The following is a 72,089-nucleotide window of genomic DNA, read 5'->3' on the forward strand; positions in this document are numbered from 1 at the left end:
ACCCCCCAGCACTGTGGGGCACCTGCCAGCAGGCCCCCACTCATGTCCAACTCATGTTCCCCTGCACCCCCGCCGCCCATCACTGTGGGGCACCTGCCAGCAGGCCCCCACTCATGTCCAACTCATGTTCCCCAGCCAACATGTCATCACAATCTAGATCCCCGGTCCCTATGGTCAGCCTCCAAATGCAAAACACCCACCCGAGTATTACATCCACCCACTCAGAAATGGCAGTAACATGATAGAACTGCAATTGCAAGTTTGGAAACGAACACATGTCCCTCACATACACCCAATGGGTGTCAGTGAATCTCAAAACCCATATCATGATATGCATGAAACCAATGGGATGATACTACAAATTGAAGTTTGATCAAAAAATATGTATTAAAGAAAACATGAATTGAATCAAAAATAAACTAACAGAAATGGGAATGTAAAAAAAGTAAAAAGAAGCATGTCCATGAAAAAATGCAAAACCAAAAATCAGAATCCAAAGGAATGGTGTCCAAAGTCACAGTCCAGAAAAGAAAATCCAATGGGAAATTATAATTGAAAGCCATTGCTCCATGGGTAAATTGTAAAAAGAAAAGAAAATCCAACAGTGAACTATGTACAGGTGAACAAGCCAGGGTTCATGATCCCAACAAAAGAAATGAAACCTATCTAACAACACTACCTAATAAAAAATAACTATATACAAAAATGTGGCCCATTGTCCAAAAGGTCCAAAGAAAATGCAAAAACAAAGGAAACCTAACACTAACTACATAACTATTTACATGGGCAGCGGGCTAGTCCAACGGCTCACTGGATGTTGTCATGGGCCAGGGCATCATCGAACTCCTGTTCAATGGCTTGGAGGCGGGCATGTTCCCTGGCCCCGAGGTCTCGCAGGGATAAAGCAGTGTCCAGCTCCAACTCCCTGTGAAGACCCTCGAGGCACTCAGCCAGCCTCAGCGCCCTCCGCATGGAGTTCTCCGCCCTGACCATTGTGAGCCGTTCCTCCTCTGCCCGCTGCCGCTCTGCACCTATCTGCTGGCCCAACCGCTCCCACATGGAAGCCACTCCCATTCCAGGGTTCTCCTGCCCTCCGGCCGATGCCTGCACCCCTGATGTTGATGGCCCCGAGGCATGATGCCTCCCAAGTCGAGCCTGCCGCTGCCTCCGACGCAAGTGCCTGTGCCAGCACGACGGCATCCAGGCTGATGGTATCCACTGACGCCGTCGTGCACGTGCCCTGCCCGATGATGCTGTCACATCCTCCATCTGCTGGGGTCCAGTTGCTGGTGTGTCCACCCCTGCTGGACCTCCGACTCCCGACTGTGGCAGGGATGGGATCCCCACCGAGCCGGCTGCATTGGTCAGGGCAGGTCCACAGGGGGCCCTGGTGGCATCTGGGCCGGAAGACGGCATGGAGAACGACTGGTGCATAGTCTCCACAGAGGAGGAGAGGGTCGCCAGATTGGCCGACACATGTAGGAAACCCCCGACCATGGCCGTTCCCAACTGGGCCACGTCGGCACGGTGCTCTCCGTGATGACGTGCATGCTCCTCCCGGGAAGCACGCACCTCATCACGAATTGCACCTGTGCGCAACGCGACACCAATCAGGACCTTCTCCATATGGCCAGGGATCCCCTCGTACGCAGGTGGAGGGGATGACATGGACATCCCCCCTACCTGCGGACGGGCCTGGGATGGGGCATCCCTGCTGGTGCATGGTGGTGCAGTCACAGTGTCAGGGCCAGTGACATGCACAGGCCCCTCCACGGCGACCTGTGCTGCCTCCTGCCCCTGCCCCTGGACTGCAACACTTGCACCAGCAGGGATGCCCCCACCAGGCCCCATGTGCGCCTCAGTAGCGGCCTCCTCCTCTTCTGTGGAAACCACCAACCTGGATGGCTCCACCCCGTCTTCCGCCGTTGCAAGCCCCTGTGGGGGCTCACCCACCCCTTCCGCTGCAGCCGTGGGGGCATCCCCGCCGCTTTGCTCCACAGAGCCGTCTCCGCCCTCTTCTTTACGTGGCGCTGTGTAGAGGGAGACATAGAACACAAGCATCAGGGTACTGTACAATGGTCCCCTAGACAGGAAGCAATAGCAGATGAGTGGCACTGTCAAAGATCACTTCCATCATGTCCCTCCACAACACATGGCTCAGTGCAGGTAAAACACATGCGGTAACAGGCATGGCACATGCTATGGACATTAGCATACATGTCCAAGTGATTCTTGAAACATACACTGTTGTTTTGGAACTCACATGCATCATGTGCCATGCCTATCACATGCACACACTTCACCCTAGTTACATCCATCTGGCCTCGTACACCACAGACACAGTGGATACAAGGATGACTAGGCTGCATCAGTGAACCTGAACATTGCGACAGACATGTGTCATGCATCCCTGGCATTCACAAGTCACAGACACGCAGGTCAGACACACAGACATGGACAGCATACATGTACATGGCATCAGCACCCATCCCTCACCCATGTCCAGGAACAGAGACTGGCATGCTTTCATGTGGCCATTCCGCATATGGCAACCCATGTTGCATTAGAACACATGCACCAACCGTGTGGTTCACACATTATTGGTCTCACATGCATGACGTCCCTGCACAAACACATGCATACATGGCCTATGTCACACATACAGGCAAGTATCAGACAACCACCACACTGCAACATGCCCTGTCTCACACAGCAATGCTTGGCCACTTACCGCTCAACTCCAGACGGGTCTGCCTCTCAAGGATCAGGGCGTGGAGCGCTGGGCCTACGCGTTCCAGGACCCTCATCTGGATGGTACTCATGCGGCCCCGGCCCCCCTCCACGAGGCGCCGGGCCTTCAAGAGGGTACTGGACCTGAAGTCATCCTAGCGCTTCTTGACATGTTGGTAGTCGCGGACTGCCACCCCCTCCGCGTTGATGGCAGTCACGATGTCCGTCCAGATCCGAGACCGCCCTTCCTTGTTGGCGCGCTTACTTCCGAAGAGGGCATCATACTGCCCCAAGACTTGCTCCACCAGGACACCAACTTTGGTGGCAGTGAAGCTGGTGCCCCTCTGCCTCTCTGGCCGGGGGTTGCCAGTGGTGTCAGATGTTGCAGTGCCCGACATGGCAACCCCAGAGGCAGGAGTGGGTAGGCAACTGAGTCCTGGGGCTGGGCTGTGGAGCGATGGTATCCCAGTCGGGAGCCTTCTGTTCCAGCAGGGGTGGACACAGCAAATGGACCCCTGCAGATGGCTGATGTGCAGGCACCAAATGGCAGGGCACAGTGGCAGCAGGCAGGCAGGCAGGCAGGTAGGCAGCAGCAGATGGCTCGTGGGAGGCTGCTCAGGGCTCTGGGGGGGCAGTAATTCGGCCTTTTGGGCAGGAGCGTGGTCTTCCGTGTGCTTACGCGTGGCCAGCTTGATACGGAGTGATTTGGCACGTGAAAATCCTGCACGTCTGCGTGTAAATCGAGGAAAGGCCCTTAGCGCGTATGCACGTCAGCACGCATATGCGATTTCATTGGACCAATGCCCTTAGCGCAAGAGCGCGTCTGTGACGTGAGGCGCGCGGGTGTTTCCCTCATTACACGTGATGACAGAGCACACGTGGATTTCCACCAATCGCGTGTGGAACTTCCTGCGCACCCCAGAAATACACGTACCCAGGCCAATCGCGTGTACGCTCACTGCCCTCCGATTACACGCGATGATACTCGGACGTGCAGTTTTACCACGTGTGCTCGCATATGCGATTTCATTGGCCCAAAGGCCACCATGCGCAGCTGTGACGTCACGCGCATGGCCGTAGAGAATGGCGGGTGTAAAAATGAAGAGATACACGTCTGAGTGTCAAAGCGCGTAATTGGTGGAAATGGCCTCATTGCGTATGCGCGTCTGTGACGTGTGTATAAAAGGTACGTGTAGAACACCATTTCCTTGTACGTGCTTTTCGTGGAGGGCGAGTGGGTGAAATCTATACTTCTTGTCGGTTCACACGCGATTTACTTCACAGCGTTTCCAGTTCGTACTCCATGTTACCTCTGACAGCTTTTTCTCTTTTCCTCTTTTTCCTGGGCCTGTTTCCTCAAACAGCGTTCCCTACTACTGTTGTCCTGTCTCCTCAGACAGCGTACAATTCTTCTTTTGGCGGGGGTGTTGCCAACGCGCACAAGCGCATATTTTTCACGCTTTTGTTCCTGGCGGACGGTGAGTCGCGCACGTATTTAACATCTGTGCTTGCCCCGTGTGTCGCGTACCCCTTCAGAGGTCATTCTAGGCTGGGTGTGACACGCATACGTTCATTCTTGTTTTCCTGGGTGCCACAGCGTAGTGCAGGTTTATTTTCCACGCACGTGGTCTAGGAGGGGTTGCGTGCACCTTACTTCGCCTTTTTGGGGTGCCTGTGCGTTGCATGACCCGTCATCTTTCCCCAGGAGTGACATACAGCCTTGCTAGAGCACTAGGGTACGATTACCATCTGGTACCCAACCCCTTTGACCCCCAATTGCCCAGGACAAAAGTTCACATCGACTCCCATACGCACAATAACATCAGTGCCATGGCTGGGAGGCGAACAAGCCGTAAGGGTGGCAAAGGTGGCCGAGCCCCAAGTGGTGGCAGTGGTAGATCCGGTAGGGGACGTGGCCGTGACTTGCAGGGTGCCCCTAGCCCCCCATGTGTGGAGGAGCAGTCAGGGACACCCATGCCCCCCCCCCTGGTTGAGGTTACCGTGGCTGACACCATCCATGCTAAGCCCTTGTTGGACCAGCCCACTGTGGAACCAGACCTGGCACAGGGTGACTCCATGGCTGACTTCCAGGTCAGCAGGTCTAGGCCACGTTCGCCGGTGAACGTTGGTGTCATCAGGCCACGTGGATCAGGGGCAGCTAGGTCATCTGCTGCCCCGCGTAGGCAGGCTGGGGAGGCCGCAGGGGCAGCTCCGGCTCCATCCACCCCACCTCTCACACACCCATCCAGGACAGTGTCGGTCCAAGTCCATCATGCTGACATTCCCCCTGACACCATCACACTTGAGATAATGCCTGCACCAACTCCCATGCTCTGTGTGCGATCCCACGCTCCTGCCCCTAGTGTCCAGAGCGGCGCAGGACACTCCGGATCCCCACCACCTTCCAAGCGGAAGAGGAAGAGTGCTCGGCCAGTAGAGGCTGATGCCCCAGACACGGCTACACAGTCCGGCCTGTCAAGGAAGCCCAGCTTCAATGAGGCCGAATTGAATGCACTTGTAGAGTATGTGTCCGCACATGACTGCGAAATGGTGATTGTTGCAGGATCCAAGACCACACCTGCACAAGGTCAAGCACACTGGCAGACCATTGCGGACATCATAAGTGCCCTTGGAATCATGAGGCGCACAGCTAATGAATGCTACAAGCGCTGGAATGACCTGAAGCGCAGGGCAAAGAATAAGCTGGCCTCAAGTCATGCCGCAACTCTAGTGACTGGAGGTGGGTCTCCAGCAGACGACATAGAACTCACTCCACATGAGCAGGTTGCTGGGACCTATGTCACGGAGGAACAGATCCAAGGCGTGGGAGAAGGGGCAGATTACGAGGCATTGTCCGGTGAGTGCACATGCATGTGTGTGTCATCCATGTGCATGGTGTGTGTGGGAGGGCTTCTGTTTGGGTGCCAGGGAAGGGTGTGTGTGCCTGAGTGGTTCGGCTCACCCATGTGCCTCTTCCTATACATTCTTGACAACAGCATTTGGGTATAGCAGCATCCCTCCGGCCAACATTAGACATCCATCCCAACACCACGCCAGTTGCCCTTGGAGTGTCATCTTGCCACAACACTGTTGCTTATTTACCTCTGTTTATTCAGGCAGATTGTTTGCATACCACCACTTTTACTCGGGATTTCTCAGTCCTATTGTCACATGTCTGACATGGCTATGGTACAGTGGACTGGCTCAGTTTCGTGGACATGATTAGTTTGGACATGTCCCTGTGCTAAAGGACCATTTTTGACTGGCAGCTGCAGGTTAAACATTTGAACCATTACAATGAAAATAATCAATTATATGAACAAACTGTACTGAATGAACAATTGGTGACCTCCTCTCCCTCTTCACTTCATGGCTAGGGTACATGCCATCTGTGTGATGGCATGTGTATTTGACCTGCCAATCACTGGCCAATGTGTGATGCCACTGCTAGGCAGCATGCAGCAAATGTGTTCATCTTCCATCTTGGTGTCATCAATGTGTGCCATCTGCCTCCCCATCACACGCAGTGACGGTGCATGCATGGGAGTGTTTTAGTCATGTGGGACATGTGTCAATCAAGTACTGTTTCTGTAGCCTCTCAGCCCTAATTGTGTGCCATAGTGCTAATGCCTGTTTCCATTTGTTTTCTTTCATGTCTTTGCAGGGGAAGACACACTTGATACTGCTGGGGTTGTGGAGATGATCCAGACCCAGGAGGGGTCTGAGGGCCGACCGACCACCAGTGAGGGACGTGGTGTGGTGGTGGGTGAGAACCCACAACTGCTGCAGGTCGTGCTCTCAAGGGGTGTCTCTGGCTGCACCTCCCCCGAGCTGTACTCAGGTGTTGATTCGGATGATGAGACCTACGTGCCGTCGCAGGTGAGTGTTCCTGGGAGGGATTCTGTTCTGTCCGACCCACCTGCACCAGGGTTAGAACCCTCAATGGGAATGTCAGTGTTGGCAGGTACGCCTTTGGTGGTTACGGATGCAGGGTCACACTCTGCGACATCTGATCCTGTTCCTGGGCCAGCAGATCAGAGGGGGAATGCAGTGCTGCAGCCTCAGGCAGTGCCGGCACAGCAAGGCGCAGTTCGCCTTGCCCCAGACAGGTGTGGTGCCCGCCGACGTGGTGGCCGTCAGCCACCTGGCAATACCGCATGGGAGCAATCCATTTACGGTATGGCAACCCAACAGGCAGCATCATCAGAGATGATGGCTCAGGCCATGGATAGGGTGGCCACTTCCATTGTCCCCCCGAAAGGCTGATGGAGCGACTACAGCAGGCAACCGACTCCATCTGCCAGTCACACAGGGAGGACATGTTGGCGTCCGACAGGGACAGGCGGGCGACACTGGCGACTCTGCAGGAAGCATTCTCCATAGAGTCCCAGGACCACTGGGAAGCCCTGAGGCTGGAACTCCTTCACCTCAGGACGACTCTTGTTGAGCTTGAGGCTTCAACAAACCGAAGGACAGAACAGCAGCTGGAGCGTCTCACCCGTACGCTCTCAGCTGAGATGCAGGCAACTAGGGCGGAGGTCCGGGCATCCCGTGAGTTGTTGCATGGGGACCTACGCACACTAATCCTCCAGAACAAGACCTACCACACCCGCATGCTTGCAGCCATGGAGGAACAGACTAGGGCTTTGCGTGGGCTGCCTCGCATAGTGCCACCACCTCCGGATGCAGCTGCAGAGGGTGAGGATAGCGACAGCAGTGATACTCCCACAATAGGGTAGCCATGTAGGCCATGAGCCCATGGAGGTGTTTTTTTTTCCGCAAGATCCACACAGGTGGGTTTTGGTGTGCACCCTGTCCTCGGACCTCCTGGGTGGCCTGCCCAACCCCCCCGGGCCCATTAATGGCCATTTTTGATTTTTTTTTTTTTTTTTTTTTTGGGCAGTGTGTTGCCTTGTGTGGCTCCCGTGGGCATACACTGCATTGTGGCTGGGCACATGCAGGCTTGTCATGGATTTGGTTCAGATGCTTGGGTTTTTGTCACACACAACCTTCCTGCTTCCCGTTTCCATGGGCTTGCAAAGGGTGTGCCCAAGTGACATTGACATCCATGGTGACATTGGACTCCCATGAGCTGTGTGGGCAGTCTGTAGTCAATACTGTGTATACATTCATAGTGCATATTGTTGTTGTATTGTACACTGCGTGGTGTATTGATATGTGCCTCTGCATCCATCTCATCCTCCATATTTGCAGGTCCATTCCTCATGTCTTCACAATGCGGTCCACCTTGGAACTGGAGTCCATGTTGTAAGCAGTGCACCTACACTCTTGCGTGGCGCTAACACTGTATACTTGGAAGTGTTCGGAGGGCTGTCATCATCAGGTGGTGAGGCTAGCTAATTTTTAAGTCTGTAATGTCATGTTTAAGGTAGGTTGGAGGTTGTGTAGGTGATTGGTATTCTTGGTAAGTATTTGGTAATGTGGGTTGTAGGTCCTGCATTACTGTGAGCATTTTATGTGTGGACATGTTTCCATTAGGGACACTGTAGCTGCTGACACTTGGGGCATGTTGTGGGGAATAATTTCTTTCCTCTCACATTGCATGACATGCCATGGTGTGTTGTGTGGCCGTGCCGGGGAGGGGGTGGGTGACATGGCACTGTTTTCATGTAGTATTTTGCAAGTGGGTATTCATTTCTGCAGCATGGAAGTGTCTTTTCATGACACTGCATTGGTGGTGTTTGTGTAGGTAGAGATGCACACATTGTGACACTTCCACATGAACAATCTCAGGCTGCTATGGTTCTTACAGTTGACAGTCCCTTTGTTCGTCTTAATTGTCAGGTCGAGTCATCATTGCTTATCAGATGGTATGTGCCAGGCCTGTGTGCACTCCACTGGGGTGTGATTTCTATGTGAAGTCATTAGCCACCAGCTTCGTACGGGCTGCCTCACCCCGTGCCCTCTCCCCTCCCATGCGCAGCGGGCGTGCATGTGGTTGGGGATGTGGGGGCACCACCATGTCCACGGCCAGGCCCGGCGTGTTGCAACATTGTGCAGGACACATGCTGCCACTATGATCCTGCACACTACTGGGGGCGCATATAACAGCTGCCCGCCAGAACGGTCAAGGGAGCGAAAGCGTGACTTGAGCACTCCGAATGTGCGCTCCACTATGCCCCGGGTTGCAATATGGGCTGTGTTGTATCTTACCTCTGGAGGCGTGATGGGGTTCTGAATTGGCGTCATCATGTGGGTGCTCAGAGGGTAGGCACTGTCCCCTGGTGAGGAGGTGATGGGTATCATTAGTGGGGTAGTGACATAACTCTGCATCTGACATGCATGCATGTGCATTCATACTCACCAAGCAGCCATGTATCGCCATGCCGCCCAGCTTCTAGGTCCCGGCTTAGGGTAGACATTCGGTAAATGAAGCTGTCGTGGGTGGACCCTGGATAGTTGGCATATACTGAGGTGATGATTCCCTTAGCATTACATACTACCTGCACGGTGATGGAATGCCAGTGCTTGCGGTTCCTATAGATGTGCTCAGATGCCCTGGGGGGACGTAGTGCCACATGGGTGCAGTCAATGGCACCTAGCACTTTTGGGAATTGTGCCACACCGTAGAAATCGAGGGTGGCAGCCTGCCTTTCTGCACGTGTCCTGGGCAGGTATATGTGCTTACGGACTGATGGGCGTGCAGTGATGATGTTCAAGACCTGGTGTAGGCAGTGTGACTGCGTGGCCTGTGACACCCCACCCACTATGGCACTTGTCCACTGAAATGATCCTGTGGCCAAGAAGTGCAGTACATTGAGGACCTTCTCCAGGGGACTGAGTGCTTGGGAGCACAGGGTGGGTGATGTGAGGTCATCCTCCCACTCACTGACCAGGTCCAGTATTATGTGTGAGGGAAACCTGTACCTCCCATACACCTGGTCATCAGGCATCCCAAAAAGGCTGGTTCTGGGAGTGAAAATTCGAGCCCTCACTATCCTCCTCCTCCTCCTCCTTTGGTAACCCACGGCCACTGCTGCTAGGAATGGTATATTCATCCTGGCGTATGAGCTTGTTTGTTGTTTGCGCGCACTTTTATGCTGCGCGGTCGACGTACGCCTGCTTCATGCTGGCGTACGTGTCTCAGGATTGGACCATTTATTTTTCGGCACGTCGTAGGCGAACGTGTGAATCTTCCCGCCCACCCCAGGAATACACGTAGCACGTTCTCACAGGCACAGTCGCGGGTAAATATTCCCGGCCACCCCTGGAATACATGTATCCCATTCTCACAGGCCCAATTGCGTGTGGAAGTTCACACGCACCCCAAAGTACACGTACCCAGGCCAATCGCGTGTAGGACTTCCCGTGCACCCCGATGTACACGTACCCAGGCTAATCGCATGTGGAAGTTCACGCGCACCCCGAAGTACACGTACCCAGGCCAATCGCGTGTGGACCTTCCCGCGCACCCCGCAGTACACGTACCCAGGCAAATCGCGTGTGGAAGTTCACGCGCACCCTGAAGTACACGTACCCAGGCTAATCACGTGTGGAACTTCCCGCGCACCCCGAGGTACACATACCCAGGCCAATCGCGTGTGGAACTTCCCACGCACCCCGAAATACACGTACCCAGGCCAATCGCGTGTGGAACTTCCCGCATGGCTGGGGGTTGGGGGTGGTGGGAGACATGAGTGGGGGCCTGGTGGACACTGCCCCTGGTGGCTGGGGGGCGGGGGTAATAGGGGACATGAGTGGGGGCCTGGTGGAGGCAGCCCCTGCACTGCTGGGGGTGGGGGTAGTAGGAGACATGAGTGGGGGCCTGGTGGAGGCAGCCCCTGCACTGCTGGGGGGTGGGGGTGGTGGGAGACATGAGTGGGGGCCTGGTGGAGGCTGCCCCTGCACTGCTGGGGGGTGGCGGTGGTGGGAGACATGAGTGGGGGCATGGTGGAGGCTGCCCCTGGTGGCTGGGGGGTGGGGGTGGTGGTAGACATGAGTGTGGGCCTGGTGGAGGCTGCCCCTGCACTGCTGGGGGGGGCGGTGGGAGACATGAGTGGGGGCCTGGTGGAGGCTGCCCCTGGTGGCTGGGGGGTGGGGGTGGTGGGAGACATGAGTGGGGGCCTGGTGGAGGCTGCCCCTGGTGGCTGGGAGTGGGGGTGGTGGAAGACATGAGTGGGGGCCTGGTGGAGGCTGCCCCTGGTGGCTGGAGTGTGAGGGTGGTGGGAGACATGAGTTGGACATGAGTGGGGGCCTGGTGGAGGCTGCCCCTAGTGGCTGGGGGTTGGGGTGGTGGTAGACAAGAGTGGGGGCCTGGTGGAGGCTGCCCCTGCACTGCTGGGGGGTGGGGGTGGTGGGAGACATGAGTGGGGGCCTGGTGGAGGCTGCCCCTGGTGGCTGAGGGGGTGGGGGTGGTGGGAGACATGAGTGAGGGCCTGGTGGAGGCTGCCCCTGGTGGCTGGGGGGTGGGGGTGGTGGTAGACATGAGTGGGGGCCTGGTGGAGGCTGCCCCTGCACTGCTGGGGGGTGGGGGTGGTGGGAGACATGAGTGGGGGCCTGGTGGAGGCTGCCCCTGGTGGCTGGGGGGTGGGGGTGGTGGTAGGCATGATTGGGGGCCTGGTGGAGGATGCCCCTGCACTGCTGGGGGGGTGGGGGTGGTGGGAGACATGAGTGGGGGCCTGGTGGAGGCTGCCCCTGGTGGCTGGGGGGTGGGGGTGGTGGTAGACATGAGTGGGGGCCTGGTGGAGGCTGCCCCTGGTGGCTGGGGGTGGGGGTAATAGGGGACATGAGTGGGGGCCTGGTGGAGGCTGCCCCTGCACTGCTGGGGGGTGGGGGTGGTGGGAGACATGAGTGGGGGCCTGGTGGAGGCTGCCCCTGGTGGCTGGGGTGTGGGGGTGTTGGGAGACATGAGTGGGGGCCTGGTGTTGGCTGCCCCTGCATTGTTTGGGGGTGGGAGTGGTGGGAGACATGAGTGGGGGCCTGGTGGAGGCTGCCCCTGGTGGCTGGGGGGTGAGGGTGGTGGGAGACATGAGTTGGACATGAGTGGGGGCTTGGGGAGGGTGCCCCTGGTCGCTGGGGGGTGGGGGTGGTGGTAGACATGAGTGGGGGCCTGGTGGAGTCTGCCCCTGCACTGCTGGGAGGTGGGGGTGGTGGGAGACATGAGTGGGGGCCTGGTGGAGGCTGCCCCTGGTGGCTGGGGGGTGAGGGTGGTGGGAGACATGAGTGGGGGCCTGGTGGAGGCTGCCCCTGCACTGCTGGGGGGTGGGGGTGGTGGGAGACATGAGTGGGGGCCTGGTGGAGGCTGCCCCTGGTGGCTGGGGGGTGAGGGTGGTGGGAGACATGAGTTGGACATGAGTGGGGGCCTGGTGGAGGGTGCCCCTGGTGGCTGGGGGGTGGGGGAGGTGGTAGACATGAGTGGGGGCCTGGTGGAGGCTGCCCCTGGTGGCTGGGGGTTGGGGGTGGTGGTAGACAAGAGTGGGGGCCTGGTGGAGGCTGCCCCTGCACTGCTGGGGGGTGGGGGTGGTGGGAGACATGAGTGGGGGCCTGGTGGAGGCTGCCCCTGGTGGCTGGGAGGGTGGGGGTGGTGGGAGACATGAGTGAGGGCCTGGTGGAGGCTGCCCCTGGTGGCTGGGGGGTGGGGGTGGTGGTAGACATGAGTGGGGGCCTGGTGGAGGCTGCCCCTGCACTGCTGGGGGGTGGGGGTGGTGGGAGACATGAGTGGGGGCCTGGTGGAGGCTGCCCCTGGTGGCTGGGGGGTGGGGGGGGTGGTAGGCATGATTGGGGGCCTGGTGGAGGATGCCCCTGCACTGCTGGGGGGGTGGGGGTTGTGGGAGACATGAGTGGGGGCCTGGTGGAGGCTGCCCCTGGTGGCTGGGGGGTGGGGGTGGTGGTAGACATGAGTGGGGGCCTGGTGGAGGCTGCCCCTGGTGGCTGGGGGTGGGGGTAATAGGGGACATGAGTGGGGGCCTGGTGGAGGCTGCCCCTGCACTGCTGGGGGGTGGGGGTGGTGGGAGACATGAGTGGGGGCCTGGTGGAGGCTGCCCCTGGTGGCTGGGGTGTGGGGGTGTTGGGAGACATGAGTGGGGGCCTGGTGTTGGCTGCCCCTGCATTGTTTGGGGGTGGGAGTGGTGGGAGACATGAGTGGGGGCCTGGTGGAGGCTGCCCCTGGTGGCTGGGGGTGAGGGTGGTGGGAGACATGAGTTGGACATGAGTGGGGGCTTGGGGAGGGTGCCCCTGGTCGCTGGGGGGTGGGGGTGGTGGTAGACATGAGTGGGGGCCTGGTGGAGTCTGCCCCTGCACTGCTGGGAGGTGGGGGTGGTGGGAGACATGAGTGGGGGCCTGGTGGAGGCTGCCCCTGGTGGCTGGGGGGTGAGGGTGGTGGGAGACATGAGTGGGGGCCTGGTGGAGGCTGCCCCTGCACTGCTGGGGGGTGGGGGTGGTGGGAGACATGAGTGGGGGCCTGGTGGAGGCTGCCCCTGGTGGCTGGGGGGTGAGGGTGGTGGGAGACATGAGTTGGACATGAGTGGGGGCCTGGTGGAGGGTGCCCCTGGTGGCTGGGGGGTGGGGGAGGTGGTAGACATGAGTGGGGGCCTGGTGGAGGCTGCCCCTGCACTGCTGGGGGGTGGGGGTGGTGGGAGACATGAGTGGGGGCCTGGTGGAGGCTGCCCCTGGTGGCTGGGGGGTGAGGGCGGTTGGAGACATGAGTTGGACATGAATGGGGGCCTGGTGGAGGCTGCCCCTGGTGGCTGGGGGGTGGGGGTGGTGGTAGACATGAGTGGGGGACTGGTGGAGGCTGCCCCTACACTACTGGGGGGTGGGGGTGGTGGGAGACATAAGTGGGGGCTTGATGGAGGCTGCCCCTGGTGGCTGGGGGGTGGGGGTGGTGGTAGACATGAGTGGGGGCCTGGTGGAGGCTGCCCCTGCACTGCTGGGGGGTGGGGTGGTGGGAGACATGAGTGGGACCCTGGTGGAGGCTGTCCCTGGTGGCTGGGGGGTGGGGGTGGTGGTAGACATGAGTGGGGGCCTGGTGGAGGCAGCCCCTGGTGGCTGGGGTGTGGGGGTAATAGGGGACATGAGTGGGGGCCTGGTGGAGGCTGCCCCTGCACTGCTGGGGGGTGGGGGTGGTGGGAGACATGAGTGGGGGCCTGGTGGAGGCTGCCCCTGGTGGCTGGGGGGTGGGGGTAATAGGGGACATGAGTGGGGGCCTGGTGGAGGCTGCCCCTGCACTGCTGGGGGGTGGGGGTGGTCGGAGACATGAGTGGGGTCCTGATGGAGGCTGCCCCTGGTGGCTGGGGGGTGGGGGTGGAGGGAGACATGAGTGGGGGCCTGGTGGAGGCTGCCCCTGGTGGCTGGGGGGTGGGGGTGGTGGGAGACATGAGTGGGGGCCTGGTGGAGGCTGCCCCTGGTGGCTGGTGGTGGGGGTGGTGGGAGTCATGAGTGGGGGCCTGGTGGAGGCTTCCCCTGCACAGCTGGGGTGTGGGGGTGGTGGGAGACATGAGTGGGGGCCTGGTGGAGGCTGCCCCTGGTGGCAGGGGGGTGGGGGTAATAGGGGTCATGAGTGGGGACCTGGTGGAGGCTGCCCCTGCACTGCTGGGGGGTGGGGGTGGTGGGAGACATGAGTGTGGGCCTGGTGGAGGCTGCCCCTGCACTGCTGGGGGGTGGGGGTGGTGGGAGACATGAGTGGGGGCCTGGTGGAGGCTGCCCCTGGTGGCTGGGGGACGGGGGTGGTGGGAGACATGAGTGGGGGCCTTGTGGAGGCTGCCCCTGGTGGCTGGGGGTGGGGGTGGTGGGAGACATGAGTGGGGGCCTGGTGGAGGCTTCCCCTGCACAGCTGGGGGGTGGGGGTGGTGGGAGACATCAGTGGGGGCCTGGTGGAGGCTGCCCCTGGTGGCAGGGGGGTGGGGGTAATAGGGGTCATGAGTGGGGGCCTGGTGGAGGCTTCCCCTGCACTGCTGGGGGGTGGGGGGTGGTGGGAGACATAAGTGGGGGCCTCATGGAGGCTGCCCCTTGTGGCTGGGGGGTGGGGGTGGTGGTAGACATGAGTGGGGGCCTGGTGGAGGCTGCCCCTGCACTGCTGGGGGGTGGGGTGGTGGGAGACATGAGTGGGGGCCTGGTGGAGGCTGTCCCTGGTGGCTGGGGGGTGGGGGTGGTGGTAGACATGAGTGGGGGCCTGGTGGAGGCTGCCCCTGGTGGCTGGGGTGTGGGGGTAATAGGGGACATGAGTGGGGGCCTGGTGGAGGCTGCCCCTGCACTGCTGGGGGGTGGGGGTGGTGGGAGACATGAGTGGGGGCCTGGTGGAGGCTGCCCCTGGTGGCTGGGGGGTGGGGGTAATAGGGGACATGAGTGGGGGCCTGGTGGAGGCTGCCCCTGCACTGCTGGGGGGTGGGGGTGGTGGGAGACATGAGTGGGGTCCTGATGGAGGCTGCCCCTGGTGGCTGGGGGGTGGGGGTGGTGGGAGACATGAGTGGGGGCCTGGTGGAGGCTGCCCCTGGTGGCTGGGGGATGGGGGTGGTGGGAGACATGAGTGGGGGCCTGGTGGAGACTGCCCCTGGTGGCTGGGGGTGGGGGTGGTGGGAGACATGAGTGGGGGCCTGGTGGAGGCTTCCCCTGCACAGCTGGGGGGTGGGGGTGGTGGGAGACATGAGTGGGGGCCTGGTGGAGGCTGCCCCTGGTGGCAGGGGGGTGGGGGTAATAGGTGTCATGAGTGGGGGCCTGGTGGAGGCTGCCCCTGCACTGCTGGGGGGTGGTGGGAGACATGAGTGGGGGCCTGGTGGAGGCTGCCCCTGCACTGCTGGGGGGTGGGGGTGGTGGGAGACATGAGTGGGGGCCTGGTGGAGGCTGCCCCTGGTGGCTGGGGGTGGGGGTGGTGGTAGACATGAGTGGGGGCCTGGTGGAGGCTGCCCCTGGTGGCTGGGGGGCGGGGTGGTGGGAGACATAAGTGGGGGCCTGGTGGAGGCTGCCCCTGGTGGCTGGGGGGTGAGGGTGGTGGGAGACATGAGTTGGACATGAGTGGGGGCCTGGTGGAGGCTGCCCCTGGTGGCTGGGGGGTGGGGGTGGTGGTAGACATGAGTGGGGGCCTGGTGGAGGCTGCCCCTGCACTGCTGGGGGGTGGGGGTGGTGGGAGACATGAGTGGGGGCCTGGTGGAGGCTGCCCCTGGTGGCAGGGGGTGGGGGTAATAGGGGTCATGAGTGGGGGCCTGGTGGAGGCTGCCCCTGCACTGCTGGGGGGTGGGGGTGGTGGGAGACATGAGTGGGGGCCTGGTGGAGGCTGCCCCTGCACTGCTGGGGGGTGGGGGTGGTGGGAGACATGAGTGGGGGCCTGGTGGAGGCTGCCCCTGGTGGCTGGGGGACGGGGTGGTGGGAGACATAAGTGGGGGCCTGGTGGAGGCTGCCCCTGGTGGCTGGGGGGTGAGGGTGGTGGGAGACATGAGTTGGACATGAGTGGGGGCCTGGTGGAGGCTGCCCCTGGTGGCAGGGGGGTGGGGGTGGTGATAGACATGAGTGGGGGCCTGGTGGAGGCTGCCCCTGCACTGCTGGGGGGTGGGGGTTGGTGGGAGACATGAGTGGGGGCCTGGTGGAGGCTGCCCCTGGTGGCTGGGGGTGGGGGTGGTGGTAGACATGAGTGGGGGCCTGGTGGAGGCTGCCCCTGCACTGCTGGGGGGTGGGGGTGGTGGGAGACATGAGTAGGGGCCTGGTGGAGGCTGCCCCTGGTGGCTGGGGGGTGGGGGCGGTGGTAGACATGAGTGGGGGCCTGGTGGAGGCTGCCCCTGGTGGCTGGGGGGTGGGGGTGGTGGTAGACATGAGTGGGGGCCTGGTGGAGGCTGCCCCTGCACTGCTGGGAGGTGGGGGTGGTGGGAGACATGAGTGGGGGCCTGGTGGAGGCTGCCCCTGGTGGCTGGGGGGTGGGGGTGGTGGTAGACATGAGTGGGGGCCTGGTGGAAGCTGCCCCTGCACTGCTGGGGGGTGGGGGTGGTGGGAGACATGAGTGGGGGCCTGGTGGAGGCTGCCCCTGCACTGCTGGGGGGTGGGGGTGGTGGAAGACATGAGTGGGGGCCTGGTGGAGGCTGCCCCTGGTGGCTGGGGGGTGGGGGTGGTGGGAGACATGAGTGGGGGCCTGGTGGAGGCTGCCCCTGGTGGCTGGGGGACGGGGTGGTGGGAGACATAAGTGGGGGCCTGGTGGAGGCTGCCCCTGGTGGCTGGGGGGTGAGGGTGGTGGGAGACATGAGTTGGACATGAGTGGGGGCCTGGTGGAGGCTGCCCCTGGTGGCAGGGGGGTGGGGGTGGTGATAGACATGAGTGGGGGCCTGGTGGAGGCTGCCCCTGCACTGCTGGGGGGTGGGGGTTGGTGGGAGACATGAGTGGGGGCCTGGTGGAGGCTGCCCCTGGTGGCTGGGGGTGGGGGTGGTGGTAGACATGAGTGGGGGCCTGGTGGAGGCTGCCCCTGCACTGCTGGGGGGGTGGGGGTGGTGGGAGACATGAGTAGGGGCCTGGTGGAGGCTGCCCCTGGTGGCTGGGGGGTGGGGGCGGTGGTAGACATGAGTGGGGGCCTGGTGGAGGCTGCCCCTGGTGGCTGGGGGGTGGGGGTGGTGGTAGACATGAGTGGGGGCCTGGTGGAGGCTGCCCCTGCACTGCTGGGAGGTGGGGGTGGTGGGAGACATGAGTGGGGGCCTGGTGGAGGCTGCCCCTGGTGGCTGGGGGGTGGGGGTGGTGGTAGACATGAGTGGGGGCCTGGTGGAAGCTGCCCCTGCACTGCTGGGGGGTGGGGGTGGTGGGAGACATGAGTGGGGGCCTGGTGGAGGCTGCCCCTGCACTGCTGGGGGGTGGGGGTGGTGGAAGACATGAGTGGGGGCCTGGTGGAGGCTGCCCCTGGTGGCTGGGGGGTGGGGGTGGTGGGAGACATGAGTGGGGCCTGGTGGAGGCTGCCCCTGCACTGCTGGGGGGTGGGGGTGGTGGGAGACATGAGTGGGGGCCTGGTGGAGGCTGCCCCTGCACTGCTGGGGGTGGGGGTGGTGGGAGACATGAGTGGGGGCCTGGTGGAGGCTGCCCCTGGTGACTGGGGGGTGGGGGTGGTGGTAGACATGAGTGGGGGCCTGCTGGAGGCTGCCCCTGGTGGCTGGGGGGTGGGGGTGGTGGGAGACATGAGTGGGGGACTGGTGAAGGCTGCCCCTGCACTGCTGGGGGGTGGGGGTGGTGGGAGACATGAGTGGGGGCCTGGTGGAGGCTGCCTCTGGTGGCTGGGGGGTGGGGGTGGTGGGAGACATGAGTGGGGGCCTGGTGGATGCTGCCCCTGGTGGCTGGGGGGTGAGGGTGGTGGGAGACATGAGTTGGACATGAGTGGGGGCCTGGTGGAGGCTGCCCCTGGTGGCTGGATGGTGGGGGTGGTGGGAGACATGAGTGGGGGCCTGGTGGATGCTGCCCCTGCACTGCTGGGGGGTGGGGGTGGTGGGAGACATGAGTGGGGGCCTGGTGGAGGCTGCCCCTGGTGGCTGGGGTGTGGGGGTGGTGGGAGACATGAGTGGGGGCCTGGTGGAGGCTGCCCCTGGTGGCTGGGTGGTGGGGGTGGTGGGAGACATGAGTGGGGGCCTGGTGGAGGCTGCCCCTGGTGGCTGGGGGGTGAGGGTGGTGGGAGACATGAGTTGGACATGAGTGGGGGCCTGGTGGAGGCTGCCCCTGGTGGCTGGGGGGTGGGGTTGGTGGTAGACATGAGTGGGGGCCTGGTGGAGGCTGCCCCTGGTGGCTGCGGGGTGGGGGTGGTGAGCGACATGAGTGGGGGCCTGGTGGAGGCTGCCCCTGGTGGCTGGGGGGTGGGGGTGGTGGTAGACATGAGTGGGGGCCTGGTGGAGGCTGCCCGTGCACTGCTGGGAGGTGGGGGTGGTGGGAGACATGAGTGGGGGCCTGGTGGAGGCTGCCCCTGGTGGCTGGGGGGTGGGGGTGGTGGTAGACATGAGTGGGGGCCTGGTGGAAGCTGCCCCTGGTGGCTGGGGGGTGGGGGTAATAGGGGACATGAGTGGGGGCCTGGTGGAGGCTGCCCCTGCACTGCTGGGGGGTGGGGGTGGTGGGAGATATGAGTGGGGGCCTGGTGGAGGCTGCCCCTGGTGGCTGGGGGGTGGGGGTGGTGGGAGACATGAGTGGGGGCCTGGTGGAGGCTGCCCCTGCACTGCTGGTGGGTGGGGGTGGTGGGAGACATGAGTGGGGGCCTGGTGGAAGCTGTCCCTTGTGGCTGCGGGGTGAGGGTGGTGGGAGACATGAGTTGGACATGAGTGGGGGCCTGGTGGAGGGTGCCCCTGGTGGCTGGGGGGTGGGGGTGGTGGTAGACATGAGTGGGCGCCTGGTGGAGGCTGCCCGTGCACTGCTGGGAGGTGGGGGTGGTGGGAGACATGAGTGGGGGCCTGGTGGAGGCTGCCCCTGGTGGCTGGGGGGTGGGGGTGGTGTTAGACATGAGTGGGGGCCTGGTGGAAGCTGCCCCTGGTGGCTGGGGGGTGGGGGTAATAGGGGACATGAGTGGGGGCCTGGTGGAGGCTGCCCCTGCACTGCTGGGGGGTGGGGGTGGTGGGAGATATGAGTGGGGGCCTGGTGGAGGCTGCCCCTGGTGGCTGGGGGGTGGGGGTGGTGGGAGACATGAGTGGGGGCCTGGTGGAGGCTGCCCCTGCACTGCTGGTGGGTGGGGGTGGTGGGAGACATGAGTGGGGGCCTGGTGGAAGCTGTCCCTTGTGGCTGCGGGGTGAGGGTGGTGGGAGACATGAGTTGGACATGAGTGGGGGCCTGGTGGAGGGTGCCCCTGGTGGCTGGGGGGTGGGGGTGGTGGTAGACATGAGTGGGCGCCTGGTGGATGCTGCCCGTGCACTGCTGGGAGGTGGGGGTGGTGGGAGACATGAGTGGGGGCCTGGTGGAGGCTGCCCCTGGTGGCTGGGGGGTGGGGGTGGTGTTAGACATGAGTGGGGGCCTGGTGGAAGCTGCCCCTGGTGGCTGGGGGGTGGGGGTAATAGGGGACATGTGTGGGGGCCTGGTGGAGGCTGCCCCTGCACTGCTGGGCGGTGGGGGTGGTGGGAGACATGAGTGGGGGCCTGGTGGAGGCTGCCCCTGGTGGCTGGGGGGTGGGGGTGGTGGGAGACATGAGTGGGGGCCTGGTGGAGGCTGCCCCTGCACTGCTGGTGGGTGGGGGTGGTGGGAGACATGAGTGGGGGCCTGGTGGAAGCTGTCCCTGGTGGCTGCGGGGTGAGGGTGGTGGGAGACATAAGTTGGACATGAGTGGGGGCCTGGTGGAGGCTGCCCCTGGTGGCTGCGGGGTGGGGGTGGTGGTAGACATGAGTGGGGGCCTGGTGGAGGCTGCCCCTGCACTGCTGGGGGGTGGGGGTGGTGGGAGACATGAGTGGGGGCCTGGTGGAGGGTGCCCCTGGTGGCTGGGGGTGGGGGTGGTGGTAGACATGAGTGGGGGCCTGGTGGAGGCTGCCCCTGCACTGCTGGGGGGTGGGGGTGGTGGGAGACATGAGTGGGGGCCTGGTGGAGGCTGCCCCTGCACTGCTGGTGGGTGGGGGTGGTGGGAGACATGAGTGGGGGCCTGGTGGAGGCTGCCCCTGCACTGCTGGGGGGTGGGGGTGGTGGGAGACATGAGTGGGGGCCTGGTGGAGGCTGCCCCTGGTGGCTGGGGGTGAGGGTGGTGGGAGACATGAGTTGGACATGAGTGGGGGCCTGGTGGAGGCTGCCCCTGGTGGCTGGGGGGTGGGGGTGGTGGTAGACATGAGTGGGGGCCTGGTGGAGGCTGCCCCTGCACTGCTGGGGGATGGGGGTGGTGGGAGACATGAGTGGGGGCCTGGTGGAGGCTGCCCCTGGTGGCTGGGGGGTGGGGGTGGTGGGAGACATGAGTGGGTGCCTGGTGGAGGCTGCCCCTGGTGGCTGGGGGGTGGGGGTGGTGGTAGACATGAGTGGGGGCCTGGTGGAGGCTGCCCCTGCACTGCTGGGGTGTGGGGGTGGTGGGAGACATGAGTGGGGGCCGGGTGGAGGCTGCCCCTGGTGGCTGTGGGGGTGGGGGTGGTGGTAGACATGAGTGGGGGCCTGATGGTGGCTGCCCCTGCACTGCTGGGGGGTGGGGGTGGTGGGAGACATGAGTGGGGGCCTGGTGGAGGCTGCCCCTGGTGGCTGGGGGTGGGGGTGGTGGTAGACATGAGTGGGGGCCTGGTGGAGGCTGCCCCTGGTGGCTGGGGGGTGGGGGTAATAGGGGACATGAGTGGGGGCCTGGTGGAGGCTGCCCCTGCACTGCTGGGAGGTGGGGGTGGTGGGAGACATGAGTGGGGGCCTGGTGGAGGCTGCCCCTGGTGGCTGGGGGTTGGGGTAATAGGGGACATGAGTGGGGGCCTGGTGAAGGCTGCCCCTGGTGGCTGGGGGGTGAGGGTGGTGGGAGACATGAGTTGGACATGAGTGGGGGCCTGGTGGAGGCTGCCGCTGCACTGCTGGGGGGTGGGGGTGGTGGGAGACATGAGTGGGGGCCTGGTGGAGGCTGCCCCTGGTGGCTGGGGGGTGAGGGTGGTGGGAGACATGAGTTGGACATGAGTGGGGGCCTGGTGGAGGTTGCCCCTGGTGGCTGGGGGGTGGGGGTGGTGGTAGACATGAGTGGGGGCCTGGTGGAGGCTGCCCCTGCACTGCTGGGGGGTGGGGGTGGTGGGAGACATGAATGGGGGCCTGGTGGAGGCTGCCCCTGGTGGCTGGGGGGTGAGGGTGGTGGGAGACATGAGTTGGACATGAGTGGGGGCCTGGTGGAGGTTACCCCTGGTGGCTGGGGGGTGGGGGTGGTGGTAGACATGAGTGGGGGCCTGGTGGAGGCTGCCCCTGGTAGCTGGGGGGTGGGGGTGGTGGGAGACATGTTTTGGTGATCAGTAGTGCAAGGTGACATGTGGGTTGGCTGGTGGGCATGGCCATGGTGGATGGGTTGCCTGTGGGACATGAACAGGGGTGCAGGGTAGTCCCCTGTGGTGTGGGCTGCCTGCAGGGGCCGTGGAGGGTGTAGAGGGAACACCTGGGGGGACCCACATGGCCAAATCACGTGTAGCATTCCCCGGCACCACCGAAATACACGTACCGTGAAGAAATCGCGTGTGAATCTTCCGCGCACATCGGAATACACGTACCCAGGCCAATCGCTTGTGGAACTTCCCGCGCACCCCGAAGTACACGTACCCAGGCCAATCGTGTGTGGAACTTCCCGCGCACCCCCACCTACCCAGGCCAATCGCGTGTGGAACGTCCCGCGCACCCCGTAGTACACGTACCCAGGCTAATCGCGTATGGAACTTCCCGCGCACCCCAAAGTACACGTACCCAGGCTAATCGCGTGTGGAACTTCCCGCGCACCCAGGAACACGCGCACACGCTATTTTTCACACAGTGGGTGTCTGTGTTTGTCGGTGGCCCTTTGCACCTCATTTGTCCTAGAGGGCCACTGTATGGGCCATTCATCATGGCTGTGTATTGGTGCTTTTTGTTAGCGCACATTTTGGCGCACATTTTTTTCAGTCGCAGGGGCGCTACCGCCTGCTTTCTTGTGGCGTACTTGTTTGGCCCTGTGCACGTCTTTGACCGTGCGCTGGTTTGCCCTATTCGATTCCATGAATACGGGTTGTAGGCGAGCGTGTGGGCGTTCTGCGCACTTGCCTCCTGTACTTCCCCCGTGACGCCCATATTTTCACACGTTGTTCCCCATTCCGAGTGTTACGCCCCGTTTTCCGCCTACTTTTGTGATGTGCGCCGCGCTATGTGCGATTTCGCAGTGGCCGTGGCGCACGCTGTTGGATGACCTGTGCGCCGGCGTGCGCGGCGCACATTTTTAGCGCACATCCAATGTTTTTCTCGCGCACGGACTTCCATGAATCGCTGTGCGCTGGTTTTCCTGCGATTTTCGCACTTGCACTGCGATTTTTGCACTTGCACTGCGATTCGCACGTTTTGGCACCTCTGCGCGGGAATTTTCGGCGCACATTAATTCCATGAATCGACCCGTCAATGTCCCCACCCCACAAGAAAACAGCCTCTTATAAGGTCATATGGTGGGTAAGCTCATCATCTACAATATAGCATGTTCTTGTAACCTAATGGCTATGTTCACTCTCACATCTGTCAAGCACTTTCATGCCACCCCTACAGAAACCATCTCTTTTCAGCTTTTCTCCCAGATGCTGCCTCAGGATTCCTGGATGAAATCACCAACCTTACAAAATCAGTATCAATCAACATCTCGAACATCTTTCTTCATGACATCAACCCCTCTATCACCACAGCAACTAATTCTAACAGAGTTACATTTGGACTTCATCAATACATATATGTTCACACAGCTTGTCACAGGGCTTACAATGGCAGCATACATGACTTGGCCATGATATTATCCCTGTACATGGAATGCTGCCATCCCCATCTGCTTAGTATTCAAAAGGCTGGACCAATCAAGAGCAATAGCCAGATATCTCTATCACCCATCAATTCTTTAAAGACCTCCCTTTAGAAGCCTTACAGGCCAGTCGTAACTCCGTGACAGTCAAAACATGTCCATCCGCCGATCTCACCTCACTCCTCAACATTTTTGCCTAGTATGAATATCTTCCCTGACCTCCACAAGTCTCTGAAACAGAGATTAGTCAAAAGAAAACCACGCTTCCCCTGGTATTCCGGGTTTATAAAAGCAGTCCCCCCCTTTATGGCCATAAGATGCCCTAGAGGACTCACAGATCCGACACAAGTTGAAAAATTAAAAAACAGAGCAACTTCTTGACAAAATCTCAAAAATTATGACACACAGTGACTTTAATACCACAGTCAATATGGAAACTCTACCGACTCCCTCAAGGAGGGTACAAAAAATAGTCATCATTCAGACTCATGACAGCATCATAGCTCACCAGTATTGAACTCAAACCTACTAGATGGGGGGCGGGCAATATCCTCTCAGGCGCCATCATTATTTCGATCCAAGGCAAAGAACTCTTGTCCCTGTTAATATGAAAGAAAGCACATTTAAGCCCAGAAGACCTTCGCAAAATCATAGGAACTGTGCAATACCAACAACTAAACTATAAGACCAAGTGCTGTTGCAGGATTTTCAGTAGGGGTCTATGCCCATGTGCAGTACATACAAAGGAATAATGCAGGTTGTCAACCATCCACTACACATCCTGGACCAAGGATATGCTTGTCTCCTTGTCTTTCTAAGTTATGGGGCTCTGTAGTGGTCCACACTATTGCTGGGTATTTTCAACCTATGCATGCAGCTTCTACAAGCTTTACTTGTGCACTCCCTGCATCTCCATATATAGCACTGTGCTGCTGACACCAACGATCAGTCACAATGTAGACATGGTACAAATAAAATGCTGTCTGGCTCAAGTCCAAACATAAATGAGTTGCATGCATCTAAAACTCAGGCCCACAAAAACAGAGTGTTCTTCTCCTTACCAGGCCAGATAAACACACATTAACCAATGCATGGCTGACCAATATGGATCTCAAAATGTCCCTTCCATTTCTAGCCCTGAGAGCTAAATGACTGGGCTGTGCCATTAGCTGCAATGTATTATTCAAGAATGATGGCCCAAAAGAAAGACACCCTATCACTCCTATCACTACTGAATAAGATAGGGTACATTTTAAGACCTTAATCATCGTGGACAGATGTATTTTCGGAAAAGCACCAGCGTACCTCAAAACCAGGATTCAAACATATGTTCACAGTGGAACACTAAGATCGTCCAACCTTGGTAAAATCTCAGTGGCCCCACACAAACTCAAAAGTGGCTTGGGGAGATCCTTTCTCACCCTCACAGCCAGTCTTTGGAACAATCTTCTGAACCACATAAGACAAGAAACTAACTACATTTGTTTCCGCAAACTGGTGAAAACCCATATCTTCAAATAAAGGATATCCTCAGTTTATATTTAGCTTCTGAGTAAATTTACATGGCTGTCCCGTCCTACATGTCAGTCTTGGCTTGTCTGTTTTCGTGTCCTTGTATCTGCGCCCTGAGGCTTGTGAGCTACTGGCGCATTATAAATATTAAAATAAATAAATAAATAAATAAATAAATAAATAAATAAATAAATAAATAAACAACATTCCTACTAGTCTGTGATTTCAGGGCTTCTACACTTGTACCAGGAGGCACAATTTCATCCCTCACGCCACACAAAGTAGTACGTCCAGCCAGAGCGAGGCTTCTTGCTGCTTTTAGGAAGTTTGAGAATATAATTCTCCGTTCAATGCCATTTTGTAATACGTTAACAAATCGGGGTGCCACCGTGGACAGATTTGGGGGGGTCAGGTATAATCAAAAGGGGTATATATAGTCCACGCTGTAAATAGAATAATTCATCATTCAGTTTATAGTTATTAAAATAAGATGTGTTTATCAACCGTGATATCACGTTTAGGTATCTCAAATCATACTAAACACACTCATGTAAATTCTCAAACTGGAGTAATGTTCTTAAAGGAGTCTGTTTTATTCAAACAAGATAAAAAACAGACAGTGAGGATACTTAAAAAAGCTAAAAAATGTAATAATACATCAAGGCATTTGGAGGAAAGAGACAATTGGTCAATGGTTGCATTAAAGACAACATCCGCAGTTTCAGAACACAAAAACAATTTAGGAAGTGCAAACGGTGAAAAATGGGAAAAGAAACTAGAAACACATCCAAATTTCCATTAAGAAAGAAAACACATCTTAATTTCAAAGAAAAATGGAAACAGATTTAAACGTCAATGAAAAGAGTAAACAAATCTTAGTTTCAATCATCAATTCTTTGATTGATAGAAGTGCAACTGTTAACATCAACATCTATTTATAGACCATCTATCGGATATGTTAAATAGATATATAAACATTTTGAGTGGTAAATATTTTCAAACTAATTTTGGTCGTTCAACTTTTTTGTCCTTAAATGAGGTGGTGACCCATACTCCTCCTGCATGTATGTATTTTAGGTCAAGCTAACAAAATTAGATCAAGATAACGTATCACTACTTAATATATTTCTCCAAAACCATCGCATGCCATCCTCCGTATGCTCAGGGAGCTACACTGCCTACCGATAGCAGCCTGGATCAACTTCAAAATCACCATTCGAGGCACTAGAGAGCCAAGTGGGGTAGTGGAACCCAGAAGATGCACAATCAGCAGAATGTAAACCAAAAGTCTCCTGGGAAGAATTTACCAGGAAACAGCCCTTCTCCTGTCACTCACCAGCACTGTGGAATTCCAACCTTGGAGTCTACCGCATTGCTCAATGACTGCTGCCATTTAGGGAAGAACCAGAGAACGTACTCTTCCTAGTTTCTCTTAGCTTATGCACTACATGTAAGAGCTCTGGTTACCTTATCCCCGAGAATCAGATATGGAACCCATTTCACAATATTACTTTTACAAACGGAGCTCCGTTGCTTCTCTGTTAGGTCTGCGCATCACAAACACAAAATACAAATACACCTAAGCAGAATGCACAGCCTGCCTGATGCTGGGAGCCTTCAGAAGGGAAACTGTCAAAGCCCACCTCTCTGCCTTATAGTGGTTTCTTAGTGCCCGGCAAAAATCCTTTAATTGGCCCTTTTAAGGCTGGCAGGGGCCGGGCCACTTTCTTCAACAAGAAATCCTTCAGCTTGGTTGAAAGTCAGTCAATCTTTTAGGTCATCTACCCTACAGCTATGCTTAGTACTATGTACTATGCACACAAGGATAGTGGGTCACCTCCTTTCTGCATTTGCACCAGAGGTGGACTGGCATATAGGGAACTCTGGAGATTTCCTGGTGGGGCTCTGCACCCTGGGCATTTTTTGTGTGTTAACTGGCAATGGGTTGTTTGGTGTCATTGTATCTCTTTTGTGTGTTAACCAGTTTTATTTCCAAATGTGCAATATGGGACCACTTTGAAAACTATTTCCAGGACCTCTTTTGGTTCCCAGTCCACACCTGATTTGCCCCCTGTGCATGCAATTCCCTACCAATAGATATCTGTTCATACCTAGAATTTTAAAAGTTCAGGACACATCTTAAGACTGGTTTATTTTCCATCTTTGTTTAGACTCCCGTGTTGCAGGGCCTGTGCAGTATCTTAAGGTAAACACAGACATGAATATCTGCATGTGACTTCATTCATGCATGTTTTCTCTACCTGACAGACTGTGATCGGCTATATGCAAATTGCTGATTTTGCGCTGTAAACTAATTAGCACATCTGGTCCGTGCTTTGCAAAGCTGGAAGTATTAGCAGCTAGAAATGGGTTAGAAAGTATTAAAAATATGATAGCAATACAATTATACATAATACAAAAAACATTTTAAAAAAGATAGCAGAATTCATATTTCTAAACCACTGGAAATCACCTGGTGCAGCAGTTCCAGAATATTTGTGATAATACAGAGAGGCTTTAAATAATTGTTTTCCAAGCATTCCTCTTGGTCTGCTCTTACAACAAAGGAGAAGGAAGAGCCACTGTCCTGAAATAAATGCACCCATTCAGAGACCCCCGTTCCCCACCACCTCCTCCCCAGCGATTTCATTTCGGAATGAATTCTCCCCCAGAAACCTTATTCTGAAATAGAATCTCCAGTGGAGGAATACTTTCATGCCTCCTTTGAAATTAATTGTCCCCCTGCCCCAGCGTTGGTTTTGAACAACCTGATATTCTCCTCTTAAAGGATAGAGTCGATTCTCGTACAGACTCTCCCCTATCAAGTGGGTCTCTCCATAAAGAGTAGAGTTCATTCTGATATATAGTCTCCTCGTCAAGGGGGAGAGTTTATTCTGATAAAGAGTCTCGTCCTTGAAGGGGAGACTTTAGTCTGATACAGACTCTCTGCCATGAAGGGTGAGAGATATTCTGTTACAGAGTCTCCCCTTTCAAGGGGGAGAGTTTGATCTGCTAGAGAGTCTCTCCCCATCAAGGTAAAGGCTCCACGACATTTCAAAACAGAGACTTCTCTCACCTGGCTGAACATATCCCAAAACCCTCCCAAGAAGAGTAGAAACTCAAGTAAAAAAAATGCCATTTGGTGAAGAGTTCCAAATGAGAGGAAATGCATTTCTTGTCATGGGGGACAATTTATTTCATAGGGGGAGATTCCATTTCAGAAGAAATTCTAGCGGGGAAACTTGATTTCAGATTAAAGTCTCCCAGGAGACTTTTTACGGGGCAGGTTTTTTTTTTTCATGACACCGGCTCTAGATATGGAAGAAATCTTCTGTGCAGACTCGGAAATGGTTGAATTCAGCCTCGGCTTCCTCGCGAAAACTGTGCACGGGGTTTCAGACATGGTGGAAAATTCCAGAATACTGACATTATATGCATCTGCGCATGAGCGGAATCAGCGTGTAGTGTTTCTGTATTCTGTGCGCCATCAAACGTGGATGTTTTTATGAATTCTGCTCACCTGCTCATTCTTCAACGAAGCAGCTCAGTGAGATGTTGAAAAATTATTTTCGGAACGTTGGTATTTTTTTTTTGTTGCATGATTTTGGGTTGCCCCACCCAGTTTTAGATTGTTCTGTCCACCTGCCGCTGACAAGACAGAAATACTTACAGAGATGGTTAGATAGTTTCTTATTTTACAGCCCGAATATGGGGGTGCTGTTGAATAGGGGTGGATTGTTGGTGCTCAAAATGTATTTTCATGTTTTGGCTAGTTCTTCCCCTAAATTGACAGCTATCTGAAAAGCGCATTTCCCAACAGTACTGACAAACGTATTGACATGTTGCTTTTTCCTCAGTTTTGTTTTACTGGGCCCTCCATTCGGTGCTAAGAAGTGTTGGCCAAACCCACTGCTGGTCATCAACAAAGTCGTTTAGGAGACATTAATAATTAACATGTTTTTAAGAGCCGATCGTTGGGGCACCACTGCCCCCGCGGCTTCAGACATCGTTAGGGCACCATTGCCCCCGCAGCTTCAGACATCATATTCAGGGGCGCACTGTCATGATTTTAGTTTGCTTGTCCTCTTATGGTGGTACTTGGTCAAAGCTCTAGGACACTAGTCTGGAGATTCGACCTTTAGAATATTTTGGAACAGGTGATTCTTTATATATTCATTTATTTTACTTGTGCCAAATTCTCCTTCCAAAGAAGTGGTCCATTTGGGGGCTAGTAGCAAAAGGCCACTTGATACATAAGGAAATGAGAAAGGCAAAACAGGCGGGAAGAAAATAAGGGAGCAATATAGAGGGACAAATGGTTGATCCAAGTGCAAATGATGAAAAACATTTGAAGGAAAAGGCGGATCTGTATATTGTTTGCAAAAATGTGGGCGCTCCTCTACTAAGAATGAACATGGCCAAAATAAGCTGTCCTATGGGAGAGGCTGCACCCACATTTTAACTTACTGTATCTTGTCAGAAGAGAAATACCCTTTTGCACATCAGTCTGATAACACACACGAAGGCAGTCCCGTAGCAAAATGCTAGGCAATTCTCCTGTGAACAAGAGTTCTGTCAGCACCCCAGTGTGATGAATTGCCATCTGGCAAGGATGTGAAAGCCCTGTTTTTAAAAATTGTTTATATAAAAAAAATGAGGCAGGTAATTCCATCTCTGAAAGGGAAATCTGCTAAGCAAAATCAAAGGGCACTCCCATTCACCAAAACTTAGGCCTCACACCAGATGCTGCATATCTAAAGGCCTTTGATTCCATTGAGAAGTGAAAGGGTCAAGGGTTATTGTAATCAGAGAGTGAACCGTACGGTTTTGGGAGTGTTCAACCATCTTGATTCTCTCTGACTCTCTTTCTCTTTCCTGCCCCTGCAACTTCCTGCATTTTCGGTGAGATGTCAGAAATGCAAGGTCTACTCATTTCAAGAGACCCCTAAAGCAGGCTAGCTTTAGCCCAATGACCTCTGGATGTTTGCCTTTAGAAGAAGGGGTTGCACATCACTTCTTTGAATCATCTTTCGACTCCAATCTGAAAATAAGATTTTGACTCTGCTGGGAGTGCAGTCCTTTCCAGAGTCCTCCAGTTATGAGGTGAAGGCAGGTGGTCCAAGGCAGTGGTGAGCTCTGTCCCATAACCATTCTTAGAGACCATTGGGGGTGATCTCTTCTGCTGGCCCAAGACCACTTCTCTACCAACCACCCTGTTGCCTGGGGCCTCACAGTGTTGCAGGACTCCTGAAGGTGTGTTCGCCCCCTGCCCTGCTTGTTTAGGAGTCAGTGAAAAGACTAGCTTGGCTATTGAGAACCTGGAGAGGGACTCCCAACACCTGGAAGCCAGAACAGCTGGGATCACTGTTTTTAATGTTGACCAACTGTGAGACGTAACTTGAGTGCGTTCGATACCGAGTGAACTATCAGGACACTTCGATGTTGCCTTTGGCATTCATCATTCTTTGAAATGCTGCTTGCCTGATAAACGCTGTTTGCCATCGCACTATGTGAGCTGAAGCACCCCTTGGCTCGAACCAATGAAGCGCCCCTGCCTTGCATTGCTTGAGTTGCTATTTGAACACCAGCCTCATAATTGCTGTGTTTGTAAGAAGATCGACCCAACCGTGGTGTCTCGCGAACAGTGACCTCCGATCTTCCACATGCCTGTGCATCCTGGTACCAACTCTCACCAAAGTCAAACTTTGTCCGTCAACCAACCCTGGTGACCACCCGATTCGTACAACACAAGCAGCCGATTCGAGACTGCAGCCACCTTCTGTTTCAACCTCGACTTGACACCAGGTTGTCGCTGGACCCACTTGCCTGTCGCATCTTCGAATTGTAAAGACCTGCAATCAATGCTGAGAAGTCTGGTTTGATGCAGTCAAACCACAGAGTCCTTGGCAAAGGTATTATTGACTTATACCTGCTCCCCTGGTCCATGTTTTGGATATCAAGACTGGATAGGTCATATTAATCCCTTTTGCTGCCTCAAGAACATATCCTTTGAATGTCGTGGTCTTAATTGCCTTTTATCCCCTGTCCCATCATTACAAGTGCTGCATCTATTCTATCTTTGCAAATTCTGTGTTCTTCTACAGGGGTGGCTTTTCACAGTGTTTTCTAGTTATTTATTGTACATGGTGTGCTTGATTAAATTATATATTTGTATAGAACTTTGATTAGAGATTCCTTTATTTTGAGTTGTTATACTTCGCTGTTTGGGTTGCTACTGAACCACATTCATACCCCTCTTAAGAACATAGCCTTCCAGCATAGCCTTTCTTAGGCCCCTGCTATCGCAAAAGGTGAGCGAGGTATATCTCTGGTATCCCCACATATTATTCCCACCAGAAATATCACTGTACATATGGTCGTTTGTTTCACCATAGGAGATATTTTTGGGGGGATAATTTGTGGGAGATGGGGTTGCGGGGGTGTCCCTGCACATATAAAAATAATGCAGGGGTTGCTGCGGTGTCCCCTGCAGGGTCGATGGCTCAATATCGCTGCAAAAATATTTTTGTATCGCAATATTCTTTTGCGGGGATATTAACACATGGAACCATATCTCTTGCCTGTGCCGGTTTTATCTTTATGATTGTGTTTGCTCTTGGTTTGTAGAAGTGTGAGGGATGAGTGGGTGTTTTAGCCTCTACTCATCACTGTACTCCTGCAAAGCAGAAGTCTTTTTGTCACATTGGTGTCAGCGGTTGCGATTTGGAATGGACTGTTCCTACAGCCTAATCAGCCAAAATAAGAGTGTACGCTTAACGTTAGTTTCACTGCCAAGGCATATTTTTAAGTGTTACAATGGAACAAGACATAAGCTCTGCAGCCACCTTGTCAGTAGGTGACTTGTGGGAACACTTTTGAGTAAGGGGACTACCCTATGGCAGTAAGGTTAAGAAAACGAAACTGTTGAGATGCCGCTAGGCTTTTGAGGAAGCCACAGTGGTGGAGGATTCCTTGGAGGCTAGTAGCAGTACTGAGCCTCCAGCTCAAGTTCAAATTTCTCCTCTGGGGAGTATGGAAGTAGATGGTGAGAGAGACAGCGATAGTGCTTGCCACCATTCAGCCTGGAGAGCAGTAGTGTAATCTCCCATGGGTCTCAGAGGTCTCATAGGTCCCAATGGTCCAGGCCTCTGCCAGGCCCCATATTTCTGGAAGGTCACATTCTTCTGCTATGTCCTGGGAAACCGAACTAGAGGAACGGATGTACCTCCTAGAGGAAAGGAGAGAAGTCTTAGAAGAACAGAAACTAAGGGATGAGAGAAAATAAACTAAAGAGAGTTTGTGCCAGTACACAAAATGGAAGTACCTCCTCATAGGTATTCTTCCTTTCCTCTCCTTCCCCCAGAAGCTCACTGTCTCCCGAGCCCTGGTTCTCTCGAAGCTGGACTACTGTAACAGGCTCTATCTAAATCTGCCTGCCTCTACTCTCCGCTCTCTGCAATTTATCCAGAACAAGACTGCAAGACTTGTCCTTGGCCTCAAGCCCAGGGACCGTATCTCTCCAGGACTGAAATCTCTACACTGGCTCCCAGTGGCTGCGAGGATTAAGTTCAAAACCCTGTGCATTGTCCACAAGGCCTTCTGGGGCCTGGGGCCTAAATACCTTCAACTCTCTCTTCCTAAATATCTTCCTTCTCGAGCTCTTCGCTCATCCGACTCCAACTCCCTCAGGGTCAGCCGCTCCTCCAAGCAACGAGTTGGGGGTAGATCTCTGTCCTCTGCAGGGCCTTCCTCTGGAACAGCCTTCCTGACCCGCTGAAACTTGAGGAGAACCATCTCCGGTTCTGGAAGCACCTCAAAACATTCCTCTTTGCTTCTGCTTTCTCTCCCCCTCTCCCCTGCTAAATTCTTGACTGGAACTGCACTGAATCTGCAACTGGGCCACCCTCACCGATCTCGGTCCTTGGCCCAGCCACTCTCCACTTGCACTGCCTCCCTGGCAACCCCTGCACTGTGGGACTGTGTCTGTATCCCTACAGCCCTCCTTCGAGCACTTGTCTGCACTTACCCTGCACTTGCCACCAGCTGGCCCTATTATTTATTTATTATTCTACTTACCCTGTATTGCACTTCCCCCCTCCCTTTCCCCTTGCACTTTTCCCTTTCCCTCCACCCATGCACTTGCGCGATCTGAATGACACCTGGCCTAGTAGGATCGTTGTCTGTCTTCCCTCTATTGCCCCCTCGCTGCCTCGTCGCGCCTTGAAACACTTGTGTATAGGCGGGTTACAAATGCCATATCATATCATATCATATCATAAGTAGATAACCAGAGGAGGGTTTTCCAGAGGGGAAGTGAGTACATCTAGTATTGGCACCCAAGGGAAGCCTAGGTGACTCATCTCCATGAACATAATCCCTCCTTATGAGATAGGATGGACATCATTGATTGGTTTTAGCGACTGGAGCTTTCCTTCCGCAAGCAGGATGTGGAAGAAGAGTTGTGGGGTGCAGCCCTTATAAGCTGTCTGCTGACGGCTGATACTGATGTAATTATTCAGTTGGTTCCTGAGAATAGGTCCATTAATAAGAAAATGAAAGGCGCCATCTTCAGGAAGTTCTGCAAGATCCCCAAGAACAGTAGCTCAGGAGCTTTGGGGAGCTCCGAAAGTAAGTAGGACAAACATTTGCAGAGTTTGAGCATCAATCTCCAAAATATCTTAATGGGTGTGTTATAGGTAACCAAGTTGACACATTCCAGGGCATGTTTAATTTGATTGCATGGGGGAGTATCCTTGAGAAATGTGAGATAGAGTTACACCAGCATTTAGTGAACAAGAATATCACAGACCCTAGGGAGCTTGCCAAGTCTGCTGACAGGTATGTGCGTACCCGAGTCCAGAAAAGAGCCCAGGTTAATTAATCTAAGTTAGATGTCAAGGGAAGCAATAAAAAATTTTAAGGAGGGAAAGGAAAGAGGTTCTGATCCTACCTCAACGAAAGGCCCCCAAAAACATGACACAGTCCCATGCTTGGTCAGTTCCCACAAAAAAGAAGAGTGAGTGCCACTCCATCACTGAGGCACCCGCACCCTCAACACCCAGAGGTTGTTTGCTGTATGGAGCTAAGACACATAGAAAGGGAGATCCAGCTTGCAAGGCGAAACCCAAGCAGGCACTGGTAACTGTTGGACTCCAAGAAGAGGAGGTAATAGTTGAGGGCATTTTAACAGATTAAGTCCCACTAAGCCAGGGAGTGGCCAAAAGTTCCCTCCCACTGATTGGGAATGGTACCAGGTCCTTTGAGGAGGTTACAGTTCCCTCCAATATTCAGAAATGTCTGGACAGAGGGGCAATAGATGGGGACAGGTCTCCTGCTTTGTGTGATGCTGCTGCAAGTATTCCTGCTATCAGGTGACAATGGGTGAAGGAAGGGCAGTAGATTCCAGCACCAAACCAACTGGTAACAGGGTTTGATGTTCAGAGTAACTTTCCCTTGCCAATGGTATAACCTAGTTGGAGGGGTAACCCCACCCTGCACCATGTTGCAGTGCAGGGGTGTGATTTACAAAGCATGTTCTAATGGGATTGAGCCAGTGTAAATCACTTTTGTAAAGCAGGCCCAAGGAATTCATTACAGTAGGGTGTTTGTAAGGCAATTACCTCCCTAACCGAGACATAGATGAGGCAGTCACTAGAGCGCAAGCGTTGAGTGCAGCTCTGAAGGGAGCGCTTGCAGGCCAAAGCCCAAAGGTTTTCTCAGCTAGAGAGTGTGGGAGGCCTTTCTCACCGGTAGCTCTCCACCCAGACTCTTGCGAGAGAGAACTCGGCAGCCACTGAGGTGACTATGGAGTTAGCACTGGATTCAGTGATCTCAGGGTTGCCTACGGGCATAGAGGAGATACCTGCGATGGTGGATAGGGAAACTTCAGACCTGAAAAGCCTGTCACAGCTAGAGGAGCTGCCTTCAAATGGAGGCCAGGTCAGGTTGACTTTTGTTAGGAACAGAGGGACTGTCCCACTCTGGAGAGTCTGTTGAAGCAGGCAGAGGAGAAGGTGCAGAGCGGAGGTTCTGCACCACTTCTTAAAGGGGAACAGGTACCAGGTCAAAGACAAGGAGCACAAGAATTGTGGGGCAGGGCATAGCCAGGAGCTGATTATTCACCCAGGCCCCCAGAGTTTCCTACCAGACTTGGTTCCTGACTATACTGCTGGTCACTTAGACAACAGCTTGTCAGATAATGTCTGTAATCCTGATGTTGATTCAGAGATAGAAACTGTGCACTCACTTCAGTCCTGCCTAAATACTGACAGGCCAGGAGAGACCCACCCGACCCCTTTAAATCCACTACCTGTGGTTGGGTTGTCTTGTGAGAGGAAATGTAACTTCTCTCAGGTGGGATCCCCCGAAGATCTCATAAATGACAGGGGACTTCATGCAATCGCTGTGGCTATGCAGACACCACAGAAACCTCAGCAGGCTTCTGCCTGCTAAACCACTTTCCAGTGCTGAAAAGCTGGATCATGCGGGGCCACATTACTGGAACTCCCAGACTACGGACAGGGAAGTAAAAGCAAGACAGGCAGATGTAAAACTGGAAGTGGAGTGACCTCAATGCAGCTGAGCCTAGATGTCACTGATCAGCCCATCACCTGCCTTCACAGATGGATGTTAGGATCAGAGATAAACTGGGACAAAAGATTTGGCATTTTCCACCGAGGACGCCAGGTGAGTGAGGAGTTTTGCCTGGCCCAGCTCCCCCCTCCAAAAGCGCCTATTAGCCCATCCAAAGTGGGCCCTAGGCCCTTGCAGCGCCCCTCTTGCCGCCTCTCCCCCTTCCGTCACCGTCCTCCATCCCCGATCCCTCCCGCCTCCTGACCCGCCCCCCCTGCTATGATTGGGCATTTCTGCCCGTGCTTCCTAGGCCCATCGACCCGAGATCACCGGCGCCTCTTTCCACCGAGGACGCCAGGTGAGTGAGGAGTTTTGCCTGGCCCAGCTCCCCCCTCCAAAAGCACCATTTAGCCCAGCCAAAGCGGGCCCTAGGCCCTTGTAGCACCCCTCTTGCCGCCTCTCCCACTTCCCGCACCGTCCTCCATCCCCGATCCCTCCCGCCTCTCGACCCGCCCCCCCTGCTCTGATTGGGCATTTCTGCCCGTGCTTCCTGGGTCCATTGACCTGAGATCACTAGCGCCTCTTTCCACCGAGGACGCCAGGTGAGTGAGGAGTTTTGCCTGGCCCAGCTCCCCCCTCCAAAAGCGCCTATTAGCCCATCCAAAGCGAGCCCTAGGCCCTTGCAGCGCCCCTCTTGCCGCCTCTCCCCCTTTCCGCACCGTCCTCCATCCCCGATCCCTCCCGCCTCCCGACCCGCCCCCCCTGCTCTGATTGGGCATTTCTGCCTGTGCTTCCTGGGTCCATCGACCCGAGATCACCGGCACCTCTTTCCACCGAGGACGCCAGGTGAGTGAGGAGTTTGCCTTGCCCAGCTCCCCCCTCCAAAAGCGCCTATTAGCCCATCCAAAGCGGGCCCTAGGCCCTTGCAGCGCCCCTCTTACCGTCTCTCCCCCTTCCCGCACCGTCCTCCATCCCCGATCCCTCCCGCCCTTTCAGCACGTGGGGCCAACCGCAGATTGACCTGTTTGCAACAGCATCGAATGCAAAATGCCAGAGGTTTGCCAGCAGGTTTCCCCGTCAGGGAGCATGGGGGAGGGGCACGGGGGGGTTGTTCTCCTTCAGTTGGGAAGACCTCTTCCTTTACGTGCTTCCCCTGATACTGCTACTGTTACATGTGATCAACACACTCAAATGCTGCCACAGCAAGATGATCCTCGACACTCCAGCCTAGCCACATCAAATTTGGTACACAGAAATGCTCTGCATGGTAATGGCGCCACCAGTCAAATTGCCTCCTTCCGGACCTCTTTTGGCCCAAACTAGGCCCCCAGGCCCACCAAGCGCCCCTCTCCCACCTCGCACCCTCTTCCTGGTCTCCGCTCCCCTCCCGCCTCCCAACCCGCCCACCCCTGCTCTGATTGGGCCGTGAGCCCAGAACGAAAGGGTCTAGCGACCCTCCTCACACCGGCCCCTGCATCCTGTGCAGGCAGCTGGTGCGAGGTGAGGAAGCCCATCTCTGGGCACTCGGATATGTTTTTGGCCCAAACTAGGCCCCCAGGCCCCCAGGCCTACCAAGCGTCCCTCTCCCACCCCGCACGCTCTTCCTGGTCTCCGCTCTCCTCCCGCCTCCCAGCCCGCCCACCCCTGCTCTGATTGGGCCGTGAGCCCAGGTCGAAAGGGTCTAGCGACCCTCCTCACACCGGCCCCTGCATCCTGTGCAGGCAGCCGGTGCGAGGTGAGGAAGTCCATCTCTGGGCACTCGGATATTTTTTTGGCCCAAACTAGGCCCCCAGGCCCACCAAGCGTCCCTCTCCCACCCCGCACCCTCTTCCTGGTCTCCGCTCCCCTCCCGCCTCCCAACCCGCACACCCCCGCTCTGATTGGGCCGTGAGCCCAGGTCGAAAGGGTCTAGCGACTCTCCTCACACCGGCCCCTGCATCCTGTGCAGGCAGCCGGCACGAGGTGAGGAAGCCCATCTCTGGGCACTCAGATTTTTTTTGGCCCAACCTAGGCCCCCAGGTCCACCAAGCATCCCTCTCCCATCCCGCACCCTCTTCCTGGTCTCGGCTCCCCTCCCGTCTCCCAACCCGCCCACCCCCGCTCTGATTGGGCCGTGAGCCCAGATCGAAAGGGTCTAGCGACCCTCCTCACACCGGCCCCTGCATCCTGTGCAGGCAGCCGGCGGAAGGTGAGGAAGCCCATCTCTGGGCACTCGGATATTTTTTGGCCCAAACTAGGCTCCCAGGCCCACCAAGCGTCCCTCTCCCACCCCGCACCCTCTTCCTGGTCTCCGCTCCCCTCCCGCCTCCCAGCCCGCCCACCCCCTGATTGGGCCGTGAGCCCTCCATCACTGGTCCTCCCATGGCAGCCCTCTGCCCAGCAGCCCCCTGCGGCTAAGGGCCCCAAGGCCAAGGGCGTCTCCAACAGAGGCATCTCAAGGAAGTGTCAGCAGGTGTCCGCAGGGGAAGCCAGTAGCCAGCCGTCAACCAGCAACTACGAGGACCCGTAAGGTAGGGTGGCCTGGTTTGGGGAGAGGTACAACTCTACCGTAGATACCTGACCACTAGGCAAACCAATGTCGATCAATGCAATCACCGCCCATTGCCCCAAACTGCATTGATAGCAGGGCCTCCGTGCCCAAATTGCATTGTGTGATCTCCAAACTGAATTGTTAGGCCTCTCTCCCACTATACAGGTGTCTCAAACTTAGCAGGGCTTCTGTGCCCAAACTGCATTGTGCAATCCCAAAACTGCATTGATAGCAGGGCCTCCGTGCCCAAATTGCATTGTGTGATCTCCAAACTGCATTGTTAGGCCTCTCTCTGACTATACAGGTGTCTTAAACTTAGCAGGGCTGCTCTGCCCAAATTGCATTGTGTGATCCCAAACTGCACTGTTAGGCCTCTCTCCCACTATACAGGTGTCTCAAACTTAGCAGGGCTGCTCTGCCCAAATTGCATTGTGTGATCCCAAACTGCACTGTTAGGCCTCTCTCCCACTATACAGGTGTCTCAAACTTAGCAGGGCCTCCGTGCCCAAATTGCATTGTGTGATCTCCAAACTGCATTGTTTGGCCTCTCTCCCACTATACAAGTGTCTCAAACTTAGCAGGGCTGCTCTGCCCAAATTGCATTGTGTGATCCCAGGCTGTACTGTTGGGCCTCTCTCCCACTATACAGGTGTCTCAAACTTAGCAGGGCCTCCGTGCCCAAATTGCATTGTGTGATCTCCAAACTGCATTGTTAGGCCTCTCTCCCACTATACAGGTGTCTCAAGCTTAGCAGGGCTTCTGTGCCCAAACTGCATTGTGTGATCCCAAACTGCATCGATAGCAGGGCCTCCGTGCCCAAATTGCATTGTGTGATCTGCAAACTGCATTGTTAGGCCTCTCTCCCATTATACAGGTGTCTCAAACTTGATTAGCCTCTCTCCCACTTCACAGGTATCTCAAATCCAGCTCACTCGCAAACTTAGCAAACTCTCAAGTGAGACTGAAACCACCAGCCAATTACGGTGGTGTGTCACTCTGACTAGGGCCTCCCGCATCTCAAGGCGAAAGTCCAAGCTACGCCGTCCAAGCCACCCTCCAACCTGCAGATACCCTTCCCAACCCACACAGCCTGCTCACCACAGCGACCCGTACTTAGGGAGACGGACAGTAAAGCGAGCCACCGATAACACCCAACTTAATAACCCTTACCACCCCCTTCCCCTCCTAGAACAGCGACTGAACGAGTCGTCAACTCCAGCCAGAATACCACCAACAGACACAGCCCAAACTAGTAGCGGACACCCCCTCACCAGCCACTACACCACAAGACAACCAGACCAAAGCAGGACCAACTAGACGTATCCAAACAAAGACTTAACAACTCTCAATCCTACAATGCCCCGCAAACGACCAATTCCGAGGAAAAGACGAAGAGATGAAAGAACAAACACGCCAGAACAGCAACCTAGAAGATCCATACACTGGACCCCCACAGGCAGGAACACAAACCGAAGGAACTCTGAGAGAAGAGAAAAATCCCTCTACCTAACTCCATACCTCGCAGACAACTGCCCACCACGGCAATCCAACCCAACATTAGAAGCAGCAACATCAATCAACCTAACACAAGCAAGTAAAAGAAGGATGACCAAAACAAACAACAAACAGACGACCGACCCAATGACCCCCTACATCTCCGAAGAAAGAGGAACCTCCAATCAACAACCACAACCCCCGGAAGACAAACCCGATGAAAACATAAAAAACCCAAGACAAAACCTAGAAGAACTCTTCAAAGACGCTGACACCCCAAACCCCACAGCCCAACAAGTGGCCGACCAAAAAGGAAACCTCAACAACGAACGGAAGACGACCTCGACAAAACCCAAACCAAACAACACCTCCAAACTTCACTGCAATCTAATAAACGCAAGATCCATGTCAAAACACTCAACAGAGATCTTCGACCTACTCGGCGACAACGGCATTGACATCCTGATCATCACAAAAACATGGCTGGACGACAACCACAAAATCACACTCCAAAGCTGCCTTCCGACAGACTTCAAATGCCTACAAATAGACAGAAAAATCGAAAAAGGAGGAGGCATCGCTATGGCATTCAAAGAACACCTGAAAATAAAAACTAACGAACCACTCAACATCCTCAACTGCGAAACCATGGTAATACACCTAACAGCGAGCCCAAAAACCAACATCACATTCATCCTGGTATACGGACCACCAACATATGATGCAACATTTGTCGACAACTTCATAGAAGCCATCACCGACTTAGCCATCAACCACGAACACCTAATCATCCTGGGGGACTTCAACATCTGGTTTGAAGACAGCGACGCCAACTCCCAAAACTCACTAAGTGAACAACTCAGCACCATGAAACTACGACAACTAGTCAAAGGAGCAACGCACTCGGCAGGACACACCCTAGACGCAATTTTCACCAAAGAAAAACTCATCACCACGGCACCTCCAATACAAATACCATGGAGCGACCATCTCATTGTCCCATTCGTGATCACTCTGCCTACCCAAGCCTACATCCAACACCCGAAACTCACAACCACCTCCAAAAGAAACTGGAAACACGTCAAAAAAAGCAACCTATTCGAATAACTGGAATTAACGAAACCCTCAACTACAGAACTGGAGCTAGCTAACCTAGACGGAAAAGCAGAGATACTGCACAAATGGATCGCAGATACGATAGACAAGATCGCCCAAGAAAAACTGTTCACCCCATCAAAAAGAAGAGCAATGGCAAAATGGTTCACCCCACTGTTAAACGACATGAAAAAGGAAAACAGAAAGATGGAATTGGAATGGAGGAAAGAATACAACCCAGGGAAAAAAACACTGTACCAGAAACAAATCCGTGCATACTAGAATGAAATTCAAAAGGCAAAGAAAAGACATTACGATGAGAGAATCAACAATGCCAACAACACACAAAAAGAAATGTTTAGCATCATTGAAGAAATGAGAAACCCACCAGGCTGTGATAACACTCCAACCCCCTCAGAAAAACTATGCAACGACCTGGCAGATCACTTCAACAACAAAAAATCAACGACATCCATCAAACCATACAAAAGTGACCAACCAACCACAACATACAACCCAACGAACCCAACACAGAACCACAACACAAACTCCGAAGCTTCCCTGAAATATCAGCAGAGGCATTTCCAATGCTGGTTAAACGAAGCAAGAAAGTGGGATCACCCATGGACCCATGTCCCCCAGATATCTACAAATCAATCCTCGCGCAAGGATCGCCAGCAGAACACTATAGAAACCTTCTAAATCTATCACTATCAACAGGGACTGTACCGAAGATCTTCAAATCCGCTTACATCAAGCCACTCTTAAAAAACACAAGTGGTGACGTAGATGACCTTTCCAACTACAGGCCGATCTCTAACATCCCCTACCCAGCAAAACTTCTAGAAACCTACGTATATAAACTAACCCAAGAACACGTAGAAAAACACCACCTGCTGGACCAAGCTCAAATCGGTTTCAGACCAGCTGTCATGACCCATAGAACTTGCCCCTTCTGAACTTCCTGTTCCTTATCGCGACGGGGCTTGTATTCCTTGTTACTCCAAACATGGCTGTGCCAAGTGACTTGCCTCGCACCAGCCTTCACGTCGCACACAGCACGTTCTATAAATTGCCCACGCCCCTGCGGACCCGCGCGTCTCAACGCCATCATTAGGTAGTGACTCGACGTGTGTGTGCTGTTCGGCGAATCCACTATTCCTAGTTTCCTGGTTCCTTCTTCCTTCCTTTCACCCCTTCCCTCTAATTCTGCTCCTGGAAATCCTCATCCCTAGCGACCGCTACCCTTTTCCTGGACATCCTGGAACTGCGACCTTCCCGGAACTCTGAACGCGCTCTGCAGCCGGACGAGACTCGAGCGAGCCTATACAAGACCCGATCCGTCCACAAGAGGAATCCTCCCACGGAACAGAGCAAGAAGGGATCCCAGGTGAGACGGGCGGGATTTACGACAGTTTGAGATGCCAAACGACCAACACTGATACTGCTATGGAGAAAGCAGTCCAGGACCTTATGCGTGGCATGCAAGAACTCACAACTGAAGTACAGAACTTAAAAGCTGAGAATGCTGCGTTAAAACAGCTTGTTTTGTCTTGCGACCCCGCTAACAAGGACAGTGTGTTACTGGGTGGAGTGGTAGACAAATATGATGGCTCGGCAAAATCCTTACGTGGATTCCTGGATTCCTGCTTGGTGGATTTTACTTTTAAGCCCTATTATTTTTCAACTTCCAGGGCGAAGGTGGGCTTCATAATCTCGCACCTCACATGGAACGCGTTGACCTGGGCCACTCCCTTAGTCAACTCAGGAGATGCCCTCCTGGATGATTATGATGGATTCATTCAGGCATTCAAGACTATGTTCGACCGCCCAGAACAGGTTTTTAGTGCTCAGGAACGGTTACTTGATTTCCGACAGGGATCTCAGGATATGCTAACGTACGTTACTAGATTCAAACAACTGGCCAAGTAAGCGGATTGGTCCTCAGAAGCAGTTTCACTCTATTTTGCAGGGGTCTAAACGAGGATATTAAGGACGAATTAGCCAAGGTGGCTCGACCTAGCTCATTCCAGGCTCTTATGGATCTAGCCATGCAAATAGACTTCCGAATACAGGAAAGAAAGGCTGAAAGAAGAAAGACCAAGATACCCTTTCAAAAGAATTCCCTTGAGACTTCTGTAAAAAACGATCCTGCCCCAACCCCTGACATAATCCGGAACCCATGCAAATAGGAGCCTTCCATGGGCCTTTTTCCCCACAAGAAAGGATGAGAAGGATCCACACAGGCCTGTGCATGTATTGTGCCTCGGAGAAACACCTTGTTAGAGAATGCCCTCTAGCCCCTCCATGGCGTTCGGGAAACGCCAGCTCCCGATCCTAGATGGAGCAGAGCTTTGGGAGAGAGATGTTTGCTCCATATCAATTCCATCCTTGAACTCTCCTGGACAAAACAATTTGGTGATACTACAGGCCTTCCTGTCGCCCTCCAAGAACAAGACCTATCCCATTCTGGCCTTGGTGGACTGCGGAGCTATGGGAATTTTCATTGATCAAGACTGGGTTGTTAGTCATCATATTCCGTATGAGACACAAAACACCATGCAGCCAGTGGAAGCACTTGACGGAAGACCCCTCTCTTCAGGACCCATAAGCCTGCAGACTAAAGAGATCCAACTTTCCATAAACCATCATCAAGGGCGGATTACATTCGACATCATTAAGTCAGCCCATTACGCCATGGTTTTGGGTATGCCCTGGTTACAAAAGCACAATCCGTATATATCAATTGGACAGCAGGATCATAATTCCTGGGCTCAGAGTTCTGTATGTCCCACTGTCTATCCCTGGATCCCTCCTCAACACCTCCTAAAGAACCACCAAGAGACCAAAAAACACCACTCATGGTTTTCAATATCATACAGGTTCCAGAGGCCTATCAGGGATATGCTGATGTATTTTCTACTGCCATAGTCCAAGCCTTACCCCCTCACAGGCCCGAAGACTGTGCCATAGATACAGATCCCTCAGCAGTAATTCCCTTTGGCAGAATGTTCATTCTTTCCGAACCTGAGAAAAAGGCCCTTCGGGAATACCTAGATACCAATTTTGAAAACGGCACCATAAGACCCTCGAAATCTCCAGCGGGTGCTTTGTTGTTCTTCGTTCCCAAGAAGGATACCAAGGAACTCAGACCTTGCCTCGACTATCGAGACTTAAATCAATGCACCCTCAAAGATCGGTACCCACTGGCCCTGATTTCGGAAGATGTGAGAGGCGGCGTAATATTCACAAAGTTGGATCTCCGGGGTGCCTACCACTTAATCCGTGTCCGGGAAGGAGACGAATGGAAAACAGCCTTTAGAACACCCTTTGGTCACTATGAATATCTAGTCATGCCCTTAGGACTAGCTAATGCTCCCGCAGTCTTTCAGCGTTTTATGGATAGGGTGTTCTCTGATATGTTGTTCCTCTTCGTCATTGTCTATCTGGATGACATATTGATTTTTTCCAAGGATCCTCTAAAGCATGAAGAACATGTAAAGGCAGTACTACAACGACTTCCTGAACACAAACTTTTAGCCAAACCCGAAAAATGCTTGTTTCACGTCACTTCTGTTCACTGCCTAGGATTCATCCTTAGCCCAGAAGGAATTGGTATGGACCCTTCAAAGGTAAAGGCCATACTGGTTTGGCCCGCTCCCACATCTGTGAAACAAGTTCAATCCTTCCTGGGGCTCGCCAACTTTTACCGGAAGTTTATTTCTACCTTTTCCGAGATCGTTCAGCCGATCGTTGCTCTCTTGAAGAAAGACACCCCCTTTATCTGGTCTACACCGCAAGATAAAGCATTCCAATGATTAAAGACAGAGTTCACGCAAGCCCCCATCCTGGCCCAACCCGACATAAATCGCCCATTCCTAGTGGAAACGGATGCCTCTAACTACGCCATAGGAGCGGTCTTGAAACAGGAACTTGAGGATAAACTGGAACACCCCATTGCTTACCTTTCCTGAACCCTGACTTCCAGCGAGACACACTATTACGTCCTGGAGAAGGAACTGTTGGCCTTCCGCCAAGCCTTCACTGAATGGCGACACCTACTTCTGGGTGCTAGATATCCAGTTCAGGTCCGCACAGACCATCGGAATCTCCAAATTCTATAGTTGTTGGAGTGCAGGAACAGTCGTCAGGCGCGTTGGGCCTACTTCTTTGCCGAGTACCAAAATTCCAAATCACTTATGTTGCCGGATCACAAAACATGATTGCTGACGCCTTATCTCGACGTCCTGACTACGTAGCCACTGAAGACAAGGCCTATCCTAAGATGTTTCCCCACACTATCTTTGTAGCTCAAGCAGTCAACCTCCTGGAAGAAATCTGAGTGCAAACCCAGTCCTCTGACCTCTGGAAGGATATTTCAAGGAAGAATCCATGGAATCTAAGAGTTAAGGAAGGATATTTATTCAAGGACAATGCACTGGTCATTCCTACGCAGAAATTACAACAAAGGATAATAAACCTCTGCCATGATACCCTTCACTCCGGTCATCGTGGTATAACTAACACCCTCCGTCTTATACAAAGACAGTTTTGGTGGCCTGGAATGAAGACCGACCTACAACAGTACATCAAGTCTTGTGCTATCTGCGGTCAAAACAAACATGATAACAAGAGACCGGCGGGTCTTGTACTGCAACCATCACTGCCAACAAGACCATGGGAATTTATTGCTACAGACTTCATTGTGGAATTACCACCTTCCCGAGGATACACGACCATCATGGTAACCATAGACTTGTTCACTCATAGGGCTCATTTTACACCTTTGTATAAGCTACCATCCTCCTCAGAACGTGCTGGAATCTTCCTGGAACACATTTTCCTTCTTCATGGACTTCCTTCCAAGATCATATCGGATTGAGGACCTCAATACGTCTCACAATTCTGGAAACATCTGTGTCGTATTCTAGGGATCCAACGCGCTCTCTCATCAGGTTATCACCTACAAACCAACGGAGCCACGGAACGTGTAAATCAAACTCTGGAGCAATATCTTCGATGTTTTGCCACCAAGGTTCAGGATGACTGGTCTCTCCTCATACCCCAGGCCGAGTTTGCCTACAATTCCGATCACTCAGCACTCAAGGTCAGCCCTTTCTATTGCCGTCAAGGTTTTCACCCGTCCGTTTTACGTTCTGTTCTTCCACATCCCACTCCAGTACCTACTCTCGACTCATGGATTCAGACTCTCAACAACATACACAAGGAAGCCAAGGAACAATTGAAAGAGGCCCAGACACGCACTAAGCGTTATGCAGACTCCAAAAGAAGACCAGCGCCTTCTTATTCTGTTGGTGATGAAGTCTGGTTGTCCTCAAAACTATTACCGCGACATCTACGGCCAAACAAATTAGCACCTCGGTACTATGGACCATTTTCTATAAAGGAAATCATCAATCCTGTCTCATTCCGACTCAAGCTACCTGATTCCTGGAAGAAAATACACCCAGTCTTTCACACTTCCCTATTGAAACCCTACATCCAATCCACCCGAAAATCCTGCAGACCCTGTCCTGTTGTTGTGGACGATCAGCTGGAATATGAAGTGTCCAGAATATGTGATTCCAGGTATAAACGGGGTCGACTTCAATACCTGGTTGAGTGGAAGGGATATCCTCCTAGCGAGAGAACCTGGGAACCAGTTTCTAACTTAAATACCCCTCGATTACTTAGAAGATTCCATCTCACACACCCAGGCAAACCTGGTGGAACAGGTCCACAGAGGAGGCATGCTATCATGACCCATAGAACTTGCCCCTTCTGGACTTCCTGGTCCTTATCGCGATGGGGCTTGTATTCCTTGTTACTCCCAACATGGCCGTGCCAAGTGACTTGCCTCGCACCAGCCTTCACTTCGCACACATCACGTTCTATAAATTGGCCATGCCCCCGCGGCCCAGCGCGTCTCAACGCTATCATTAGGTAGTGACTTGACATGTGTGTGCTGTTCGGCGAATCCACTAGTCCTAGTTTCCTGGTTCCTTCTTCCTTCCTTTCACCCCTTCCCTCTTATTCTGTTCCCGGAATCCTCATCCCTAGCGACCGCTACCCTTTTCCTGGACATCCTGGAACTGCAACCTTCCTGGAACTCTGAACACGCTCTGCAGCCGGACGAGACTCGAGCGAGCCTATACAAGACCCGATCCATCCACAAGAGGAATCTTCCCGTGGAACAGAGCAAGAAGCGATCCTAGGTGAGACGGGGGAGATTTACGACACCAGCGAGAGGAACTGAAACAGTGCTACTATCCATCTGGGACGACCTCAAAACTAACACAGACTCAAACACTACCTCAGCCCTTATTCTGCTTGACCTGTCTGCAGCCTTTGACACAGTTAGCCACGACACGCTGACCAAAAGACTAGAAAACATAGGCATAACAGACACAGCACTATGCTGGACCAAATCATTGCTAGCAGACAGAACAGAAACCGTATGGATAAAACCTTTCAAATCCACCTCACGAGTCAACGATTGTGGAGTACCACAAGGATCCTCACTATCTCCACTATATTTCAACATCTACCAGACTCCAGTCATCAGAATGTTCAAAAAATACAACATTACATGTTACAACTACGCAGATGACACTCAGATCATCTACAAAATCAAAGACACTGATGCCGACCATTCAACCCTAACCGACTGTCTAAAAAAAAGTCTTTGACTGGATGGATGCCAACAACCTGAAAATCAACCCAGGAAAGACAGAAATCATGATCGTATCCAAAGACCAAGAGAACGAAACCACCATCACATGGCCTACGGAAATGGGAAACGCACCAACACCATCGAAGGTAGTAAAAAATCTGGGAGTCCTAATGGACAACAACCTAACCCTGGAGCCACAAATAAATGCAACAGTGAAGAAATGCTTTTTACTCCTCCGGGCGGCAAGAAGAATTCTACCTTTTCTCTCCTTCACGCACAAAACACTCTTTATCGTCACCCTAATCATGTCTAAAATAGACTATGCAAACAGCCTCTACCTCGGAATACCAGAATACCTCTTGAAGAACCTGCAACGGATCCAAAATGCAGCAGCAAGACAACTCCTCAAACTATCCAGAAGAGAACACATCACTCCAGCCCTAAAACACTGCACTGGCTCCCAGTAAAACATCACATCACCTTCAAAACAATGTGCATAACGCACAGGGCAATCAGCGGACAAGGAGCAGAATTCCTACAAGAGAAAATAACAGTCTACAAACCAACGAGACCCCTCCGATCGAGCAACGAAATACGCCTGGAACTCAAACCATACCTTAAGAAAAAACTTGGAGGCACCTCCTTCTACCACTTAGCCGCAAAAACCTGGAACAACATCCCAAAGGAAATAAGAAACAATGAAGATCACCTAAAATTCAGGAAATCACTAAAAACCTGGCTCTACAACACCACAGACTAAACCTGGAAAAAAGGATAACTAAACCAAAAAGACACAGATATCCCTGACCCGGGAGAGTAAAGCCCACGGCAGATGGACGGGTGACACCGGATAGACAGGAACACAGGCGGCACGCACGGAGACTGAGTCAACTAATCCAGACAATCCCACCAACACTTCGCCCGCCCCTCAATCTAAGTACCACCAGGTACCACATTGGTGTGGAATTATCGAGATATTGGCAATCACCCCACTACCTGAGAGGTTGTCATTGCAGGTGCACTGGCCACAGGAGTATGAATGGAGGCTAAGGGGAGCTATGAGAGAGCATGTAAGAGGCGAGGACTAGAGGAGTATGGAACCTGTATGCCTGTCAGACCCAGATCATGACAGAGCCGCAACAGGGGAGACTATGCAAGCCAAGCGCTTCAATTCAGGATGGAGACGCAAATTAACCAACCCTACTAACAATTTCCCTTTCTGCATACACCTCTCAAACTCCAAACCAACACAACCAAAACCTACAGCACAACAAACCTAACAAACTTCACTACATTGCAACAACAAAACAAAAACACACATAGCCTTGCACAACAGTACACGACGACTACCGGCCGCAAACACTCCAGGCCCAGCCAACGGACCCACCGGGCTGAGGCCTCCAACAGCACATCACTGCTCTCTTGCACTTTTCCTGCTTCCTCCCACTAACTCACCCTCCCCTCCTCTTTCAGAGCCGCCAGGGCGCCAAGGGACCACTCCAGTGGTGATAGTGCGCGATACAAATGTCCTTTAATATTAACATTGGGACATCTCTCTACACAGGGTTAAAATGGACACGCTGCTTAAATGTGGACCTCAGTATGCTAGTGCAGGTGGCGTTCAGCTATTGTCTCAACTTGAGGAGGAGCATGACCCTTAGAATGTTGGTTCTCAACCTTTGTGGCTTGGGGGATGTATTCCCATCTGGCAAGGGTGCAAAAACCCTGTATTTTTTATTTTGCACAGTGTGTTTTGGTCAACAGAGGTGGAGGTGCTATAGTGTTGGCCTGTGGCATTCCAAGTATTTCTACACTTTCTTGCTGTCTGGAGGAGGAGGAGACTCAAATTCCCTTCCCAGCGCAGAGCACGCAGTGTGTTTCAGTGAACAGAGGTGGAGGTGCTCCACTGCTGACCTGTGGCAATCCAAGTCTTTCTAAACTTTCTTTGCTTCCTGGAGGAGGAGGAGACTCAGTGTGTGCATTGTGTTTTGGTGTTCCAGAGGCTGTCAGGACGTAGGCGCGGCTGCCGGTGGTGATCAACTTTGCACTTCTAGTGAGCAGTAACAAGGATGGACTGTATTATTCATCACTACTTGGTAACAACTGAAATGTTACTATTTGGATAAGCCCCATTCAAAATATGCTTGGTAAAGTAGTGACTGAAGGAAACCTTACGGGAAAGCTGATTCCCGAAACGGTGCGAATACACGTGACTATACCAAACGAGCATGAAACTCTAAACAGTAGGCACAAGACCCGCCTCAAGCCTACATTCGCCTATAGACAAAATGTACTGATTTTTATTGATCACAACAAGAGGTAAAGAGTACAGTTAATATATCATCAGCAAATGACCCTGTTCAGCCTCAGAACAATAGGGGCTATACATCAGATTTTGGCATCATCGATAATAATTCCCTTTTACATCTTTGTTACATTCTCCGTTAGTCAGTCTCGGGTGGCCTGGGAACCTCACAAATCGGTGCCAGCACAGAGAAAGCACCATCTACACACAGAGAGGGGGAGGGGGGAGGAGCGAATCTGGCACTCTCCCAGGGACCTTTTGAAACTGTGTGGTGTCATTTTGGAAGAGGTGCAAAAGCAGAGTGGAGCCCAGGCCTCTTTAGATCGTAGACTACAAGGAGTAGGGACCCCATGCAGCTGCGCGGCACCAGGCACTAAAGTGTTACCCAGATCGATGGACAAAAGTAAAATTGAGATCAATGACCCAGTATATTGCTAAGTAGTGGAGGTGCAAAACTCCGACCCTGACCTATCCATCGTTTTGACCAGACGAGAGAGGCAAACCTGAGGAAGAAACTGAGCCAACTACCTTCTGATAACAATCCGGCAACGGCGGGTTCTTCTCCCCTAGTCTCTGAGCCACTCAGTTCAACCACTATTGAAACCCAGTCGCTTAAAATAAAGAAAGCAAAAAAGAAAGCCACCAGACGCCAAAAGGGTCTGCGTAGATCTGCTGGGACTTTGGCCAGTTGGTTGGTGGAAGATGGAGAAGTGACGCCCTGAGAAGCAGAAGCTAACCAACAAACATCTCAGTTGGCGATTGGGTCAGCTGCTGTACAGGCTATGTGGTGTGGGGGGGACTTAAATCTACCCCCATATCAACAAATAATCAAGTGGAGCCGGAAAAGGAACATCAAGTGGTAGATCCACTGGTTTTTAAAGTTGGTTGTCAGACCCGTGAAATCTAATGGGGTTAACTACGCTGAAGTTCACTGTACCACTCCCGAGGTGCCGAGACTGATTTGTGCGCACAAACGAAAAATACTAAAAATGGGTTACGATTTGGATAACCCGGTGCATGTGTGTCAAAAGCTTATGGTGAACGACAACCACCCCCCAACCCCCTAAGTAATTAGAAAATGGTATGGAATCCTGAGCTTTTTACAGGGGATACCCAGGGTTGGGAATGATTTAAGAGGGTTCTGGTTAAGCAACGTGCTGAATGTAAGTGACGAGCTGGAATAGGCATGGCCATGGCCACCTATTGGGTGATAAAGGGTCCCTTAAACTATTAGTGCTAAACAAAATCATTTTCCTGCAAGAGACCTGGCTGACCTCTGATATAGAACTCGAGGGGTATGTCCTGTTTCAAGTGCCTACAGAAAAGAGTAAGAAAGGTCGTGCTGTAGGGGGCCTAATAACTGGGATAAAGCAGTCACTTTACACGCAATGCTCACGACTCGGCAAGCGAAACATTCCGTAGGTGGAGGCGTGCATTACTGGGGTAAAGATACCGAAGATGCTGCTGATCAATGGGTATGTCCCTCCTGATGTTGCAGACCCCGACTGTATAATGTTGTACATTGACTGTATATGTGTAACCTGGATGTCTATCATGGGTAATTCATTTTTTTATTTGGGGGGGATCTGGATGCGGGCTGCAGAGACAGTGAACAGTGTGCCCACTAAAGGAATGTAAGCGACACTAGCACTATGGTTAAGAAGTGTTGGATTTCTAAGGGTGCCCAATGGATGCCATTTTTTCAAAGAATGTGCTCTGGTGAAGTTCAATGGTAGAACCATGGGAGACTGCCCAAAAAAGACAACGTGGCGCTTAGGAAAAAAGACATCCACATTGGATTATCTCATTGGAATGAACGCATGTGCAGTGCTGGTGGTGGAGTCTCCTGGAGTACCCGGCACAGTCTACAGCGACCACTCTATAATTGCACTTACGTTGGCAACGCCTAATGTACCAATAAGGCTTAAGGGGGCAGAAGGAGTTGTAGCCAATCGCACAGGTAATTCATTGCGTTGGACCCAGAGAAATATTGCACATGCTCCTAAAACAATAAGGAAGAGTACAGATTACGAGTAGAATTCTTTCCGTCAGCTGACGGGGAATTAACTAGAAGAGCATCTAAAGCATTTCCCAGTCGCTGTAGAGAGGTGGGCAGAGGTTCATCCTATTATCTAAGTGAAACATGTCGCTGCATGTGATCTTGTGATTAGGGATGCCAAGCAGGAGATGAGAAGAAATATTAGGAGAACGAAAGGAGCTGTTGGCTAATTTAGCCGAGATTGGAAAACGTAAGCAAGTATTCAATCCTGGTTGAAGCGCCACCGGCTTTTGCATAAAACAGTCTGGTGGCAGCGGATGTTTGAGCTCTGTATAGTAGAAAACTGAGTGCGATATGGGAGATGCTCTCGGCTGCTAAAGGTGAGAGAAGAGCACGTACAGTTAATCCAATTAGTACATGGAAGTGGCTTGATCATCTACAAAAAATGAGTGAGGCCCGCCAGCAAGTCTGATGATGTCAGTGGTCACAGGTGCCATTGGGTGCTAGAGCTAGGTATGGAAAAGATTTATGTCACCATACTTTGATTAAAAAGCTGAAGGGCACCTGGGCCTAACAACTTATCTATCCCAATTTTAAAAGCTGACCCTGGAACATGGTCTAGAACATTTAATATTCTATTTGAAAAAGTGTGTTTAGAAGCGACCATTCCAGAAACATGGCAAAACGCAATATTGCTACCAGTCTATAAGAAAGGTGATAGCGAAAATCCTGCTAACTATAGAATACTTTAATTATTAGATGTCTTCGGAAAGTTGTTTGCTTCTTTTGTCTTAGCCGGCCTACAAAGGTGGGTTGCCGAGAAAAACATCTTAGATCCTACGCAGATAGGTTTTCGACCTGGATCTGCCACTGTTCACAATATCCAGTTGATCGACAAGCTGATTAAGGAGGCTGCAGTGAGGGGTAATCCGGCCCTATATTTGACTTATGTTGACTTCACTGCAGCCTTAGATACGGTAAATCACTCTATTCTATGGCAGAAGCTCAGAAGGATGGGGTGCCACGGTGGCTGGGTTTGCATACACATACAGGGGCGCGGGTCAGATTGGATGACCTAGGTTCATTAATCCAGGTTGTAAAGATAGTCAGGGAAATCAAGCAAGGATGCATGCTGGCTCCCTGTTGTTTAACCTCTATTTGTCAGACCTACCAAATACTGTGGGGGCACCCTGTTAGTTTGGGAAGTCGACCCATTTCTTGCTTGATGACTTAGTCCTTTTCGACCGTACTGTAAGAGGGGTTTGTGCCAAGTTCCGAGCCCTTTTTGAGTAAGCCCAGAATAACGAGTTGACTATTAATATGAGTAAAACCAAAGCAATGGTTATTGCCGGTCATATAATAAATTGAGTTGTGCTAGACACCAAAATCAGAACAATTGAATATGTGGAGAAAGACCCATATTTTGGCTTGGAACATATGGCGAATGGCATTATAGATAGCAAGAAAAGTAAAGCACACCAATTTACACACATGATAAATAAATGGCTGAATGTGCTAGTGGGTAATTTCTGGAGAACGATATCTAGCTCCATCCACCCCGATGGTTTACCTATGTTTAGAATTAGAATTAGTTTCACTAGGCTGTATGGCTGACATGCGTAAAGGGGTATTGTACATTAAATCAAGAACCCAACCATTATGCCCCATAACTTAAAATGTCCCAGGATACCATCGGATTTGCCCAGCTTAATGCTGATGCTTTTGTATATATTGAATGGACCCCAGATTTTGAGAGGGGCTCCAGGTTTGAAGTAATGAAAACTATTTTTAAGAACAATGCTTCTGACTGGGATTATGTAATTCATTATGTACATGTGTATTCCCTGCATAATTACTCACATGTGGCATGTGTTCCGCATGCCTACCTGAAAACACGAATGTAGTTATTATGTAGCCAAGGCTCTGCGGTTTTAAATTTGATACTTTGGTTGCTTATGAATCAGCTACCGCTATTGGCAATACAAGGAGTCTGTAGTAACATAACAAAAGATAACAGAAATTGCTGAATATGTAGACTGAAGGATAAACAGGAAACTGCCCGACATGTGTTCACAGGATGTAGAGAGCTTGGATCAATCTACATCTGTATATTGGGGCGGTTTGTCAGTCGATATGATTCCATCAGAACAAATGAATTTTGGGATTATTGCTTAAACTCTGATTCTGAATAAATGCACATAGCACATTTTTGTTTGTGGAAATAAATATTAGAGCGTTTGAAAGACTGAAATATTTTAGAGAGTTTAGATTTTGTTTGTGCGATTTATATTCATAACGGATTGACATTGATGACATTTGTTTTGGAGAACACTTTTGGGTAATACTTTTACAGAATTTTAGAAAATGTTTTAGTGCATATTCATTTTGATAATTATGCATATTGATGGCTATATGTTGAAATAATGTTATTTATTGATTGGTTTATATGTATTTGTAAAGTTCTTACGAACAAAACAAATACATAATTCATAATAATTGTTATGAAATAACTAGCAGGTGTACCTGTGCTTCACATAGTAATTCCTACTTCAGTCCTAGTTTGAAGCTTATTTTATGAACTGAACCTATGCTTCTTTATAGACAATATTGCTAGTCTTTCCTGTAGGAGCTAGTGTGAACAAATTATCTTTGTTTCCAACTCTGGAGCAAGCCGCATTAAGCAAAAATGAGAAAAATGTATATTTTATATGTTTTACATTGTCTACACTATGGAACCTACCCACATACCGAATTCCAGGTGTGTAGCATGTTGGGATGTATGCAGAACATTTTTAAAAGACACACACACATAGCCAAGCATTGCCGACCGCTTACATAAATCAAATAGAAATGTTTATATTTTACATGTGTTACATTGTCCACACCAGGGAACCCACCCACATGACAAATATCAGGTTTTGTAGCATGTTGGGAAGTATGCTGAACATATCAAACAGACACGGACACATATCCAAGCATTGCAGGCCGCTTAATAAAATAAAATAGAAAAATGTATATTTTATAGTTGTTACATTGTCTACACCATGGAACGTACCCACATGCCAGATTTCAGGTTTGTAGCATGCTGGGAAGGATGCTGAACATTTCAAACACTCACAAACACATCAAAGCATTGCAGATATGGGTGTGGCCCAAGCTCATGTGGTGAGGACTTGATTCCATTGAGCTCCCACAGTGATCCTTCCTTGATGATGCCTTGTGGGGGCTAATGCGTATTGCTGAGACACAATAAAGAGATACTCTTGCGCAAGATATTGGCGCCCACCTGCTTAATCCTGTTCTGATGAAAAATCAGAGCCCCGTAACTGAAGAAACTCTAATCGAAAAACTGAACCTGGGTGCTCCAAGATGGCCACTGCTGTGGCTCTTTAGAACTACGGAGCAGCCGATGAGGTGATTGCCCCAGCTGCTTGTTGCTGGCTGTCGGTGCTGAGATCCTTCCTGCGTGGGACTCTGTGCAGTGATTGTGAGCCGCTCTGTTTGCTCTGGGAATTCCTACTGTTTCTGCCCACGTCGACGAGGTGCTCGGGCCAGGATGGATGCTCTTCCCTCAACTGCAGTGTTGTGTGAGGTGCTTCCTCACACACTGTGGTGCTGCAAAGTTGGTGCTCACCCTTGAAGAGGACTGCTTTGCCGGCACATTGCGGGCTGGAACATCGGGGTGCGGGACCTCTCTTCTCATCGCTTCACTTGCATTCTCCTCCTCAGGTAAACTAACCTCCATGCGCTGAACACCCTGAGACTGGCATTTGCCCTCTTGCAACTCCCTGTGAGACACAGGTCCTGGACCTTGGACCCTTATCCCTCCTTACCGCCTCTGGTGCCCAACATGCATACTGGGAGACTGGTTGGGGCCTTGCTGGTGCCCTGGGTGCTCTTATTGCCCCTAAGTGCTTGATTGCTTTTGGGCCTATTCATCTGGGATCTCTCCTTCATGTGAGTACCTGATCATGTGAGCCCACTGTGTGGGTCCTGAGACTTGCTGTTGCTGATTGCAACTTTGCCCATTTAGTTGTGCGCTGCGACTACCCAAGGAAACTGGGCACTGCAAAAAAATCCTTACACCTTGATTCCCCTTCGGCTACTCTAACAATCCTACTCAGGTACCCCAAACACCACTGCCCATTGCATTTACATTAGTCACATCTTGCACAGATATAACAACAAAACGTCACCCAGCTTTGAGACTCGGGGGGCATTTACCTGAACCTCACTGCCGGCAACCTCTTTGGTATAAAGTCACCTGCCAAAAATAAGGGTAAGCCAACCAATATGAACTCATTTGCTGGTCAAAATAAAACATGCAAATTCTCTAAATCCATGGAAGCTACACAGGTGAATACTTGCACCTCAGCACAAAATCCTCAGGAGGATCAGGTCCTTGCTGCGATTGCCACTTTGAGAGCTTCATTGGTAACAAAAATAGGTGAGGTCAAGATTGACGTGCAATTGCTTCGACAAGATGTAAGACAATTGGCTGAGAGGGTCACGACCGTCGAATCAGGGTTAATAGAAACTGTGGACACTACTGAAGATCTTGGAACACGGGTCAAGGAACTGGAAAGAAGAAACAATGCCATGGAATTGCACGCAGAGGACACAGAGGACAGGTCCTTTAGGAACAATATTTGTGTGCTTTGGCTCCCGGAGGAGACGGAGGGTCCAGATCCGACCTTGAATATTGAAAATTTTCTGCAGCAGATTGGGCCTGGTAATCTGTCACAAGGCTTTGCAGTCAAACAAGCACATCGGTCACTGCAGAAGAGACCTCTACCTGGATCCCACCCTAGACCGGTCATTGCAAGGATTCTGAATTTCGGGACAGGGAAGTAATCCTTAAAGACTCCAGGAAAGGGAGGGAGATGCAGAGGGACAACTCTAAAATTGCTTTTACCCGGACCACACACCTGCGGTCCAAAGGGCCAGGAACTCGTTTGTGCCGATCAAACCAAGACTCAGACAACTGGACCTCAAATATATGCATTTTGTCATGGCCACTAGTCGTGGGGCCAGTCCTTCCTCAAACCCGGGGTCTCATTGGACACAGTCCTGGCGCCTCTGGTTCCAGGCTCTTCTTAAAGTGTGCTCTGCACGCTCTAGGCCCGGGGCGTGTGCATCTGGGCAGGGCGTGGCCATGGATCAGAACTGGAAGGCACGGGCTACAGGCCCAAAAAAGGGCAAGGTTGAGTTGGTAGGCAGAGCTAATGGGAGGGGCCTGAACCAGCCTATATAAGGCCAGCCCATCCACGTGCCCTCGCTTCTTGTTATTTTGCTTCCAAGCAGCGTAGCGCTCTGCGATGTACTCACCGGTGCCTCTCTGAATTTCCTCAGCCTCATCCTGAAAACTCTCCTGAGAACGCGTCTTACCCGCAGTTTTCTGCCCATCTCTGCGAGCATCTTCCCTTCAGCTACAACATCACCGAGCGCAGCACACTTCTTACCTGCTGACAGCCACTCCAACTCCGGACACGCATCCTGCCTTTTACCAGCCTCAACATCGCTGAGCGCAGCACAGTTCTTACCTGCTGACAGTCGCTCCATCTCTGGACGCGCAACCTGCCTTTTACCAACATCGCTGAGCGCATATCTTACCTGTTGCCAGCCGCTATGCCTCTGAACGCTCCAATCACTACACTGTGGAGTGCGCCTCTCACCTGCAACTCGTTGCGGCCTGTGCCGGACTCTTCTTCTTGCCTCCATTTCATCACGGTTAGAGTCGGAGACTTCCTCCTGCAATCTTCATCGAGGAACAGGACACCATTCTGCGTCGTTGGCAGACACCTACGAGGAAACAAGAACAAACAGGTTAAGACTCATATGTATTCGCATGGCCGCATAATACAAGAGATTAAAGATCCCTTAGAAAGACCATCTTACCTGTCATTTTTGGAACTCCTTCAGCCTCTAAGGTCTCCCGGATCCTCTTCGATTCAGTTTTTCCTCCCGTACCAATGGAAATGGGAACAAGACATTTAAAGAATTACTTTTAAGACGGAATACAAACACTCTAATCAAACTATAATCATACTAAAGACTTACCTCACACGTGGATTGGTCGCAGCTGGTATGGATCAACACCCTCACGGACCAGATCAACACCCTCACGGACCAGTGAAGTAACTTGGTCCCTTCAACGGGCCCCTGCTAAGGAAAGCAGGATGGATAGCTGTTCATCAGTCTTTAAAGGTGAGCTACAAACCTCACTTTCTGAATTTTTACAGCATAATGAGGGAAGTGTGGGTGACTGGGGCACCGTTTGAGAAACCATGAAGGTGGTGGCTTGAGGGGAAATTATAGGGAAAGCGGGAGGTATTCGCCGAAAATTGAGGGAGGAACTGGAAGCCATGGAGGAGGAGAGCCGAATACTGGAGGCCCAGCACACATATCTGCGAGCAGAAGAATAGATGCTGGCCACAACCCACTCTCGTTGTCTTGAAGCGTGGGAAAGGTTGCCTAAATTTTACTGTGTTACTCACACCACTAGAGCACACACAGAGGGGGACAAACCGGGAGACTTTTCTTATGGCTTTGTAAACAAGAACAGCTGAGACTCCTAACTACCCTGCTACACAATGAATGTGGAGTCCCATGGAGGTGCCAGCTTGCAATCAATGGCATTTTCAGCACATTTTACTCCCAGTTGTATAGTCACAAAGAACAAGTACCCCATGGAGATGTAACAGAATATCTTTCCCTTATTTCACTCCTGAGGCTTACTGACACAAAGCAGGCACTCTTGGATCAACCAATCACAGTGGAAGAGCTGAGTGAAGCGATTGCCTCACTATCTACATGGTAAATGCCCAGAATTGATGGTCTTCTCCCTGAATTCTATAAAACATAAAGCCCCACGTTATCTCCAGTTCTGCTAAATGTCTTTGAGGAGGTCTACACTAAAGATGTGCTCCCAGCTAGCATGAGGGAAGCCTTGGTACCCATAACTAAACCTAGGAAACCAAGAGACAGATGTGACTCGTACCGGCAGCTAGCTATGTTAAATTATGTCATAAAAACACTCACCACAGTACTGGCGGGTGGGTTTTCCAAAGTTTTAGCGGAGCTGATACATATCCACAAACTGGGTTTGTCCCAGGCTGCAGTGCTTCCCCGAACCTACGTAGGCTACAGCATGTAATTGAACAGACTCATTCCTGCGAGGAACATTGCGTAGTGGTGTCACTAGACGCAATCAAAGCTTTCGATTCCCTCTATTGGGAATGGCTGTTTGCTCTGTTGCAGAGCTTTGGAATAAGAGAGTGTTTTATTTGCTGGGTGGCCCTGTTGTAATCCTTTCCTACTGCTAGGGTCAAGCCTGGCAGACACATATCAAAATATGGAATATTCAACGGGGGACACGCCAAGGTTGTCCGTTATGTCCTATGTTATACATATTGGCTCTTGAGCTCCTGGTGGTTTACCTGCGCCAAGAATACTTGTCTGCTGGCATTATGATTGGTGGTTCAAGGCACCATGTGTCGTTATATACTCTAATGTCTTACTCTATTTGTGTTAACCACAACACAATCTACCAATAGTATTGGACGTATTGCATAACCTAGCAACACTCTGGGATCTCTTTCAATAGAAGGAAGTCCTGCCTCTTCCCTCTGGCTGGTCTTTGCTGGGCAAGTGAAACCACCTTACCAGACCTGGGGCTTCCTTGGGATGTGTGCTCCTTTAGGTATTTGGGTGTTAAGATCATGCATGGCCGGAAGACATGCACACCGGCAACACCATTGGGGTGGTGAAGGGTCTTAAAAAAACGATGTCCTTCTGGTCCCGTTTACCACTCTCAGTTATGGGTATAATATCAATTATTAAAATTATTGTTCTTCCAAGATTTCTTTGCTACTTCACCTATGCCCATTACTTTATAAAAGCCCACTTCTTTCATTCATTATATACATTGATTAGAGAGTTCCTATGGTTTTTTTTTAGCCTAGCCCAACAAACGGGCCTGCCCAAGGGACAATTCCTACGGTACATTAAGGTGATGGGGGTGGCTAGATGCAGTTGGAGAGGGTTGCCAGTCGGACTGGAAGAGACTGAACTACTGGCAATAATGTATGCTTTAGAGGACGGCTGGAGGCTAATGTCCAGATTGTATTGTTGCTTGCAGAACAGGCCTAATCCTCTAGTTATAAAATTGAAAACATGCTGGGAATTAGATCTGGAACCTGTAATAATGGAACAGGCCTGGGAACGGATTCTTAGCTTCCCTAAAAATGTGTCCAAGAATGCCAGCTTCAATCTGATTCAAATAAATGTGCTCCACTGCACATACATGACCACTAGTAGAGTTGCTAAATTAATAAACACAAACACCCAGTCTGCCCCTCTTGTCACCAGGATGGTGCGGACCTACTCCACATGCTTTGGAAATGTGTAAAAGTGCAAGGGTTTTGGTCCTGCATTGAACAAGCAAAATGGCAGGGGTTATAAAATACAACTGGGACCCGACAGAATGCCTCCTCCGCGTATACCCTAGGAACAGCAAGTATAAGCATGTTATTAAATCTGTGGATCTGGCTTGCATTCTAGCTAAACACTGCTAATACAAAGCTGTTTCCCCCGTGGATGAGTCGGCCTGCTTTGGGGATAGATAAGTTGGAGAGCGTGGGAGTGAATGTTACTAAGAGTTAGTTGAGAAACAAAGAGGAGTATGACCGGAGTGGAGTCAGAGAGAGGGTGCCCCCAAATGCATGGGACATGGGGAGGATCAGGCTTCCTTTGGCTCTTCGTAACGGTGTGTGTAAGTGGTTGAATCCAGTCACAGTAAAGGATGTGTTCAGGTTTGCTGTTAGGACAGAGGACAACAGGGTATGGAACTTTGAGCAAGTATTGGTTGAGAGAAGTGGTAAATCTAACACATCTGGTGTTTCTTCCTTGCCGGACACTGCAGATGAGGGGCTGTCCAGCTCCAGAAGTGGAAGGAGGTGCTGCAGAACAGGCACTACATACGGGGGGTGTTCCAGCTCCAGAAGTGGAAGGATGTGCCTTCGGCCGGGTTACCTCAGAAACAATGAAGATCTGAAGATCAGGAGATACCTCTGGGGGACTTTGTGAAGAGAAGGGGATGTGTAGAGTTAGCTCTTGTGTCTCATGCTCTATGCACAAGACATGCTGCCTGGGGTTTGGTAAAGGAATCCTGCAGGCAGGGGGGTGGTTGCTTCAGAGTGACAGTGCTGGTCAGCAGGGCTACTTCCTGTGTTTGTATACTTAATAAATACATGCCGTTTACCTCTTTGCCAGTGTCTGTCTTCCATTCGGACACTACACCAGGTAATGCCCTTTTGCCAGAAACAGCCACTCCACAGGAAGCCTGCCTGGGAACAGGAATCAAAGAGCACACCAGTTCATCAAGGGCCTGGTCTCACACCAGGGTGCTGCATATCTAATTGCCTTTGATTCCATTGTGAAGCGAAGGAGGCAGGGTTAGTGTAGCCAGAGAGTGAACCGTACATTTTCGGGTGGGTACTGCCATCTTGATTCTCTCTGCCTCATTTCTCGTTCCTGTCCCCTCCACTTCCTATAGAACAAAGCACTTTGGGTGTGATGTCAGAAAGCTAAAGACCCTAGTGTCAAGAGCAGGGATGGAAGTCCTAAAGCAAGCTAGCTTTAGTCCAATCAACTGTGGACTTTTTCCTTTAAAAGAAGGGGGTCTCACACCACTTCTTTGAATCTTCCTTTGGACTCCAATACTGAAAGAAGATTTTTCTGGAATCTGCTGGTAGAGCAGTTCTTTCCAGAGTCCTCCAGTTGTGAGGTTAAGGCAGGTGTTCTAAGGCAGAGGCGATCTATGTTCCCTAACCATCCCTAATGACCATTGGGCATGACTTATGTTGCTGGACTAAGACCACATCTTCACCAGCCACCATGTTGCTCTGGACCTCACAATGTTGTAGCACCTCTGAAGGTGTGTGCCCTCCCGTGTTTGGGAACCTGAAAATTGAATAACCTTGGTCCTTGAGACCCGGGAGTGGGAATCACAGCACCTGGAAGGAAGAAGACCCAAGAATCCTGTTTTCAACATCATCCCGCTCAAGTAGTGTCTCAAGCATGCTTGATACAGAGTCAACAACCAGGCCCCTTTGACACTGCCTTTGACATTCATTGTTCTTCGAACTGCTGCTTGCCTGTTTGACTCAGTTTGCCATTGCACAGCTCCAGCTGAAGCACATTGTTGCCTCTGCTTGAACTAATGAAGCACCACTGCCTTGCATTGCTTGAGTCACCATCCGAAGCACCAGCCTCATCATCGCCATGCCTGTAAAACGATCAACTAAACCCTGATAGCTTCCAAAAAGTGACCTTTAAGCCTCTGCATAGAATCAACTTGCCTGCACATCGTGGTATTATCTCACTGGTGTAAAACTTCAACTGTCAACCAAACCTGGTGACCGTCCGAACCGCAGAGCGCTAGTAGACAACTCAAGAATGCAGCCACCATCAGTTTCAACCCTGACTCGACATCAGCCTGCCGCTGGACCACTGCGCCTGCTGCATCTTTGAACTATAAAGAACTCGCAAATGGTGCAGAGAAGCCTGGTTCAATGCCATCAAACCACTAAGACCTTTGCAAAGGTATTATTGATTAATATCTGCCCCCTGGTCCATCCTTGGGCCCTAGAGACTGAATAGGTCATTGGAATCCCTATTGCAACCTCAAGAACATATCCTTTTATCATTATGGTCTTAATTTCCTTATCTCTATTCTATCGTTGCATCTATTCTATCTTTGCACACTTTGTAGAGTGTTTTCTAGTAAGTTATTGTATATGGTGTGCTTGATTAAGGTAAATATTTGTATAGAACCTTGGTTAGACATACCTTTATTTTGGACTGTCATACTTTGCTGTTTGGGTTTCTACTGAAGCACCATCACACCCCTCTTAAGAGCATAGCCTTCCCTCAGCCCACGTTACCACAAAAGGCAAAGGAGGTATATCTCTTGGCTGTTCCTGTTTTACCTTTATGATTGTGTTGGCTCTTGCTTTGTAGAAGTGTGAGGGATGAGTTGGTGTTTTAACCTCTACTCATACTTGGACTCCTGCAGGACAGAAGTCAATTTGTCACATTGGTGGCAGCGGTTGGATTTTGGAACCATACTACAATGGAACTTGTCATGAAGCCACCTTGTCAGTAGGTGAGCTATGGGAGAACTGTGAAGTACGAGGACTCCCCTGCGGCAATAAGGTTAAGAAAGCTGAACTGTTCAGAAGCCTCCAGGCTTTTGAGAATGCAAGGGTGTGGAAGATTCCAATGAGGACAGTAGACTCCATCTCAAGTTCTCAATTCCCTGGGGGATATTGAAGTAGATGGGGAGAGTGACAGCGATAGTGCTTACCACCACTCAACTCAGAAAGCAGCTAGTGCAATCTCTCAGGGTATCAGAGGTCTAATAGGTCCCAACAATCCCAGGTCTCAGTCAGGTCCCATTATTCCTTAAGGTCACATGCCTCTGCTAGGTCCCAGGGGAACTGCCCCGGAGCAGACATCGAGGAAAGGAAGTTCCTCCGAGAGGTACAGATAGACCCCTTAGAGGAAAAGAAACAAAGGGATGAGAGAAATATTCTTCAAAATGGAAGAAGAGAGACAGAAGGGGACTTGCAGTGGGGCAGTGAGTAACTCTAGCAGTGGCACCCAAGTGAAGCGTAGGTTCATAGAAGTGTGAGGGCTGAGTGGGCGCTTAGCCTCTACCCAACCTTGTACTCCTGCAGCACAGAAATCAATTCATCACACCCAGACCCATCTTTCTTCCTTGTTGAGTGTTATCAGTAAGGTGAAGCTGAGCCTTTCTAATTGCAGCAAGCAAAGGCTCCACATCTTCATTACCCTTCGTAACTTAGGGTTAAATTCTAAGTTTTTCCAAAATTTGCAAAAATATGGTTGCACCGCCACTGAGTAAGGACATTACCAAATAACCTGTCCTATAGGAGGGTTCCCACTCAGGGAAGTCTACAACCACATATATTAATTTTGAAGCAACAAATGTTTCAAATCTTGGCACATTTGTGACCATCAAGGTGTACTTTGTACATTGTAAAGTTTGCCTGTATCCTAACACACAGGTAATCCGGCATTTAATCAGAACATCATATAACATGGGAAATCAGTGCATTAATTTCACAGGCAATGTGATGTATGGTCCATGCAATTATAGATCCACTAGCCTTCTCTTTTGTTCGCAATGAAGCTCTCAATATTTTCATTAAGTCTTCTGATTCTCTCCAGTTGGGGGAAGTCTGCGTTGTGATCTTGTTATTTCCTGGAAATCATAGTCTTGACTAATATATTTGTTTTTAAAATAAATATGTATTCATTTAATATTTGTAATGCGCATCGTAAGCTATCTTGGTGGCGAAGAGAGACCAAAGACATTGCGTCAAAGACAGTGGATGGTAACAACCTGGTTTTCAAAGCTTTCCTGAAGACTAGGTGATCATCCAAGCCATAACTGTGTGCAGGAAGGAGGAGCCATGGGTTTCTGGTCTGAACTACGAAGGCCCAGCTGTGAGGAATTGCCATCTGGCATGGATGTAGAAGCCCTGGCATATTATCAATTCATAGAAGGATGCAGATAATTCCATCTTGGAAAGGGTGATCTGCTGACAAGACCCCCGTTCATAGGTGCCATGCCAAAAATATAGGAACATGTGCCCTGCTGCATCAATCTCCTGATCTGGAATGCATACTGTCAAGTGGTACATAGCAAGTTCAGAGGTCACAGGTCCCCTTTTGACAGATGCTGTGGCAGCCAAGTTACTTCATCACAAAGGCTGATTTTAAATACTGCCTCTCTGTTTCGAAAAGTACATAGTCATGAGGAATTACTATTCTGGTGGAGGTTTAATCTTTAAACATGAAGCCATATCTGAGTTAAGGGTATGGTGGATAGTAATTCACATAACTATAAGAAGCCACATCTGATTCATGTCAAACATGTGTCAGCACTGTGAGCCCACCATTCTCCACCAGGACAGCCTCCCGGAAGAAGCTGTCCAGGGAAACAGGTATTAAAGGGCCAACCCAGCACATAAGAACTAGACTCACAACAGGGTGTTGCATACTGAAGGGCCTTTGATTCTTTTCGGCTAGGAAAGGGGTGCAGTTAGGTACAACAGCACAATTGTGAAAGGGTTCACCATCTTGTTTCTCTCTGTACATCTCGTTCCTTTCTGTCCCCTCCACTTCCATCAGCAAAGAACACTTTGGGTGTGATGATAGAAGGCAAAGACGACTTGTCACAAGGCCAGAGATTGGACCACTGAAAGCAGGCTTCCTTTTGTCTAATTACCTGGGAACTTTTGACTTTAAAAGAGGGGTCTTCCACTCCTTCGTTGATCCATCTCTGGACTTCATCAGTTCAAGAAGAAATTGATGCATCCTGTTGAGAGATCAGTCCTTTCTAATGTCCTCCAGTTGTGAGGTAAAGACAGGTGTTTGAAAGCATATGCAAGCTTGGCTCCCTAACCATGCTCAGAGCACATTGGAGGTGACCTGCTTCTGGAGCAAGACCTGCCCCTCTGCTCGATACACCAGTAACCAGAACTTCACTGGTGGTGAAGGACTCTTGCAGGTGTTTGACAGCCTCCCCGTATTTGGCAGAACAAGGACCTATCTTTTTCCTGAGCCTCTTGTTTGGGACCCACAAGGATCCCTGTGTTTTTTACATCAAACTGCTTTGAGCAATGTTTTGTGCACTGTTGGACACATTCAAACCACCAAAGGTCTCGAGAGGTTCTTTTGGCACTCTTCCAATCTTTGAGCTCCTTTGCTGCACTCTCGAACCAGTACATCGCTGCACCATGCTAGCTAAGCACATCATTGCCTTGGCTCCAATAAGAAGCTTATTGCTGCAACTGCCTCATTCGAACCACCTTTTGAGATGTCCTTCGCCACCGATCTACATTGATGGTGGAACCAATCCTGAAACCTTCATCAAACCCTAACCTTCGAATATTGTATTTAGCTGCCTGATTCAAACTCTGCATCTAGCTACCAGCATCTTTGCCATCGATCCGACTGTTGAACTGACCCTGGAGTCCCTCATGATCTGAACTTTTTCGAATGCTGCTTCATACTGCAGTGAACTTCAGTTTGAGCCCGACATGACAAATGCTTCCCATTTGCAACAATGCAACGGACACATTTGTGCCTGGTTCAAACCACAGCACCAGGAAGCCTGGTATGACGCTCTGGAACTGCCATGAACAGCAGTCAGGTATTATTGACTGCCAACTGCCACCCAGGTCCATTTTCGGGTACAAGAGACTGGTTAGATCACTTTCAATCCTTTTTTGCACAAAAGCATATCCTTTTGAAGAGCATTGCAGTCTTTTTTTATTGCATTTCACTCGTGTGTCATTATCCAGATTGCTGCATTTGTCTATTTTGGCATGTTATGGAGCAGATTCTCAAAACGTAACGCAAATAAAAGGAGTGCAGCAAATGCACTCATTTAATTTGCGCTACTTTCTGAAATGCTCAGGTCACCTTAATCTCAAAGGGGACCTGAGAATTTCAGGAAAGTGCTGGACAGTGACCAAAGATGCTCTGTCCAGCCCCCTTGCAAACATTAGTGTCAGGAGCGTCTGTCGACATTAATGTATGAAAGGATCCCAGCAATCACTTGGTTGCTGGGAGTAGATTTCACTGAGACGGGCCGTTAAAGGGCCCATCTAGGTGAAATGCTCAAGAAAGAAAAGGATTTCCATTCATGTTTGGGGAATGGAAATGCAAATGTGACAGTTGCAGTTTAAACCATGGCTGTCACACTTAAAGAAAAAACTATGACGGGGCCAGAAATAACCCTGCTATGATTTGCACCTACGCCTGTTTGCAACAGGCGCAGGTAGATGTCCCTCGTTTCTGCACATTTAAAAGCGCATCAAGTTTGTGAATTGTGGATGGACTTGGTTCTAAATGCCCTCAATGCCCTGTTCTTTGAAGCCATAAGGATGTTTGTTTTCTATAATAATGGGGGATGGAGGGATTGCAGTAAGTACAAGCTAAGCAATGATGTGGAAAGTGTGAACATCTACCACCGCCTGGACTCTACATTGTGGTGTAAGGGGGAGGTGAGACACCCTGAATTTTCTATCATTTAAATTCTCTGACTTGTTTCCCTGGATTTATAATGGCCAACATTATTGTTTCTGCATAATGAAAGAGGGCATTTTGTTGCGCATGCAACTGTAAGGTGTAAATTGTAAGGGAATGGTGTGTCATTTCTTCTAAATCCAGTTGGTACCATGTTGCCTCTTGTTCTGTCTGAGAGGAAGGGGATGGATTTGTTGTTTATTGATCACTGAAAGCATTATTTGGTGCATACCCTCTGATTGACAACTCTGCATGTTTTTTTTTTTAATATAAGCATTTGAAAATAAAGTAATGCTCAAAGTCTGAATACTTTACCATACCTGACCTGGTCACAGGGAGGTGGGAAGGTACAATACAGTCATGTAGATACATGCTCACAAGTCAGTCACATCCCCCAATCCATTTGATGTCTGCTGGCAGCACCTTTTTAACCACTGCCCTGCAGCATATGTCCTTGAAAGTATCTCTGACAACAAATGTTTTAAGTCTCCCAGCAGCTATGCCGTCTGAATTCTGTTTCTGAACATACTTTGAAGGGCCCTTGAGCTCCATATAGGTTGTTTCAATTAGAGTTAGGACCGGTGACTCAGGTGACCAAACAAGTCCCCTGGATTTTCATAAATTGCCCTGTGGAAGAATGTTCTAGGCCATTGCCAATATGTATCCATAGTCTTTAGGTGTACTGGGTTGAACATTTTTATCACATGTGATACCATCACCCCATAGAATATGTCCTTCTGGAAGAAGGATGTGTCCATCATCCCTTCAATAATAACTATGGGTCATTATCAAGTTGGAGATGCCTCAACACTGTTGAATTTCACTGGGTTTTTCTGCTGCAGTATACTAGCCAGGTGGGCTCTTCCAAAAAGCCATCTCATTGAAATGTTAAATTGCAACTCATTTATTGTTGGGTGTGATGAAGTGCCCTTACCCACTCTGGGGACCTCCAGTGATGAAATCGAGTGGATCAGGTGCCTCCCCAATCTAATTGATAACAGACCCGGGGATGGGAATGGGGATTCTCTGGACCCCCCAACTCAGTTGCTATCTCAAGTCATGGATCACCTCCCCAGGTGAAAAGGCGTAGATGTCTGACTAGCCATACCCAAAGAATTTACCAAGGTAATCAGACACACTGATTAATAGTTAGCGTTACACACCAGGTACTTTTAAAATCCATACTCCTGATGTTACCAAAAGGACCACATTAGAAACCAATGTACTTTAAAGTTCCAGAGGCTGGAGGAGAGGTCGTGGAGGCTAGGAGGATAGGCAATACTAGAACCTGGGAGCTGGAGGAGAGACCAAAGAGACACGACCAAGGAATCAAAAGAGTTAAGGAGAGGGAGGGTGGTGGCCAAAGTGGAGGACATTCATGGGAATGAAGGTGATAAGGTACCTTAAGGGCTGGAGAAGGTGCCCAGAGTTCAGGGGAAGGTGGGAGAGATCTAGAGACCATTCAGCTTGAAAGTAGAGGGAATGATGGGGATGCCCAAAGGGGCAAAGCATGTGTCTAGAAGGGCCAAAGAAACTGGGAGAGATCTACCAGTCCTTGAATACAAAAGTAGACTCCAGGAGGGAATGGCTCAAAGAGGTGAAGAAGGGGAGATTGGAAGTAGCCAGGAAAAGAGGGACAACAACAGGGGAGACACAATAGAGAGTGAAGGCAATAGGATGGAGAATGGTACACACAGGAGTGAGAGATGGAGAATGTGCCTAAATAGTAGAGGGAATGATGGCAGTGCAGAAAGGTGTGAAGAAGATAACCACAGAGGTGAATAAGCTGCGAGAAACTTAGAAACCATTAAAAGTGAAATTAGAGTCTAAGAAGATGCTGCTCAAGTGGGAGAATAAGGGGAGATCTGTAGTCCTGAAGGGGAGTGATACCCAAAGTGGTGAAGATGCAGAGGACTAAAGTAGTAAGATGGAGGTTGGTGCTCAGAGGGGTGAAGAAGGGCACAAAAGGGTGAAGAAGGTAAAGGAGGCACAAAGGTTATTAAGGTGAAAATAGAAAGGGAATGGGTGGTGCTCAAAGTAGTGAAGTAAGTAAATGAAGAGATAAAGAAGGTGGGATACAGAGGAGAGACTAGGAAAACAGTGACAGTGTTACCGAAAGGGGTAACAAAAGTGGCAAAGAGAATAGACATTTGGAAAACTATGCCCTTGTTGCCCAAACAGATGAAGAAGGTGAGAAGAAGAGGCAAGGGCTGGAAAGTACTTGAGAACAGTCCCCAATAGGGTAACAAAAGTGGGAGCAAGTGGCATACCCTGGTAAGCAATGAGAATAGTGTGCAACGGTGAGAGGAAGGGGACATCTGGAAAGAACTGAGAATAGTTCCCAAATGGGTGAACAAGGTGAGTGGAAGAGGAGATCTTGAAAGAATTGAGAACAGATTCCAAATGTAAGAAGAATGTCATAGCAATAGGCAAGATCTGGAAAGCGTAATGGGTAGTGCTAGAAGTTGGGAACAAGATATCGGAGCATGTAAATACTTTGAAATTGGAGACTTGGGTGGGAAAATTGCCCAAAATGACAAAGAGAGTGGGGAGTAGAAAGACTATTGTACAAATAAGAAAAGGTTTTGAACGGAGAGCGATCAGTTGAAGAGAAAGACTGAGAGTCTATCAAAGAACTCATTGAGGAAATAGGCACCATGAGCATGAGGAACCAAGCTGTGAGATGAGGAAAGGGGGAAGATATAGAATTGGGAGCCTGGAAGAAAGGAGGGCAGAGGTAGTGCATTGGAAAACCCACGGGCTGAGATCTTAGGTGGATGAGCCCTGGGTGAGTAATGGCCTTGTTCCATAGCCATTGGTGCTGCCATACTTGCTACTCAGAACAACAAACAAACATGCTCCTCCATTGATTTCAAGGGGAATACCTCATTTCAAATCATTTTTAGAGTGCAATTATTTAAAGAAACAGCAATTATTTAAAGAAACAACATTTAGAAATACATGTTGGATTTATTGACAAATATTATAATACAAGGGCTCCTGGTTGCAACCCTTTTCTACCCAGGAGAGTCAATATATAATCAAAACACAAATGAAAAGGGTCCACCCTTTTCATTTGCTTTTTGATTTATTGACAATACATTTGAAAATACATTTGAAAGTATTAATCATGAATGTAAGCAAAAACAAGGTTAACCATTTGAAATACTGGTGAGAGATGAATTGCAAACAACAACACCACAATCACAAAGTAAAAAAAGGGTGAGTGCATAACTCCCGCCGTATAAACAGATACCCAATTCATCCCAGACATACGAAACATATAAGCAAACCCATCATACAACATTCACTCGTGCTCAAACTGATTCATAAAAAACAAATGAGGTACACAATGGAACTAGTCATCCATCCCAATGTCCATCACTTTGAAACTCGATACGTTACATTATTTGCTTCACCATGTACTACCAGGGGTGGACTGGCCTATAGGGAACTCTTGAGATTTCTCGGTGGGCCTCTGCATCCTGGGCCTCTTTTGTGTGTATTTACAAATGTTCTCATAGGAAAAGGCTTGGACTGGCTGAACGTGGGTAATATGGGGTCACTTTGAAAGTTATTTCCAGGGCCTCTTTTGGTTCCCAGTCCACCCCTGTGTACGACGGCCATGCATTGGAAACCAGAAAGCAAATTACAACAACGTGAAAATGTCTTGTCAACTCGAGTTTCGGCTCGAAGGTCACTCCTTACAACCCAACCCGGCCATCTTCAGGACACAGTTTTATGAAACCACCAGGGAGAGCGTCTTGTAATCTGCAAAATAGCCCACACATAAAGGAGGTCTAAAGGTTCACGCACTGTTTTTCATAACTAATACAAAAGAAAACACAGAAAGAAAAAGTAAAAACCCATGTTGGAATACTAGCCTTGTTTTTGAGTGCTCAAGGTCCACAGTGGCGGCTGGTGACTTTGAAAGGTGGCGTTGCGCCAAATTTGTGAGTGCGCCTCAAGTGAACTCGAAGCACTTAAAAGGGTTTTGGGGGGGGCGGGCTTCTCCACTCTGAGAAAAGTTTGGGAAAATGGGTTCCAAACTGTGTAATTTGAGTTTACTGCACAATTTCACACAAAAATTGTATAAAAGGCATCTCAGTTTGTAAATTATTCAGATGTGCTCAAAAGCAATGTCGCATTTTGAAAGCAATAATCTATGCGTTTGCGCATACTTATGCATCACTATTCCAGTGGCACTGCCCCTGCCCCAACACTGCTTATATTACCCTCTCTGGAGCAGTACCCGACATGTTCCGGGAGTACAGGGCTCCCATTGAAGGCACGCAATGGGGTGAGGAGTGCCTGTCTCATTCATCCATGACCATAGATCTTCCAGGCTTAGCAATATGTCTTCAGTAGGGTACTCGACCGTAGCCTAAGGCCCCTGAGCCTGTATGCTGGAGGTCATTGGTCTGTTGCGTGCCTGAAAGGAAGCCTTCCCCACCTACAATGTAGTCAAGACATGCCAGAATCCTTCAGTGAGGTTCCAATATCCTCTTTAGGTACCAAAAATCAAGCACCCAAACTCTTTCCTGAGCATCCTTCCATGTGCATCAGAGGAGCTTACCAGTGACAGTAACCCCCTACTTACTTGACCATTGTATAGTTGCTTCGATATCTGTGAGTACCATATAATTATTATTATCACAGATTATTAAACACATATTACTTCATGAGGGATGCTTTCAACTCATGCATAAGTAATCTATGCACCTTGTTAAAGAATCACTGTAATAGAAAAGCCTCTGGATAACAAATAAAAATAAACAGGCTGTGTGTACACACTTTCCTGTGCAAGGAACGTTATGATTGGGGTATTCACTCCAATATGGTACGTGTGAGGATTTAAAAATGGATAATCTCACTTGTTCAATCATTCACTGACATTTCATTGATGCATCTTGCCAGGGATTTGTTCGGCGAGACTCTCTAAGGCCCGTGCGAAATATGGCTTGCTCTGCAGCCGGCGAGCCCGCTGCGCGTCCCCTGGGGCTATTGTGAGTGATCAGTGCACCCGTGGTTTCTTGGGGCTTGATGTAGTACTGTAAACCGGGCCTACAAAGTGTAGATTAAGCTAAACATTTTTTGTAGTCCTGTTACACAAACTGCTCTTGGCACAACCAAAATGCAGTCATTTCCCCATGGAAACTTTGCACCCACTTTGGAGTAAACAAGATTTACATGTACTGCTGTTGGCAGCCTTGTACCCCTGGCTCGAGCAATCCTTTGTGCGGCGCACCATCCTCTCTGCTGCTTTCACTGTTCTCCGTTTGTCTTACTCCTTTCCTTCTCTGCTGTCTCTTTCTTGTTCTCACTTACCTCTTACCTCTATTTCTCTCTCTGTATCTTCATCCCCCCCTCTCTCTCTCTCTCTCTCTCTCTCTCTCCCTCTCTGTCTCTCTCCCTTTCTCTTTCTCTCTCTCTCTCTCTCTCTCTCTCTCTCTCTCTCTCTCTCACTTTCTCTCTCTCTCTCCCTCTCTCTCTCTCTCTCATCATGTCATCTTCTTTCTGTCATCTACAGCCTCATCTTCATGCTCGGCAGCCATCTGGGTATCTTTATGCCCACCGTTGTGTTGTTTCCTAAGAAGCCTAATCTCAGCTGAGATACTTCCAGAGATCAATTTGTTTACATTGACCTAAAATTCAGCCTCACCCCTGACCCTGATAGGTGCTCAGACAAGAAAGTTTGGACTTCTGATTGACTAGCAT

Source organism: Ambystoma mexicanum, chromosome 3p (assembly GCF_040938575.1).
Source record: "Ambystoma mexicanum isolate Mex_15411 chromosome 3p, UKY_AmexF1_1, whole genome shotgun sequence".
NCBI lineage: Eukaryota > Metazoa > Chordata > Amphibia > Caudata > Ambystomatidae > Ambystoma > Ambystoma mexicanum.